At 29.0% G+C, this 72,089-nt stretch overlaps 3 protein-coding genes and 1 pseudogene across 3 annotated transcripts; all 4 read left to right on the plus strand.

Annotated features, from left to right (window-relative positions):
- Positions 1-780: 780 nt before the first annotated feature.
- LOC129316696 (serine carboxypeptidase-like 40) lies at positions 781-10,563 on the plus strand. The gene is made up of 8 exons (XM_054961093.1): positions 781-859; positions 942-1,163; positions 3,407-3,514; positions 4,231-4,508; positions 4,575-4,835; positions 5,467-5,669; positions 6,235-6,340; positions 10,186-10,563. The coding sequence occupies exons 1-8, from the start codon at positions 781-783 to the stop codon at positions 10,351-10,353; spliced, it is 1,425 nt and encodes a 474-aa protein (XP_054817068.1). The 3' UTR covers positions 10,354-10,563.
- Positions 10,564-17,338: 6,775 nt separating this feature from the next.
- Positions 17,339-25,472, plus strand: LOC129316697 (serine carboxypeptidase-like 40; annotated as a pseudogene).
- A 7,979-nt stretch (positions 25,473-33,451) lies between these two features.
- LOC129316698 (uncharacterized) lies at positions 33,452-47,492 on the plus strand. Its single transcript, XM_054961094.1, has 14 exons — positions 33,452-33,965; positions 35,044-35,151; positions 35,254-35,531; positions 36,643-36,918; positions 36,998-37,206; positions 37,319-37,424; positions 37,942-38,099; positions 41,331-41,746; positions 43,774-43,881; positions 44,619-44,896; positions 45,264-45,521; positions 45,612-45,820; positions 46,433-46,538; positions 47,072-47,492. The coding sequence occupies exons 1-14, from the start codon at positions 33,554-33,556 to the stop codon at positions 47,228-47,230; spliced, it is 3,081 nt and encodes a 1,026-aa protein (XP_054817069.1). The 5' UTR covers positions 33,452-33,553; the 3' UTR covers positions 47,231-47,492.
- A 15,059-nt stretch (positions 47,493-62,551) lies between these two features.
- LOC129315591 (serine carboxypeptidase-like 40) lies at positions 62,552-68,755 on the plus strand. The gene is made up of 7 exons (XM_054959413.1): positions 62,552-63,036; positions 64,956-65,063; positions 65,801-66,078; positions 66,443-66,700; positions 66,783-66,991; positions 67,664-67,769; positions 68,307-68,755. Exons 1-7 carry the CDS (start codon positions 62,592-62,594, stop codon positions 68,466-68,468), a joined length of 1,566 nt encoding a protein of 521 aa, XP_054815388.1. The 5' UTR covers positions 62,552-62,591; the 3' UTR covers positions 68,469-68,755.
- The last annotated feature ends 3,334 nt before the right edge of the window (positions 68,756-72,089 follow it).

The raw sequence follows: 72,089 nt of genomic DNA on the forward strand, positions 1-72,089 counted from the left end.
TATCATGAAAGTTATTACAATATTTATAATTTATAAACAGTGCAACTTATTATTTTTTTTTTCCCCATCTCTTCTCTAATTTTAGATAAGATTAGTCTCTTTTTTTTAGTAAATAAAAGTAACAAGGTCCGCCAATTGTAGGGTGTTTAGCTATTCATTTAGATGGGGAGAAAAACTATGAGAAAGGAAGACTAGAAGGAAAAATTTTAAAAATAGTAAAAAAAATTATTATTTTTGAAAATTCCTTCTCTCAATTTTCTCTTCTCCATACTTTTTTCATACTTTTCCATCCATCCAAACCATGCCTTGTAACATGTTTTGTAACATGGACTAATGACTTTTAATGTTTTTTTTTTTTTTCAAACCAAGAGGTCAAGATATCTCTTATTTTATGTAAAAGCTAAATCTAAAAAAAAAAAGTTGAAAAAGTGGGAGACAACAAAAAAAATGTTAGTGAAAGACATGTTATAGACTCAACCTCATGACATTAGCTCCCACCACTCACGCTAATTTTAGATTGTAAGATTAGTATTGATTGTTGATGAAGAATACTCTTATCCAAAAAAGAAAAGAAAAGAAAAGATTAGATGTGATGAGGATCCAAATGAAAAGTCTCGAGTCGTTGCCACTCTTTTACTCACATTATAAATTCACACACAGCTAGCTAGCTAGATAACCCATCATCTTCTCCTTCATTCCTTTCATTTCCTGTTCTTTATCATCAGCTTTCCCTGCGAGGTTATTTTGAATACTGGTATCTTCCCAAGAAACAAACACGCAATGGGGAGAGAAACTTGGTGGGTCCTTCTCCTTCTCTCAATAACACTGCTCTTTCCGGATGAAAGCCATGGAAGTAGAAGTGGGCAAGAACAAGCCCTCAAGAATCTGAATAAAGCCAAATTCTGGGGAGTTCCGTTGACAGAAGCAGTGAAACAATCAAGACGTGTTTGGTGACGATGATCGTTACTATTATCCTCAACAAGGATTCAAAGAGAAAGATAGAATACAGAGACTTCCAGGACAGCCTCAAGGTGTGAATCTCTCTCAATATGGAGGGTATGTTACTGTGGATAAGATTGCAGGGCGAGCTTTTTATTATTATTTTGTTGAAGGTCAACAGCCTCACCAGCACAAATTGCCTCTTCTTCTTTGGCTCAATGGAGGTACGTATATTGTTTTACTAGCCATTAATTTGATGAAATTTTTTTCCGGCAAAGTATGGAGTAATTAATGTTTTTTTTTTAATTTACCCTTTATATACTTATTGTTATTTGAATTCCCAAACAATAATATATTATAATTATTAACTGTATAGAAAGGTAAATTTAAAAAGTTATATGATTAAGGTGCAAAAATACTCATTAAGTGATTTGTTAAGGGCATTTAGTAGCTTAAAATGAAAAAAAAGATAAAAATAAACACACTGTTACTAAAGTTGGTGCAAAAGTGACCAAACCATTAATTTGTCCTGACACCATTAGTTTTTCAGTGTTAAATGTTGATTGTACTTGCCACATATTAATTTTTGCTAATGTTGACTATAAAAGGGACAAAAATACTCACGAAATCGTCGACCAAGAGCATCCAATAGCCTAAAGTGAAAAAAAGACAAGAGTACCCATAACATTACTTTATTAGGTATGATAGTGATCAATCATGCCACGTGGATTTTTTTTCATCACCATTAATCCCACTCCCTTCCTCCCTCTCTCTCTACTCATTTTTCTTATCTGCAAAACCTAATAAGATATCTTGCACACAATTGAAGATTGAAAATGAATATGTTGTGGCTCACTGCAAATAATGCAAGAACTTTATAAAGAAGGTTGTCTCTACTTATAAAACTTTTGTGATTATACACATCTCCTACGTCACTTACCTTAAAAACATTGGCACAACTTAAAATTTTGTTCATGATAATGTTTGAAATCCTTAAATGGCTTCTGGTACTACTACAAAAAAGCAAGCGATTTAACTTGTTGTTTATCAAAACAATATTTTTTCATATGGTATTCATACAATGACCAACCAACTTTTGTAGAATTCCATTTGAGAATATTTTTTGTCGAGCAAAAAAAATGTCAACTTTTGCTTAGGTGTTAGATAAATGGTCAACATTTAAAAAATTTGATAGATTGATCACTATTGCACATACTAAAGTAACATTATGGATATTTCTGCTATTTTTCTCACTTTAGGCTACATGATGCTTTTGGCCGACGATTTCATGGGCATTTTTGCCCTTTTTCTAGTCCATGTCAATAAAGATTGACACATGATAAGCACAGTTAACATTTAACACTGAAAACTAACGGTGTTAGGACAAGTTAATAGTTTCGTCTTTTGCACCAATTTTGATAATGTTATGATTATTTTTGTCATTTTTTTCATTTTTGACTACTGAATGCCCCTGGTCAAATACTTGATGGATATTTTTGTACTTTAACCCAAAGTTATACTCCTTAAGTTAAAAATATAAGGCATTTTTTATAAGGTTAATTCAAAAAATATAAGATATTTTAGAGATAAAGTCTTACATGGACCCAAGGTACAATGTCATTTATAAATTGTCTAATAAAAACATGCCATGTAAGATGGTTGCAGATGTAAATTTATTGTGTCATTGATGATGATGGAAAAAGAAAAGACAAGACAGAAAATTCCAAAAATAAAGTCATTAACAATAATAATATATAAGATTTTATTTGATTCATTTTGTATTAATATGGCATATTTTAATTGGACAGTTCACAAATGACATGGTGCACTAGTTATATGTAAGAATTTCTACATTTTGAGTCTTTCAATGCACAATTAATGAGATTTTCCCCCCAAAACTATCCTTAATTAGAGATATAATCAATAAGGTTTTTTTAATTGGTATATACTATTAAATGAGGATAGACATGCAAAGAGAGTATAATTTTAAAAATAATTAACTAATTCATTAGAAAAATAAGGAGCGTAATTTAATTAAAAATGTTTTAAAATATTGCACAAAAGAGTATATATACATATATTATAATTTTAAGATTATAACTAATATTTTTTTAATAAATGCAAAATTAATTAACTTCACTTATATTAAAGCCTGGAGGGACAATTCCATATAGAAAAAAAAAAGTGAGAGACAGAAATTAACTCGCTGAAATCACGGTGGAATGACATGTTTGTCTTTCTTGCTTTTGTCAAATGCATACCCATGTTGTTTTGATGCGTCTATTGCAGAGTTAGAAATGGTTTTGATTGTCCTTATACGTAATGGGTTGACTGTTGACTGAGAATATTAAAACGTCATGACGTGCTTCCAATTAATGCAATAATCATGCAATTGATTGAAAGGGAGATCATAGGAATTAATTAGAAGTTCGACACATCTCATAGGGGTGTGGGCCACTAATTACAGGTCCAGGATGCTCATCTCTAGCATACGGAGCAATGCAAGAAGTGGGACCCCTTCGAGTGAATAGTGACGGCAAAACACTTCACGCCAATGAATATTCATGGAACCACGGTACCTGTTATCTTGATAGATCATTTGATTCATTTAGCTTTGATTTAGTTAAAATTTAATTCATTCGGGTGCAATTTAACTTTTATAATTTTAACTTTTTAACATATTGGTATAAACGATCCCTACATTTTCAAGAAATAATAAGAAATAAAGTTATTTCTTAAAGCTTAATAATTTAAAGTGGTTAAAATGGTAAGTAATAGGTTTCAAACAAGTCAACACTATAGTAATTAAATTAAAATGAGTTAAAGTTTAGTAAATAAGTTATAAATGAATTCAAAAGTACATAAGACCAATGTTATGAAAATTGAATCAACCATTAAATCATTTGAGATAATGGTTCAAAGTTTAATGGTCAAACTGTAATCTAATTGATAATAAATAAATTGAAATATCTTAAATATTATTGTTTAAAGCAACAACAAATAATCATATATAGTAACAAGAATGAGTATTTAAATTTCAAGCAAAATAATATACAATAAAAAAATAATATTAAAATTGCCGGTTTTGGCTGGTTTGATTGGTTTTCAAAATTGTTGGTTTCCTACAATTACTGAAATGGATTTGGGACCTATTCCTAATTTAACCGGTTGGATTCCAATTTTCAGAACACTGCATAAGACTAGATGAGTAATTTTCATATTATATTATATTGATTTCCTCATGCGTGTCTATGCATCTAATGATTGATATTTATGATGTTCTTCTTGAAGCTGCAAACGTATTGTTTGTGGAATCACCAGCAGGAGTGGGATTTTCATACTCAAACAAGACATCAGATTATGACAAAAATGGAGACAAAAGAACTGCTGAAGACAACTATGCATTCTTAAGAAATTGGTTAGAGAGATTTCCTGAGTATAAATCCTCTGATTTCTACATTGCTGGTGAGAGTTATGCTGGCCATTATGTTCCTCAACTTGCTCACACCATTCTTCATCACAACCACCACCCAAACTCCACCTTCGTCATCAACCTCAAAGGCGTCTTGGTATGTCCTATCCTTCTAACCTTAAATTGAGTGACCGTACGTGATGTAACCTTAAATTGTGTGCAGATAGGGAATGCTGTGATAAATGACGATACAGACAACAGAGGAGTGTGGGATTTTTTGGCAAGCCATGCCATAATATCAGACCATGCAGCACGTGATGTGAACAAATTGTGCGATTTCTCAGAGACTGTCTCTAATCAAAGCAGTGAATGTAGAGCAGCTTTGGCTGAAATAGAGGAAGATATTGACAACATCGATATCTTCAACATCTATGCTCCTCAATGCATTGATTCCAACCTCACCTCCGTCCCTAAGCTTACCTCTGTAAGTATTATACTTCTCATCCCACTTTGATATTTCTTGGGGTTGCGTACTAGCAGAGAGACAAAACTACATCAACAGAGAGGTGTTTATATATATAAGACACAAGAGTACGAAAACATTAATTCCTGTTACTATTACCTCGGATTTTATGTAATATTATCTAATGAATTCTGTTTGTTACCTCTAAGACTTTCGACGAGTGATCTTGTAAATTATTGTCTCAAGAAAAGGAATGAACATATATTTATATTTCCATTCATAAATAAGGATAAAAATCGAATCTTGAGCTCTTTTTTTAAGGGTCAAATTTAATAATGTAACGAACATTTTTTAAAATGGGTAAAGTAATCAAAAATATTGTATGTTAAGGAGTATATATACACATACACACACGCACTCCTTTCAATCTTATTTATAAGATAAAGAGAAAGTGTAAAATTTTTTTTTTATTCTATTCATAGGTCTTATCATTAATTTTTTTTTAATTACAAGTTTTCACTTTACCCTTCACAAAATATTGGTATAAAAATGTAGAAAGATACACTAGTTTTGTAGGATCCATATTATTAGAAATAAGCTAAGGCTCAATATATTTGACCTAAACTACGTGAGCTTGGTGATGGTGATATAGGCAGTGATAGACCCATGCAGTGAATTTTATGTGAAAGCATACATGAACCGGGCTGAGGTGCAAGAGGCATTACATGCCAATGTCACGAAACTCACACATCACTGGACACTCTGTGGAGGTTTCGAATGGACTGATAGCCCTTCCACTGTTCTTCCACTCTTACAAGAGTTCCTCGATCATAGCCTTCGTGTTTGGATTTTCAGGTATACGTTACCATGCTGTTACTAGATGATTTTAGATTGTCCAAATATACGTATACTTAAGTCGATGTGAGAAGTTCCACATTAAATACATATAAGCTTAATAACTAATATATAATATAATAAAACGAAAGAACTTATAAACTTGAGTTGGAAATTTTGAGTTAAGATGGGGTATTCTCTTGCTATTCTTGTCTATTTGTTCTCTTTTCCAAGTTTCTTGATAGTCGCTCTATATTTTTAACAATTATAGAATTGCAGTAAATTAATGTCATCAATATAAAATACCACCTACATGCATGCTGCACTAATCATAAATTCTGAGTTGTGTGATTCGTTTAATCACCAAAGTTTGAGCAAAGCATGATATTATTATTTCATATTTATAAAAGCTTGTGACTGTATATGTTGTCATTTTCATTTATAAATTATATATGTGATCTCTGCCAAAATATCAATAAAAATTTAAAAAAATGTAGAAAAATACATTGTTGATGAATTATAAATAGTATAACTGATCTAATTGTGTGTGTTTGAATACTAACAGAAGATGTGAAAAATAATGCAGTGGTGACGTGGATGGAGTAGTGCCAGTAACTTCAACCAAGTATTCCATGGAGAAGCTGAATCTCACTGTTAAAACGGCTTGGCATCCTTGGTTCGTTAAAGGAGAGGTAATTTATGCCTTCACAGTACCATACAACCTTAAATTAAAAAATATTTTATTTTAAGGGGATTTAATTTGTTAAATTTTTAAATTATTCTAAAATCCTGGATCAAACAATTTAAAGTTTTAATGTCAAATACTGCAATTACAATGCTTTGAAATAATTATTATTTGAAACTATAACAACAACAACAAGCCTTTATCCCACTAGGTGGGGTCGGCTACATGGATTGCAAGACGCCATTGTGCTCTATCATTTATTAAGCTTTTAGAAATATTATTAATTAAGAGATCACGTTCAACAACTTCCAAGAGTGTTCTCTTAGGCCTTCCTCTACCTCTCTTAATCGGACTCAAAGTTATATGTTCCACTCTTCTCACTGGTGCCTCCCTTGGTCTTCTTTGTACATGCCCAAACCATCTCAACCGATTTTCTACCATTTTTTCCTCAATAGGTGCCACCCTCACTTTTTCACGTATGTGCTCATTTCGAATTTTATCTTTACGTGTATGTCCGCACATCCATCGTAACATTCTCATCTCTGCTACTCCAACTTTATGCTCTTGCTGTCCCGTTAGAGCCCAGCATTCACTACTATATAACATTGCCGGTCTGATAGCAGTACGATAAAACTTTCCTTTAAGTTTATTAGGCACCTTACGGTCACAAATAACTCCTTTAGCTTTTCTCCAATTAAACCACCCAGCTTGAATTCTATGTGAAATATCTCCACTGATTTCGCCATCATTTTGGATAATGGCTCCCAAATATCTAAACTTTTCCACTTGAGGTATAATTTGATCTCCCAATTTCACTTCCAAATTATTTTCGAATAGTCCTTTATCAAATTTACAATATAAATATTCCGTCTTACTTCTACTCAGACGAAAACCTTTCGACTCCAATGTCCTCCTCCATAACTCAAGTTTGCAATTAACCTCTTCTCTTGTCTCTGCTATAAGAACTATATCATCCGCGAAGAGCATACATTTCGGGATTTCCTCTTGAATATGTTCCGTCAAAACATTTAAAATCAAGTTGAACAAATAAGGACTCAGAGATGATCCCTGATGTAGCCCAATCTTTATAGGAAAATCCTTTGTTTGACCACTAGGCGTTCTTATACTAGTTTTTACCCCCTCATACATATCTTGTATGGCTTTAATATAAGCAATCCGTACTCCCTTTTTTTCCAACGCTTTCCAAAGCACTTCTCTTGGTATACGGTCATAAGCTTTTTCCAAATCAATAAAAACCATGTGTAGATCTTTATCTTTACAACGATACTTTTCCATTAATCCCCTTAGTAGATAAATCGCCTCTGTAGTTGATCTACCTGGCATAAAACCAAATTGATTCTCAGAAATACTTGTCTCCAATCTCAACCTGTGCTCAATTACTTTCTCCCACAATTTCATTGTGTGGCTCATGAGTTTAATCCCTCTATAGTTAGTACAATTCTGAATATCTCCTTTATTTTTATAAATAGGAATTAATGTACTTCTCCTCCACTCATCAGGCATTTTCTTGGACCGTAAAATCACATTAAATAACTTAGTTAACCATCTCACCCCTTCTTCACCTAAACATTTCCACGCTTCGATAGATATACAATCAGGTCCGTTAGCTCTACCATTTGCCATTTTCTTAAGAGCTTCCTTTACCTCCTTATCACGTATTTTTCGATAGAATGACAAATTTTGTTCTCCTTCACCAGTTACTAAATCCTCCAAGTTACTAGATGAATCCTCTCCATCATTGAAAAGTTTAGAAAAATAAGTCTCCCATCTATTTTTAATTTCATCATCTGTAACTAAAATTCTTCCCTCTTCATCCTTAATACACCTTACCTGTTCTAGATCTCTTGATTTTCTTTCCCTACTCTTGGCAATCTTATAAATATTTTGCTCTCCTTCCTTCGTCTCAAGGTTCTTATAAAATTCTTCAAAAGCTTTAGAACGAGCTTCACCCACAGCTCTCTTAGTTTCCTTCTTAGCCATACGGTACCTCTCCCAATTTTCCTCATTGTTACACAAATGTATGGCTTTAAAACAGTTCTTCTTATACTTGATTTTGTCCTGTACACTATTATTCCACCACCAAGACTCCTTATCTCTCGGACCAGGACCTTTCGATTCTCCCAAAACTACTTTTGCAACCTCCCGTATCTTTTTAGCCATATCCTCCCATATGATGTTAGCACTTCCCTGAGAATCCCAAATTCCTTTATCCAAAAGATTTCGCTTGAAAATATCTTGCTTCTCACCTTTTAATTGCCACCACCTAATCCTTGGTGTTACTACTTGTCGACGTTTTTGGATTTTACTCATAATACACACATCAAGGACTAGGACCCTATGTTGTGTCGTTACAGCATCTCCAGGGATCACCTTACAATTTTTACAAAGTTTTCTATCTGTGTTCCTAACCAAAAGAAAATCAATCTGCGACCTTGAGGTTCCACTTTTGTAGGTGATGAGATGCTCATCTCTCTTCTTGAAACAAGTGTTGGCAATCTTAAAATCATACGCCAATGAGAAATCAAGAAGAGTTTGCCCTTCATTGTTTAGCTCTCCAAAACCAAAACCACCATGCACCCTCGCATACTGACCAGCTTCCCTCCCGACATGCCCATTAAAGTCTCCTCCAATAAAAATCTTTTCACTCTGTGGTATGTGTCGAATCAACCCCTCCAGATCCTCCCAAAATAATTCCTTAAGACTGGCTTCTGTCCCGACTTGCGGCGCATAAGCGCTAACAATATTAACAGTCTCACGTCCAATTATCATTTTTAAAGAAATAATTCTGTCTCCAATTCTGCTAACTTCTACAACGTTCTTCTTCCACTCCTTATCTATAATGATGCCTACTCCATTGCGTGCACTTACTTTTCCTGTATACCAAAGTTTGAAACCTTGAATATCCTTAGCTTCTTCTCCACGCCATTTTGTTTCTTGCAAGCAAAGGATATTGATTTTCCTTTGAATCATAACCCCTACAACCTCTACAGATTTACAATTTAATGTCCCAACATTCCAAGTACCAAATCTAATTTTGCTCTTATGGACTAACTTCTTTAGCCGCGTGCGTCCAGAATAACGCGGTAGCCCTTGCTCATTTAACACTACATCCGGGCGCCGATGCAGCGGCTCTAACTCACTTATCACTGTACTCGAGCCATGCAGCGCGTTACTTACGGGCAACGACCTAGCATTAACATTATAACGTCTATTGTCCATGTTCATGATAGATTCAACAAATTTTTACATTGGCTGTTGATGGCCTAACACAACCCTCCTCCTTTACCCGGGCTTGGGACCGGCTATAAACATAGGCGGAGTTTATTTGAAACTATAACATTAGATAATAAAGGTATATATATATTTTTATCATATGTGAAAGAATCCAAATTCTTATTCTTTTTTTTATATGACTATTTGAATGGGTCAGAATCGGGCATTATTGATCTCAATTAGTAGTAGCTTTTCCAAAAATATTTTGTGCAAAATTTATATTCTTTTTCAATATTGCCACAACCATCTAAAAGCATTGTTTCTCAAAGTAACACAACACATTGAAGAGGACAAATTTTTGTAGACATTAATTCCAAGATTCAAAACAAAATATATAAACTAAACGTAATGCTTGAGAGGTAGAAAAGTGTTTTCTAGAAAAAAAAAATGATAAACGCACCTATCTTGTTTTTTTAATAGATACATTTATCATTTTCTTTCTGAAAAACACTTCCATGCACCAAACATACATTAAAAACCTATCATTGTCTTTCTTTGCTTTTTTTATTTTTTTGAGGTTGATGCAAAATAGAGAATGATAAACATATAAAACTACAGGTTGGAGGATACACACAAGTGTATGCGGGAGACATGAGATTTGCAACAGTGAGAGGAGCAGGACATGCAGTCCCAAGCTACAAGCCTGCAAGAGCTCTTTCTCTGCTCATTCACTTCTTACAAGGCATCCCTCTTCCTAATACCACTACTTCATCAATGCTCATTTGATTTTTAACTTCCTTCAAACTTTGTTATAATATATTTCAAACATTTTCACGCATATTAATTCGCACTTGTTTTTAACCCGTTCTGTTTTTTGTTTTTTGTTTTTTTTAGATAAGTTACTTTTGGATGGTTTATGTTATATTCAAGTAATGTAATTTCAATCAGTGGCAGAGCCACATGTATTTATGCCTCCCCTCAAATAGGAAAAATTACTTACATGGAGATGGAGGTATAGGTATTTATATTTTACACATCCTCTTTTTTATATTTTATACCCCTCTTTTTATATTTTATATTTTAAACTCATATCATATTACTTTTTAAGTCAGATCCAAAATTATTTTTTAAACTCAAAAGCCCAATAAATTTAAGCCTCAATTTCAATATATTTAAATAGTAATATTATTTTATAAAAAATTAACATTTATCAAACTTTTAAGAAAATAAGAAAAAAATATAACCTGGCTTGCGTTGTTTGAAATCTCAAATTAGATTTGTGAAAAAATTAGGTGAAACTAGAAAACATATTATTTATCCATTGATTTACCTTCTCTTAAAATTAGCAATGGTGTTACCTGTTATTTTAGCAAGAGTTGAAAGAGCCTTTTCTACTATGAAATTTGTGAAGAATCAATAATGCAATTGAATGAAAAATTTATAGATGAATGATTGTCTTGTGACTTGTATTAAAAAAAGTGTATTTGAAAGCATTGACAATGAGCTAATTGTTCAATGATTAAAAAACATGAAACCATGTAGAAAAAATTTATAAGCTATGTAATTATTAAATAATTTTTGCTATTATTTTTTTAAATTATGAATATGTAAATGATTTTGCCCCCTAACCCAAGATCCTTGCTCCACCACTGATTTCAATTATCATCATAATAAAGCTTCGTTTCAACTGGTTGTTTTGATCAAAACCATATTTGGAAGGTTTGAACTGCACTTTCAAATCGGCTCTTAGATTACATTTGTTTAGGTAGAAAAGTGTTTTGTGTAAAAGAAATATGGAAAATGCATTTGTCTCATTTCCCTTTTAAAAAATAATTTTCGTATGCCAAACATTTCCTTAATTTTAACATCAATATCAATACATACATAAGGCTTATAGGAAGTATAGATGGCTTCCTATTTTTGGCTTTGCGCAATTTATTGGAATAAAAATCTAACTTATAATAATATTATATGGGAAAATGTAAGTAGTTTAAAAGAATACTTTTAAAATTATTTTATTTTGTTTCTAGAATAACACTCCATTAAAAATAAAAAAAAATCCACATTTCGTTCTTCAGGGAATGCTGGATTATTCTTACACACAAATTTATTTTATTAGAACTAGAGCTTCCGGTATTAAGAAAATTATTGGTTTAGAAACCAATAGCATACTCCCATTTACATTTTATAGAACCTAGAGTCCAGTAAATGTCATGGATGAGAGAAACGGCTTGGAGCAGCAATTTGACAGAAATTATCTCTCTCTCTCTCTCTTTTATAAATTTAAAAGGGATAAAATATTTAAATATGTTATAATTCAAACATAATTACCGAGTGGCAAGTAGCAACATAGATTTTATGGAGAATTACATATATATTTTATATAAAAAAATTAATTATTATAAGATTCATTGACAACTAAATTAAGACTATTAATAACACAATCGATTATCAATGCCTCAATAGCCTTAGTTCAATTATCAATAAAATTTATAGTAATTAATTTTTTTATATAGAAATTTAATGTAATTTATCTTATTTTTTATTAGGTTTGACAAAAATTGCTTAGCTTCACATTTTACGTGATGGGCCTACAAGCTTTAAAGATGAGTCCTTCACTAATTAATTAGCAGTAGTAATATTAATGACTAGTAATTAATCTAGTTAATTATTTTATAGGGCCCAACAATTACTTTTTCTTATTGAGAGAATTACAATCACATCCCACATAGAAAAATTAATTACTATAAAATTTATTGACAACTGAATTAAACTGCATTGACAACTAATTGTGTTATTAATGCAGTTTAATTTAGTAGTCAAGAAACTTTATAATAATTAACTTCTTTGTGTGAGACTTCAATATAATTTTTCTTTTCTTATTTTATCCTTTGTAGCAGTTGTGCACTCAAAATGACCATTATGAGATTATACTAGTACATGATTTTGCCATCTAATGAATTAAGGGTTCCTAATGAATGCCCTCTCCTTAAATGTTAAATTCTAACGCATTCAATAACTTATTGAAATATTAAATTTTTCTCTATTCAAGTATATATTCTTCCTAATCTGTTGTCCTCTAGTTCCTGAATAATAGATGAGTGATCTCATGGTTACGTCCCTCTAATTTGATGAGTGATCTTGTAAATTCTCTCATGAAAAGGAGAGAAAGATTTATAATATTTACGTTCCTTTTATTAATAAGGGTAAAAATTGAATCATAAGCTATTTTTTTTCTTTTGTCAAATTTAATGGTATAACAAACTTTTCTTGAGTTAGGTAAAGTAATTAGAAATACCTTATATTTAAAATGTAGGAAGGAGATCAGAATATGTCTTTTAATGATTTTGTTGGATAATTGATAAAAGAGAATTCCAAATCATAAATCATTTGAATTAAATGACCTTAACATTTACAACAAGCCTTGAAACTTTTTCATCAAATCCAATTCAATAAAAGGTGAGAGATTTGTCTCTAGCAATAATATTCTCTTCGTGTATCTTAAGTTGAATAGGTGATTAGAATCGGTTGAATCCAAATCCATGAAGTGGAAAATGAATGTTGAAAATTTGTTTGTCTATTTTAATTGAGTAATGATTAAAGTGGAATATCCAAAGAAATCCGCAAAAGAGAGGGAAAAAAAGTCAGGGCAAGAAATTACAAATTTGTTAAGCAAGATAGAAAAATGAATTTTTTCAAAAAAAATACTTTATTTATCTCTATTTTTCCTGACGAACAAAGGAAAAAAAAATTAAAAGGAATTGTAAGTGCAAAGATGTGTGTATTTAACTCAATCTTTATTATGACATCTCATGAAACAAAGGATATGGAGAAACTCTTGTCACGAAGTAAGAATGTCATAATTTTAGTTTCCTAGTTTCCGTAATGAATAATTTTACCCTGCCATCTATTTTATTTTATGTGTATGTATATCGAAAGAGCACAAAATCAGTATTATTGACTTTGAACCTCTAAAGCTATGAAGATGTGCTTCTATCACCTATGAAACTTAAATTAATTTGCCCGTGCAGGTAAAAAAAAAAAAAAGGTTTGCATTTCATTAGTGAATTGCTTTACTTTATCTTTTCATATTCAAAACTCCACTTAGCAATTCATGAGAACACAAAGTTTGAAAATGTTCCATAAGATAAATTTTTTTTTTTTTTGCTAATGCGTTCTTTTTACTTTCATGCCACAAACTTTTAAGTTGCTTTATTATTAAATGACAATTCATTCACTTTTAACATTCACATGGACTATACTATATACGAAACTCTTCCTAAAAAGGGATTGCATTTTATTAGTGGATTAAGTCTTCATTTTAGTTTTCATTAACAGAAAACTAGTTTGTCAAAAATTCATTTAACAAAAGTTAATTTAATAAAATTCATTTATTGCGATAAAATTTGTATTTAAACAATTTTTTTTAAAGTTTGTTTGATAAATTAAAATTTGTTTAAATTTCATATAATTGAAAGTGTTTTTGAATTTATTATTAGTAAAAATACATTGGTTTTCATGATTTGAAATTTTTATTATATAAGTGTAACATATTAGAGATGATTGAAAGATATGTGTGATAAAAATTTTAAATAACATGAAATTTAATATGTTAAATAATAAAAATAAAAATTTAAAATTTAAAATTTGATATACTGAAAAATTATATAAATAATTCAATATACATTAATATTGAAAAGTTAGATATTAATCAATGGCAGTGTGGTCAAACAAAAATTTAGATATATATAATTCCCTCATTTTTTTAACTAAAAAAATGTCTCAAAAGCAGTTTCTAAAGCCAAATGTTAATTAGTCAAACAAGCCATAAGTCAATTCTTCATTGTTTTCTCTCCCTACTTTATAAAAATTAATTATGTTCCGGCCACAAAGCCTCTTTTAATTTCCTCTATTTTTGACTCTTGGTACAAGGCAAGAGGTGCTTTTGGCCTTTACATTTGGAAACAACTTTTATGAATTCGAGAATAACAAAATTATTTGGTTTACTCAAAATTTCTTCAAAGCTCATCTGAAAAGTCCATTAACAAAGTTTTTAAATATCTGAACATAAAAAATAGCCACGTTTTCATTTAAAATTGGAGGGTTGGCCACTAAATGAGAAAGTTAAAACATTTGAATCTAAAGTTCAAATCTTGAAATATGTGATCGTATTAAATAAATATATCAAATGCATCCTCAAAATATTCAAGAGAACTGCTGTTGGTAATAACAATTTCATTCAGTAGAGTTTTAGATTAGTTTAAATAGAAGGTGATTATGTTTCAAGTTACTTAGGGTCAAGTGATAGAGTAGGAGAAAATAACTAACTCTTTTTTTTTTCCCCATATGCTACACATATCCACGACAAAAATGCTCTGCCTCAAATGTCAAATATCTTTTCTGTGTCTCTTTTCGTGTGCGTTTTGTTCGTCGAGCAACTCTTCTTCTTCCCATCCATATGATCTCATATATCAACAGTTTTATTTTTAAAAGAATTGTAAATTTTTTTAATAAAAATATAGTCCCTATTTTATTTTAATGGGGGCCAGTTCGGTTTTATGGTCTGTATCAAAGGGCCGGCTTTAAAGCTTTACATATTGTTAAATATCCATATACAACCAATTTTTTTTTTATAAATTCACAATCGAGTAGCTTTATAAAAATTCACTGTAATTCTTCTTAAATTGACAAGTTATAATGTAAGTATTCATGAAACTATTTATTTATTTATGATTGACTTTTTATATATTCATAAGTAATCTTTCTTAAATTCACAATCAACTTTTCTTAAATGTACAGTCATCTTCTGTTAATTATTTCAATAATTAAAAATATTTTAAGTGCACATAAATGTCATATTCTTTTTATGATTTTCAATTATCATTAATAATTTTAGGTTACGTTTGAATAAGTGAATTTAGATTAAGAATTTGAATTTAAAATCTCATATTTGTAATTCATTGATTATAAATTTTGTATTTGGATGATATAACAAATTTTAAATTATAATATTAAAATATTTTGTTTGGATCTTAAATAAAATTTTAAATTTTAATTTCTATATTTGAATTTAAAGGTAACTCGAATAATATCAGCGATCCGATCCCAGTCAAAGTCAGAAGCCCAGTCTAAATTAAGAGTGGCAACTCAGTCTTAGTAACAACATTAGTGGTCTCGATTGGTAGCGGTAGTTTTGTCATGGTTGCCATCGACAGTTCAATCCTAAGCAAGCTTAAGGATTAGAACAAGATAATTACAACATTCTGAGGGTTGCTAATTAGACTTGGATGACAACATCGAAACATTCCTTGTTAATAGCGACATTTGGCACTAGATGACGAAGGCAAATGGATCGAAGAGGATGACAACACCAAAACATTCCTTGTTAATTGCAAACCAACGTATGTTGGATGCGATAGACCATTATTGGATGGTGGTAACGAACTGATACTAGATAATGGTATTGGACTGGCATTAACTAACGATGACACTGACAAACTAACATTGGGCAACAGAGGAGGGTGGTCTAGGTCAATCCTAGTTGATGTTAGCAGTCCTCCTTATCAAAGATGGCAATCCAATACTAGTCACAGTTGGCTGTCCTTTTGGTCAAAGATGGTAATCTGGTCTTGATCACAATTGACCGTTTTGTTATGGCTAGTGGTTTGATCTTGATCACAGTTAGCCATCTGATCGTCGCCTATGGTCTAGTCCTAATTGCTTCTGGCAATTTGGTCCTAGTTGGCTATGACAGTTTGGTTTAGGTCAACTCTAGCATTTTGGTCTCGATTAGCTTTGGTGGTCTAGTCCCTATCGTCATAGGTGGTCTGACCTCATTCAATTCTAATTACCTGATCCTAGTCAAAGCCAACCATCCAATCCCAGTCACAACAGGCAGTCACAGATGGTCGTTTGGTCTTGGTCACTGCTGGCAGTTCAATCTTAATCGTCATTAGCAATTTGGTCCCAGTCTTTGGTCCAGGTCACAACTAGCAATCTAGTTTTAGACAGCGTTAGTAATGGCTCCAGCGATGTCAAAGTCAAAGAGGTAATAAAGTTGTTGAATGAATATAAAAGAAGAAAAATACTTCTATTAAAATTTGAAATAATAGGAATTTAAAAAGGATTTGAAATTACAAATGAATTGAAGTAGGATTTAAATTTAACCTAAATCCAAACTCACACATTTTTAATTACCCAAATAATGAATTTGACTCAAATCCAAATTCACATGCCTCTAAACATAACATTACAAGATTCCTAATTATCATTCATCATAACAATGCAAAGTTGAAAATGTTTAATAATAGCAAATATTTTTCTAATATAATAATGCTTTGCTTTTTCTTTTTCTGCCACAAACTTTTTCTAACAATCTATTCACTCATAAAATTATTAATCACATGGATAAATCCTTATCACCTTTTAATTATAAAAACTCCACATACTTTATTAAAGTCATCAATCATCACTTCCAACATTAATTTCATAGTTGTTGTAAATGGTATAAAAGGAATTCGAATTGGTCACCTGGACGTAACCTAACAAATCAAATTTAGTTTAGAACACTTGAAGAGAGAAACAGGAAATAATGAGGAGAGAAATTTGGTGGGTTCTTTTCCTCCTTACAGCACAACTACTATTCATAAGCAAAATTCATGGAAGCAGAATGCAAGAACAAGTACTGAAGAATCTAAAGAAGTCCAAGTTCATCATATGAGGTTCCATTGATCACACAAACAGTAAAGAACCAATCTTTGAGGTAGAAAAGATGTTTGGTGACCATAATGATGATAAGTCTTGTTACTATTATCCTCAACAAGAATTGAAAGAGGAAGACAGAATAGAGAGACTTCTTGGCCAGCCTGAAATTGCGAATTTATCTCAATATGGAGGCTACATTACTGTGGATAAAATTGCAGGATGAGCTTTCTATTATTATTTTGTTGAAGCCGACAACCTAACAGACACAAATTGCCTCTTCTTCTTTAGCTTAATGGAGATATGTATAATTCATTACTATATCTTGATCAAGATTACAGATTTTCTTTGACCATACACTTCGTGTAACTTAGGAGTGATAGATGCATTTGTTGGAATAAAATTCAACTTGTGAGATCACACATGTAAATATTAAAAATGTAAAAAAAAATTAAGGCTTAAGAAGTGTGATTAATATAATAGAACTAATGTATAGAGATTAGATTAATATTTGTAATTTGTTAAGAGTTCAAATTACAGATAGACAAACGTAATTACATTTATAAATATTATGATACCCACCATATGTATGCTCCATTTCTTATTCCTAAAAATTGACACCCTCCCGAGGTCTTATGTTTTATGGATTTGATTCTTTAAATTCATACATCCATTTGGATATTCAAATACTCCTTCAATATTATGATAAGTTGACAAGTAAAACTCATGGATGTGACAGTGATAGTAACAGTAGGAATGATTACAAGATGTTCATCTATAGGTCTAGGATCCTCATCTCTAGGCTATGGAGCAATACAAGTGCTTGGACCATTTTGAGTAAACAGTGACAGCAAAGCACTTCTTTTTAATACATGGCCACGATAAAAAACCATGCAAGGAGACCAAAATTAAGTCATGTCAGAAGTCATAAGGCTTCTACAGTCAATAGATGGTATGTCAAATAAAGTAATATTGAAATGATTCCCCAAAGCCTTGTGGGCTAAGAAATCGGCACATCAGTTGGCTTCTCTGTAGACGTGATCAAAAGTTATCTTCTAGTTTCTCATTACGAGGTTATGGATGTTCCTTAAAATTGGTGCAAAAGGATGGCCTTGGTCGAAATTACTTTCAATGAGGGAAAGGGCCTCCATAAAATTGAAACAAACATTCACTTCGATAATTTTATCATCCCAACATACGTTAAGCCCTACTAAAATTGCTATCAGTTCAGTTGTAGTTCTGGATTGATAACGAAGGTTCTTTGTAAACCCTTTGATCCAGTTTTCCTTGTTATCTTTGATAATTCCTTCACAAGCAATTACTCCATTATGCTTAATTGAACCATCAACATCAAATTTGGTCTATCCAAGTTTTAGTGGTTTTTATGTCACCTTAGGTCTAGAGTTAGTTCTGTTGAGAAAATCAACTTTAGATTGGAGCTTCATGTTATTGATAATTTGGTTGGTACTAGAGAAAGCGATGTCATTTTCTGCATTAGTATCTTTAGGGTAAACTTTTTTGTATCTTGCTTTCCAAATGTTCCTGCAACCATGGGCAAAAAGTTTTTACCAAGACAATCTTCTTATAGACATGCTTCCTACTTCATTTTTAGTATTTTAAATTATCCAATCATACACAAAAGAGAACAAGAAAATATCATGTTTGGATGGATTTACTAATTTTTCTCAAACCTCCTTAGCATCTTTACAGTTACATAAAATATGAATAAAAGAGTCAAGAGAGTTACAACCAAGTGGACAAGTGTGTTGCTAAATGCTATTCCCATTAGGGAGTGTGACATTTATTTAAAGCTAATCCCAAGCCGCCTGTAATAGCCTTAAACAATCTATATATATATACTTATTGAATTAATTATATGAATATATTTTAGTTATGTTAGGGATAATTATAACAATAAGGAGTATTGGTAGAATGGAAGAATGTATGCCAAGTAACTGAAGGTTTTCGGTTCGAATCCCTGATGCAACAAAAAGGGAATTTTATTTTTTTCAACTTCTTTGAAATTACGAAATTGCCCTTTTCTAAAAATGATAAAAGCTTCCTTCTCTTCCTCGGCGATTCCAGAAAAACAGAGAGAGAATGAGAGTCTGAGAATATGACCGACTTAACCTTCCTATACCTCTGATCTTTTCTTGTTTTAGAGATCACCGACTCATCTTCCTTGTTGTTCATGGTGGTGGCCGGTGCAGTCGAAGCTAAAGTTTCTCTGGTTTTTTTTTCTCTGTGTTCCCTGTCCTTATTATTGTTCTCTGTCTGTTTTTGGCTGTCTTCATTGAGTTCGGTCGCTGCTCGGTTTCTATCGTCAGTTGGGTTGCTGCCACTGTGAGACTTAGTCGTTGGAGCTGGATTCATGATTCTTTTCTTTCCCAGCTCAACTGTGAGCTTTATGCTCTGTTTTACCGTTACGTGTTCCCTGTTTTTGCATTTTTCCGTATGCTGTGCAGTCCGTGTGTTTTGAGCTGAAAAATCACAAAGCATCAAAACAGAGTAGAACTATTATTGTAAGCTTGTATCGGTACTGTGGAGTCAAGCTCCTTTCGTTGCTGTGAATCGTGACAGTGTTTGGATTATATCTCCCCTGTTCAGCCGACTGTTTCGATTTCTTCATCCTGGTTTTCTGTTGTGGTGAGTCAAGGTGAGAAGGCTTCACGTTTAGGCTTCTTTTACTCAGTATATATGTGAACCGGTAACAGAAAAGAATTTGGCTTCTCTGTGACTGTTTACGGCTATACGTGATTGAAAAAAGAGAGAGAGAGAGAGAGAGAGGAGTATATATATTTTGCATGCTTCTTGTTACTATTATGCCGTGCTGTTATAGGAGGGAGAAGATTCAAATTTAAGTTGGAAGTTTGTTCAAAGACTTGCTATTTATGTGTGTGTGGTTTGGGTCATAATTTTATGGGCTAAATGGATTTGAGTTAAATTGAATATGATTAAAGAAACTATTAAGGTAAGGGAGGAGGAGAGTGATTTGGATAATTAATTTAATTAAGTAGAATTTATGCACCTAAAGTAATTGGTGCAAAACCTATAAAAATAAATGTATATATATGGGGAAGGTTGCAAGTATGAAGGATAAAGTTTGGTGGGAGAAGTATATAAGTATACAAGCTATGGAATCATGAATGGATGGTTTAACTAAAACGAAATTGAGGGGGAGACTAGTGATGTTAACGATAACACTTGGATCAACTCTAATTATGATGGTGATTGATTTGGAATTATGTTAAAAATTTCATTTTTTTTATTTATATATTTATTTATTTATATTCTAATAGGGTGCGCAGAAGAAAGGGAACCTGACCAAAATTGAAAGAAAGGATATCTTTAAAAATTTTGAAGCTCCGACGAGTAAGTGAATAGCATTCCATTTAATATTTTATCTTTATTTTAATAGCCTCTTCCTAAATTATTTTTCTTATGAACTATATTAATTATGAAAATTATAAGATATCAGTGAAAGACAAACGAGTTATGATATATGCATTCATTGATTCTTACAAAGATATTTCCAAGTTTGATGGAAGTAATCTTGTATGGTTGTTAAACTTTGAAATTTATTGGATACTCGATTATTACAAATTTATGATTTTGACAAACGTTGAGATTTGGCACAATTCATGCGAATTTGATTTTGAAAATGACAATTTAAATTCAAAATAATCATTTCTCTCGCATGTTGAAACGGGATTTCTAAGAGAACTTCACACAGAACACTGTTGCTAGCGGCAGTTCCGTTAGCCCGTAGCGCGCTGTGGTTAAACACTAGCTAGTTTGTTCGTGAGTTTTATTCTCACGTTTGGTATTCGTGGGCTTCGTACCCGCGTTTGATTTCGTGGCCTGAGCCACGTTTGGTTACTTACCCTCGTGGGCTGTGTGTCCACGTTTGATTCGTAGCTCCGGCTGCGTTTGGTTATTTACCCTCGTGGACTGGTGTGTCCACGTTTGTTTTCGTGACATAAGCCGCGTTTGGTTATTTACCCTCGTGGACTGAGTGTTCACGTTTGTAACCTGTTCTGTTGAGTTCTCAAAATTTTAAATGTTGATTAATATATGTTTTTGAAATTTATCCGGTGTTGACTAGTAATTTGTATTACTTTGAGTTATATGAGAGCAAATGGTTTCTTTAAGCATGAGAACATAAATTGTTCTCTACTTATTCTTATTTTTCAAATATGATTATAACTTATATGCTTATAATTTTGGTGGAATTACTTTCAATTATTTGACACCATTATTAGAGACTGTCAATTTAAATTTTAAGAATTTTATCATGGGAATGCTATTCACTGAAAAAATTATTTGGCTTCAGATTGGTTAGCTGACGCCGATTCTACCAGCGACCTCAAAAAGGACAACTAGCTACAGTGGGTGGATATTTTGATTGGTATTATTGTCTTTATGTAAATATATAATTTGTATGTCCTTTTGATTTGAGAGAAAGAATAGATGCTCCACATAGGTTGTTGATAAACTTTATTTTTGATCTGTATATGGGTTGTTGGCTGGAAGGAGCTACGCTCCTGATTTATACTGTTATCTGTCAGAATTTTGTTGTAGAATTTTCGGGAGATCCTAGTTACAGGGGAGGTTCTGCCGAAATTTCTACAAAAATATCGACACTCTTTTATGATATTGAATCCAATAAGTTATTTTAATTCTCATAGGATTTGATTAAATTTTGTTCCTTTCTTTTGTAAAATGAAATCAAGGTTTATTTTAAGGCTTACGGGAATGTGTAAGTGACTCATACCCGTGCCGGTCACCCTCTATTTTGGGGCGTGACACCGCCTTTCAAAGGAAATATTTAATTTTCTCGTAGGTAAGCCATTTTTAGATTTTGTACGTATGTCAGAATGATCCTGAGCTTGTCGAGTTTCTAAAGCTTTGTAGGTAGATTTAATAGAGAAGTTACCATTGCTAGAGGGCCTCCAAATAATAATATCATCTTCGCCCTATTTACGGCAAAACACTTCACATAAACAAATACTCATGGAACCATGGTATATATCTTATCACACCTTATAAATATTGTTATCATATACAATCTTATATATATAATTAATGATTGATGTATGTGGTTGGTGATCAATAAAGTTGCAAATGTAGTGTTTGTGAAATCACCAACAAGGATGGGATTTTCATACTCAAACAGGACATCGGATTACAATAGTATTGGGGATAAAAGAACTGTCGTAGACAACTATGTGTTCTTAAGAAATTGGTTAGAGAGATTTCTTGAGTACAAAACTCATGATTTCTATATTGCTGGCAAGACTTATGCTGGCGTTTATGTACCTAAACTTGCTCGCACCATTCTCTATCACAACAACCACCCCAACTCTTCCTTCTTCATCAACCTCAAAGACATCTTGGTATATCCCTCCCCTTGTCTTTAATTTTTTTTTTTTGGGGCCAAAAACCATTTTTCCCAAAACTTTTGTTTTTTTGGGAACATTAAGCATCCTTCATTGAACGGTGAGGCAATATTCCTCCTAAATAATTTTTCAAAAGCAAACTTGTCCTTTCATTAAAAACCCATCATCTTCTCTGTTAGAATAATTATGGGACTTACGCCCAGTGATAGTAAAACATTCTGATCCATTTTGATTATCTGACATGGGTTAAAGGGGTTGGAAATAGAGGTGGCAAGAACTAGCCTAATTTTAGTAACAAAACAATGGCAAAATAGGTTGTTTAGGAGGATATTGTCTCATCCTTCAATATCAGAAAAAAATTTAAGAAAAAAAATGATCTTTAACCCTATTTTTTGGGGGAAATCACACAAAAGGACCGCTGAATTTTATTATATGTGAACAAGGACCAATAACAAGCCATTATTCAGGAAAAAACAAATATTTGTTCCCATTTTAAGAACAATAAATTCTGTATTCGTTTTTGTCTATAAATAATATTCTTTAGCTGTCTTGGCATGTGATTTTACTTTATATATATATATATATATATGACTATCCTGACTGGACGTAATTCAAATTAACATTGTCAAGCTCACGCAGAAGTGGCTCTCCCAAAAGCAAATTTCTTCTTCATATAGTAAACAAAAGTACTCAATGAATAACTTGAAGATTATTTGTGTGCGCTATTGTGCAGATGGGCAACGCAGCGCTGAATGACTTAACAGACAACGAAGGGTGGTTCGATTTCTTGGTGAGCCATGCCATAATAACAAGCAAAACAGCTCATGATATCATCATCTGTGCAATTACTTAGGAGTTGGCCCTGTAACTTGGACCAACGAGTGTCGATTAGACGAAGATACTGACAACATTAATTTATACAACATCTATGCTCCACGATGCCATGATTCCAACCTCACTTCCCTCCCTAAGCCTCCCTCTGTAAGTATTTGAAAGAAGATTGATATTATTAATTTTTTCTAAAATAAAAGCAAAACTCACAGCAGTTTGGAGATGATGATGCAGGTAGTGGCAGACCCATGTAGTGATTTTTTTGTATATGCATATATGAACAGGGTTGAGGTACAAGAGGCATTACATGCCAATGTCACAAAACTAATAAATGATTGGAAACTTTGTCATCAATTCCATAGGCTTGATAGCCCTTCCACTGTGCTTCCCTTCTTACAAGAGCTCCTTCTTCATAGCCTTCGTGTTTGGATATTCAGGTATTCACTAATAACTAACCCTCTTTTCTGAATTATTGGACCTAAATCCTCTAAAATTGATATTCATGAATTTCTATAAATTTTTCTTTTTTTAAAAAATATTTTTTCTTATTTTATTTTTTTTATAAAACATAAAATCTTATCTCTCTTCCTTAAATTAAAAAGGAAAATTTCATGGAATTTACATATTCTCAACTTTAGAGAATCCATTCTCAAATTTATTAATTTTTATATTATACATAGTATGAAAAACGAGGTGCATTTTTGGAAACTTGCAAGTAGCACTACAGCTTATTACTAAATTTTATTATAAAAGATATTATTAAATTTTATATTGATATTGACTCATACACACACACAAACACACACAATATCTCGTTAGCGTGAGATTCATAACTAAATATGTGTATAAGATTTATAATAAAAGATGGTAATAGTATCATTTTTATTTATAACTTACGTTTATTTCATCTCATTTTTAGCTACTCTAATTATGTATATTTGAGAATCTGATTAAATATGTTGAAAATATTGCAGTGCTGACGTAGATGGGATGGTGCCGGTTACATCAGCCATGTATTCCATTGAGAAGTTGAATCTCCCTGTCAAGACAATTTGGCATCCTTGGTTTGTTAATGGAGAGGTAATTGATGCAATATTCAATTCAAAATAGTAATTAAACAACTTTGAATAATTAAAAATATTTTATGTTGAAATAAATTAAATTTTAAATTATTTTCAAAACAGTTGGACATAAATAGATGGTACATGCATGCAATTTTAAATTTCTAATTGTGTTATTTAGAATAATTTTAAAATTTACTATATGCATGAAGTATACATGTTTTGTATAAAATCGTGGGAGCTTTTGACTTGAACATTGGTAATATCATATTCTCATGTGAAATAAATTATCTAAAGTAAGTTAATAGTAAAGTATCTTTTAATTAAAAATACAAAAGAAAGAACAAACTCTATCTATGAAATACTCCTTTTGTCCCAATTTATAAGGCATTTTTTAATAAAATTACACATATTAATAAAATTTATTAAATAAGTTTATAATTTTAATTTTTTTATAAAATTTTAAAAATATCCTTCATTAATAAGAGAGGGAGGAAATAAATTTATTTAAGGAATAAAATGATGAGGGGTAATATTAGAATCATTATCATTAATAAAATTTTATTTTTATCAAATCATCTAATATTTTGAGATAGCAAATCGCCTAAACATCTTATATTTTCTCAAAATAATTTCTCAAAATATTATAGTGTAGACCACTAGAGTATATATCTTCTTCTTTTTTTTTTTCGGTTGGTGATTCATGCAAAATTGAGAATGAAATGAAGAGTGAAAACATGGGAAACAAGTAGGAGGGTACACACAAGTGTATGAAGGAAGACCTGACATTTACAACAGTGAGAGGAGCTAGACATGAAGTGCCAAGCTGGCAGCCAGCAAGGGCCTTTCTTTGATCAAACACTTCTTGCAAGGCATCCGTCTTCCTCATACCACTTCCTCAACACAAACCTAATTTCTGCTTCTTTTAATTTTTACTCCATTCATCAATTGTCAGTTATTCAAATGAGAATGTCACCTCTTTCATTTACAAGAGGTTTTGCGTTCAAACACAATAATAACATAGTTGTGTGTGTCTCTCGTTTTTGTATCGGGAAAAGCTAAGTTATGGGTAAATTTTTTTAAAATTTTTTTTACCCCTTTTGATATAAGTTGATTTTGGGTTGTTTATGTTACCTTCAAGCAATGTAATTTCAATTATCACATGAATAAAACCTTGTTTAAGACAGTGATAGCAAAGGTTGTCTCATCCAAGGATTAAGATTCGAATACTTAACCATTTGTTTAAATCACGAGGGTTCCTATCTCTCATGCTAACCTTGGTTATCAAACCTTCATTAATTTAACATCAACATCAATATATTAGAGGAAGTATGGTGTCCTATTTCTGGTTTTGCGCAATTTATTGGCTCAAAATCTAACTTATTATAATAGTACATGGGAAAATGTACGTAGTTTTAAAGAATACTTTAAAAATATATATTATTTTTTATTATAATAACAGTACATTGAAAAGGGCAAAAACAAGAAAAAAAACAACACGATGTTCTTGCTGGATGCTGGATTATACTTGCGCATCAACTTATTTTATTAGACCAAGCGCTTTTGGATTTAAGAAAGCTATTGGGGTTAGAAACTAGATGAGGCCCATTTATAGAAATTAGAATCCAGGAAAGATCATGCTTGAGAGAAGTGGCCGGCTTGGCCCAACAATTTGATACACTGTGCCTCATGGGCCTGTAAGCTTTTCAACAATTTGATTATTAATAACCAAACGAAGTTAGGTCTAATGAAAAGAATTAATTCCTTACAACATAACGAATCAAAATTTGAATATCTATTGAAAGAGATGTCAACATTTTGTGCACAATAGAATTGTCTTTAATAGAAAAATACAATTAAAATACATGTGGCTTTAAAAAAAATTAGTGGTACCAAATTGGGTCCCGTGTTTGAATTTGGGATGTGCAGCCAGTTGTGTTAAATAAAAATTTTAAAAATATCCTTGAAATTCCTGTGTTGTTAAGCTACTATTGGTAAGAACAGTTCATGTACATCCGAACAATTGAATAAAAAATAGTAATATTAAATTAATAATTAGTGATTAGTCTTGCTAATTACCTTATCATCCCAACAATGATTTCTTCTTATTTTATCACCAATATTCTGTGAAGTTGTTCTCACAGGAATTAAGAACTCCAAATGAATGCCCTCAACTTAGAATGTTAAATTCTAATTATTCTAATTTCTAACATATTCAGTAACTTATTAAAATGTTAAATTTGTCTCCATTCAAGTATATTCTTCCTAATTTATTGTCAAACAGTTTCTCAAAAAAAATTACACCTTTGTGAAATTAATCATACTCCATCACATTTAAATTAGCTTGTAGACTTTTTGGCTGCTTTTACTGTGTCATGAGCAATCGCCATCAGTCAATAACAGACAACTGCTTTTTGAATGATAATTATAGTTATTTCCATTGACCTGCAAAGTTGCTGTCCTTAAACTTTCAACTGTTCACACACATTTAAAAATAAAAATTTAATTTTTTTAATATAAATACGACGTACTTTTATTTTTATTATTAACTTTAAATTATAATATAATTATATTAAATATTTTTATGTTAATTAAAAATAAATAATTAAAAAATAATTTAATTATTATAAAGTGTTCTATATTTTAAATTAAAAATTATTTTTAAAAGATATTTTACAAATAAGACTGAAAGGAGTATGTGTTAATAATATTTCAAATTTAAAAAAAGAATATTTATATTAATATTAAAATTAGAAAAAAATTAAAATAGGAAAAAATTAAAATGTTAATATTGATTTGAAAGTTTTTATATTGGTAATTTTTAAATTAAGTTTTTTAATTTTCAAGATTAATATCTTCAACATGGGATTTGTAATTGTGCGGATGAACAGAGATTTATTAGAGATAAAATTTTGTTGTTGCATAAGAGAGAGTAACTGTAGAAATTCATTAATAGAACTTGAAACAGTTCATCTAATTCATCATTCAAATTGGAATTAATATTGGTAAAAAAAAAATTAAGAAGCTTCCAAACAAGAGTCCAAAATCAGTGCTGTTTCACGAATATGAAACTCTCAATTTATTGGTCCATTCCTAAAAATGGTTAGCATTTCAATTGAATGGTGCATTGTATTAGCCAGTCATTTCAGGTTCAAAACATACCTAATTCTCCATTAATTTCTTCCCCTTCACAATCTGTCTCTCATGGCCCTCATATTTCTGGTCAAAAAGCCTTTGTTTACCCTTTTTGATTTTTTATTCAAAAGGCACTTTAGAATTTTTGGCTTTTTGTGTTCAGCCTTTGTCATGCTTTGACTAAAGGGTAATAGTTTTTCCCCACGGGGTAACCTTACATCCAATAATTATGAGATTAATCATTTAAAGAATCTAAATAGAGCAGAGTTCATAATTCAAACGGATCTAAGTTTATCCAATCAAGTTTAATTCAAGTCAAGTTTATTTAAATTGAGCTTAAAGTATCTTATTTTTTAAAAAAGTTTAATACAGTTAAGTTTAACCCTAACTTTTTTTAGCCGAATTCGGGTTGGCTTGTTAGGCTTAATCAAAATTACTAACGCTATGTACATATAGAGTCAGAAATTCATACAAAGCATTAGTAATTCTAATGGTTGGGCTTATTTAAATCGGGCTTAAATTAATACACTCTCTTAAAAAAGTCTATATAGTAAAACCTGGCCCTAATTTTTTTCAAGAGGGTTTGAGCCGGCCGTTGGGCTTTGCCTAAATTACCGGCTCTAAAATAAAGAGAGGAAAACGAGCCCTTTATACTCATTTAACAAGAGGGTTGAGCTTATGCATAAAACCCTAAAATTACAAAATGAGTTTAAAAGGGAATGGGTTATCAACTGCTTGTTTAAGCACACATCTATTTTTTTAATTTTTTATATAAAAATTTTAAATTAAACCTTTCTTCATTTAAGCGTGTTTAATTTCATTGAAGTATTTTTAGTTTGATAAAAAATGCAAAAGGCCTCCAAGCCCACGAGCCAATCATAAGCCTGCTATGTTGAGGAACATGCTTAACATATGAGGGTCTTAAAGGATAAGTGAGCTTAAATAGGTTAGCTCTTTTTAGACTTGAGTTTGTTAAAGGCAAGGTCAGCTCATTTTTCCAATTCTAAATATAAATACTTCATCTGAATTACAATATAAGTCATGGTTAATTAATTCACAATTTACGAACAATATTAATTGAAATCTTAAATTCTTAAAAATGTTTACATCTTTTCATTTATATCTTCATTAAATACTTTATATAAGAGTCTTGATAATAGTAACTAAAATTTTAATGTATGATTTTTTTCAAAAAAAAGTAATAAATGATGCAGGAATATAGTTGAAAAAATAAGTATAAAAGTTATCTAATGCCCTATATTTTAAATCAGATAAAATTTTTAAAAAATGTTTTATATTGTGATTTAGAGGAAGTACCATTTAAAGAATTGTTCTCTCTCAAATAATATTTTTTTATATACACTTTTAAAAATTAAATCCTAAAATATTACTTAAAAGATATGTATTATTACTATGTATATGGCACACTCACTTGATAAAGAATAACAGCTAACATAAATTATTATCATATGGGAACAAATCGGAGAAGGACCAGGAAGCCCAAAATATCTGGGCACGAATCAATGTTAAGATAAAGCTCGCAGGAAATCATGACACTTAAAGGACTATATCGATCGCAGCAAAAATATCACAACATGCCTGGCCTTTTTGCATTATTCTCCAGAAACTCAATAATCATCCTTGATCTTCAATAATTCGCACCCTGAAAAATAGAGAGAGAGAGAGAGAGAGAGAGAGAGAGTATTTTAATGTTTTTTTTTCTAAAACACATATGGCTATGGTTTTATTTATAAAATAGAGAGAGAATATTATTTGACATCTTAATGATTAGTGTGTCTATCTTCATTCTTTTAATATTTTATTTTTAAAATATATATATATATTTAATGGGTATAAAATTAAAAATTTATTAAATTTTTAAATAGAGTTAATACAATTTAAATTTTTTTTGGTTAAGATAAAAATGTTGAAAATAATTTGTAAATAGGAATGGCCAAATAGATGAAATATTATGATCCCTTGCAAGTTATATTATTATTTTTGAGACTTATATCCAAATATTTGAACTTTTTGGTCCCCGTGACCTATTTTTCCCATTATCTTTCACGTGCTTCATGATTTCAAGGGAGTGGTAGGGCCGCAGGAAATGGGACTGAGTGATCTTGCAGCTTTTGAAATCTAAGAACGTAATGATATCACTGGTCCAAAAAATAATTAAAATATTAACATATAAAAAAATTGAGTTTATGAAATTAAATTTACATTATTTCATTATTATTTATTGAATTAAAGAATAATTTTACTTTTCAATTATATGTTTAGAAGCATTTAAAATTTTAAACTTAATTTTTATACTATATTTTTTTAAATTTTAAAAACAGTGTAATATCATTTTTACCGTTAATAAAATTTAATTTTGCTTTTAATTGATTATGAAATTATAAAAAAATATCTTAAAAATTAAAAAAAAAGAACTAAGAAAGTAGATAAAAGTTGCAGAAAATGATCGAAAAATTATAAATTAAGACATAACAATTTACAAATGGGATCAAGAATTACATGGTCCTTGTTTGTAATTTTTTTGTTCAACTAACAGTTAAATTTATTATTATTTAACAGTAGGAGTTATATTATATTATTTTGAAACATTGAAAGAAAACATTACATTAAACACGAGCTTAAAATTTCAATTTTCAAATATTTTTAAACTTATAATTTAAAAATAAATTTGACATCTAACCCTTCTTTATTTGATCACATGTGATATATCTCAAAAGAAATCAATTTATACCACTCCCTTCATCTTGAACAAAATATCACCTATTAATAAACATAATTAAACACATTTAATAATTTTATTTTTTCAAAATAAAAATATAAACATTCAAAAATACATTTCATTTAATATAGTGAAAATAGATAGGAATAAAAATTAAATAGAGAGATAATATTAAAAATAAGCTTATTTAATAAAATATTAATCTTCTTAAAGTATTTTATATTTTAAAATATCAAATTTTTTTAAAAAATATTTTATAATTTAAGACAAAGGTAATATTTCAATATCTTCTTCCTAATATGTAGTTTTTATTGTTGGAATCAGCTCTTCAAGTGGCTCAAAAAGTGGCATTTATTCCACATCAAACAAGCAGCATTCACATGGGCAGTTGGGCACATCCTTATCATTTAATAATATTGTCCACAAATTTATTTAAAGTCGTCATATTCAATGTTCTCTCCTATCACAATATAAAATATCTTACAGAAATTTTTTTAATTTAAAATATAAAATATTAAATAACTTTTAATTTTTAATTAAACCCCTACTTCATTTATCATGTTACTCTTTTTGAAAAAAAATAATATATTAAAAGTTCAGTTGTCATTATTATAGTACTTATATAAAATATTTATTGATATTTATAGTATAATTAAAAAGAAGTAAATTTTTTTAAAAAAATTAAGATTTTGACTAACATTTTTTTAAAACCATAAATTAGACACTAATACTTTATATTGTAGTTAAGAGGAAGTATTAATTTTGTTGGTGTTGTCATTGGTATAAAAATAATTAGAATAATTATTGATTATAATAAATTGCTGCTCAAGAATTCAAATGACAATAAATATATAAGGAATAAAATAGGAGAAAGGCAGTAAATACTATAACTTTGTCTTATATTTAAGACAAAAAAAAAAGTCTTCCAAACTTTCTCTTATACTCCCTTCATTTAAAAATTTAAGGAATTTTTAACCGAATCTCACCTCCAATAAAATTATTAACTATTTTCAAACTAATTATATTTTTTCATATTTACTCCTATTAAACACTCAATAATAAATATAAAATCACTATCAATAGGGACACTTTTAAAAAAAATAATGATTACACTTTAAAAGTATTACATTTTTTAATATCTAACTTTTAAAAAAATGTTTTATATTTTTAAACAGAGAGAATACTAAGAATTGGAATAGTACTTCCATTATTTCAAAATACAATTTTACAGAAAATTGTGCAAACTAATAAAACTCAATACTGACACTTTATAAACTTATTTTTTCAACAAAAAAATAAACTTCAAAAAAATTATTTTCATTTAATATAATTTTAAATCTACACATTTAACTATTACATTACCATCATTTCAATTCTCTTAAGAGTAAAATTAGGAAAATATTATTAATAAAATTTTATTTTAGTCAAATTATTTTATATTTTAAAATAATAAAATATCTTCAAAATGGTCATATAATTTGGGAGGGAGATAATATCAATAATAATAATAACCATAAAATTATTTAAAATCATAATATCCAGTATTAATTTTATATGTACAGTAGTTGTGATTTTTTTTTTTTTGACTAGCTAGTTGTGATTGATGTTATAAAAATCAATTCGAATCGGTGACTTGGACGGTAAATTGACAAATCAAATTTAGTTTGCGACAGTTGAAAGATTGAAACTTCATTAGATTAATCAAAAGCTGACAAAAATTAGTCAGTAATTGATAAAAATTAATTTTTACTAATATAAATTCAATGTATGGGGCATTATGGGTCTTCTGGGAACTATTATATTATCATTATTATTGTGACTCACGAGCATTACTAGTTTAGATAGCCACTTGTGTTATCTTCTGTAGCCATTGGTTTTTGTGCCAGCTGTTTCCTTCTTTCCTTTTTCCGAGATTTTTCTCCAATCATTGAAATAATAAAAAATTAATCATTTAATTTTTATAATTTTAATTCATTTATAATTTAATTTTTTAATTTTTATTTATTATAATTTAATTTTTAAATTTTGACTTGATTATAAATTATTTTTTAAATTTTATCTTTTATAATTTAGTCTCTAAAATTTTAACTTTTTAAATATTAATCCTTATATTTTAAAAAATAAAATTATAAAAATTAAAAATATTTTATACTTTAATATTTATAAAAATTAAATGGATTTAATAATTTAAAATATTATTAATAAATTTTAAAATATTTTTAATCTTTATAATTTTATTTTTTAAAATATAAAGATTAATATTTAAGAGGTTAAAATTTTATGAATTAAATTATAAGAAGTAAAATTCAAGGATTGAGTTATAACGAGTTAAAATTTAAAAATTGAGTTATAATTAAATTAAAATTATAAGAATTAAATGATTAATTTTTTCTTAAAACAAAAACAAAACTTTCAAGCCCTCAGGCAAATTGTTGAGCAATATATCTGGGGATTGATCAGGGTTATGAAAATTGATTCAACAGTTAGAAATTAAGATGGAGACAAATGGAGAGATACTTTAAATCCAAATGTAAAATTAATCATTTGCTTCCCGCCACTCTTGACTCTTCTATGCAACAAATATACCCTTCGGGCGCAAGTTGTAGATGCCATGATCCCATAAAAATATCTCCCATATTAAGGCAAAATGTAGATCCCTCATAATTAAATTATCACACATTTAACCACTAAGCACTTGATTCAATTAACAACCGTGAGTTGCATTATTTTAATTAGAGGTTTTGAATTTGACTTATAAGAGTACAATCGTGTTAAATAGTTAGTTGTTGTTAGAAAGCTAGCGTTCTATTTGAATTAGTCTATGCCTTATTAAATCTTTTTTGTTAGGGTCGGGCAAGTTCAAGCTACTAGGTACAATAATACATTTAGCTATAATTCAAGTCCTTCATTGCTTACTTAAACAATGAAAGTCTGCCAGCTCATCCCAACTTGATATACCCTCCTCTTATATTCTCATTATAAATATTCACATGCGGCTACCTGGGTATCCCACCCGGCCCATCCCATCATCCATCACTCCCTTCCTCTCTTTCCCTTCCTCATCACCTTTTTCTCATAGCTTTTGAAATACTGATATTTTCCCAAGAAACAAGCACGCAATGATGGCAATGGGCAAAGAAACTTGGTGGGTTCTTTTCCTTCTATCAACACTGCTGTTGGTGGAAGAAATCCATGGAAGCAGGAAGCAAGAACAAGCCCTCAAGAATCGGAACAAGTCTAAGTTCTTCAGTGGAGGAGCCATTGACAGAAGCAGTAAAACAATCTTCAAGGTAGATGAAGCTGTGTATGTCGATGATGATAAGTCTCGTTACTATTATCCTCAACAAGGATTGAAAGAGAAAGATAGAATTAAAAGACTTCCTGGACAGCCTGAAGATGTGAGTTTCTCTCAATATGGAGGGTATGTTACTGTGGATAAAATTGCAGGACGAGCTTTCTATTATTATTTTGTTGACGCTCAACAATCTCGTCATAAGCATAAATTGCCTCTTCTTCTATGGCTCAATGGAGGTGCGTCTACCATAATATATTACTATTTAACTAGCAAATAATATTGGATTTTCTTATGAACCATGCACTGCTTATAACTTGAGAACGATAGACTCTTCATTGTGATAGATATTAATTGAGTGAATTCATGGAGTAGTGACATTATGTTTCTGTTTTTATTGGTTTAATTTCTTTCTTTAATCATCTTTTGTGTTTGATATATTTTGTAGTTTTGAATGGTTTTGATTTGGTCATGCGTTGATTGTGGAAAATGCCATCAGAAGGGTCAATCATTAATTGATTGGGAGATAGTAGAGAAGCCACTCACGTCTCATCACTCAAACACTCCTTTGTCCGTGGCCCTATTCAATTTGACCCTCATGTGCTCTATATATATATATATATATATCATCTTATACCAAAAAAAAATTTGATGGTAACTTTTATAAGTTATTTTGCCAAAAAAAAAAACTATTAATTACTTTCTTTCCATTATACTTTTTTGTATTTTCTACCAGTAAAGTGAGGTAAGAAGTTGTATAAGAAGTTGTACATGAAGAGAGAGTGTGTTTTTAAAGATGATATATATTTAATTAGTAAAGTTACATCAAGAAATATATTTTTTAAAGCAATATTAATGATTTAATTATCTATTCTTGATTTGTAAATTAATTAGAAGTGACTTGAATTGCTCTTGTCTTATATATAAATCACTCCATAAAAGAAATTAATGGTTCTTTTTATATGTTACGTTGCATAAAAAGGTGAATCATTAATTTTTTTTCAATTTTATCCTTTCACAATTTTTTTTAAGTAGAGTAAAATGTTACATATAAGAGATTATGTTTTTAAAGATTGTGCATTTAATAAGAATAAATTGATTCTTTCTTTTCCATACAATATTAATAATTTAATTACCCAATAAGATAGTTATATATATAATGGAATTGATTTATATATATGCATATATATAAATATAAATATGTATGTATGTATGTATGTATGTAGTACCAGATGGAGTATAATATCATTTTGTTATTATCAATAATGTTGATTTTACTCAAAAACTCTCATCTTATCCATTGGTGTATTTTTACAGGTCCAGGATGTTCATCACTAGGGTATGGAGCTATGCAAGAGCTTGGACCATTCAGAGTAAACAGTGATGGCAAAACACTCCACAAAAACAAATACTCATGGAACCATGGTATCTCATCAAATCATCATCAATATTATCCTAAATTATTATATATGCTGATGTCAAAGTGAGTATATATAACCATTGATATATACGGGGTTTGTGATGAAGGTGCAAATGTAGTATTTGTGGAATCACCAGCAGGAGTGGGATTTTCATACTCAAACAAGACATCAGATTATGACAATAATGGAGATAGAAGAACTGCTACAGACAACTATATATTCTTAAGAAACTGGTTAGAGAGGTTTCCTGAGTACAAATCTTCTGATTTCTACATTGCTGGTGAGAGCTATGCCGGTCATTATGTTCCTCAACTTGCTCACACCATTCTTCATCACAATCAGCATCCAAACTCTACCTTCTTCATCAACCTCAAAGGCATCTTGGTATGCCCCCTCTTCTTTCCTTCTTCATAAATCACCATTGGTTTAATACTAAGGTTTTTTTTAAGCATAAAGAACATGAAAATTTAAAAATTTTGAGAGTTTGTGTTGTTCAGTTTAATGTGTTCAAGATATTTTTTTAAAGTATCCTATATATAAATTATTTCTAACTATATCACTGAAATTAAAGGAAACTTAGTTAAATTATTAATGTTGTCTAAAAAAGAAAAAAAAATTAAAGCCTGTTTGATAACCTATTCTAAGAATAGTTTTTTATTTTCCAAAATAAAAAAAATTATTTGATAACGTGTTTTTAAAAAGTATTTTGAAAAATAAAAAAATAAAATATTATTTTGGTGAATAGAAAAATAAAAATATCTTTTAAGTACTTTGGGATTAATGTTCTAGAGAACAAGAAAAAATAAAAAAAAATACATATTTTTATCATTTTTTTCTCAAGACATGTTATACAAAACACCATAACAAAACAAAAACAATTTTAAATAGGCCCCTATTTTTTTATGAGATTGTTCAAGTATGAGTGAACTTGAAGTAATATAAGAACTCTCGCATTCAATAAAGTTAGGTTTAATTTAATAACTAATATAAAATAAAAAATGATGATTTATAAACTTGATCCCGTTAAGATGGTGTCCTTCTATTACTATTCATCCATTTGTTCTTTCCTTGTCATTTTCAAGTGATGACTTCCTATTCCCGAGTTATCAGAGCTAGGTTTTGTCTTGAGTTGAAGCCTGAAACTTGAAAGCTCATATTGTGTACACGTTTGAAGCATAAAATAGAACTGGTTCTGGTTTCAATAGATCTTGTGTGTGCCACACCAGTTTAAAGTTCGAAAAGTGAATTAGCCCAGACTGCAATAACAGAACTTTGGTGTTTGCGGCGGCATTTTTTATACGAGGAACTTGTGCTTGTAACCACCCTCAAGTGGATTTGCGGGGGATGGCTCTGCCATTTATACTTACTCTTTTCTCCTTTTCTGTCTAATTAATGAGCTGTAGGTTGGATTTAGATAATCTCTTGTCAAGAATCATGTTGGGGTGGCTTTCAGTTCAACAGTTAATGTGTGTGTGTGGATGTTTTGATGGTGTAGATAGGGAATGCAGTGATAAATGACGAGACAGACAGCAGAGGAAGATGGGATTTCCTGGCGAGCCATGCCATAATATCAGACAAAGCAGCTCATGTTGTTAACAATCTCTGCGATTCCTCAGAGTCAGCTTCTTCCTCAAGCACTGATGAACAAACCAATGCGTGTAGAGCTGCATCTGATGAAATAGAACAAGACGTTAACTCCATCAATATCTACAACATCTATGCTCCTCAATGCCTTGATTCTAATCTCACTTCCCCACCTAAGCCTCCTTCTGTAAGCACATTCTTGCATTAAACACTAGGTCCAAAAGAACTGTATCTGAGTATATATATTTTTGCTAATGGTTTTGCAGATAGTGACAGATCCATGCATTGATTATTACGTGTATGCATACCTGAACCGGGTTGACGTGCAAGAAGCTATGCATGCTAACGTGACAAAGTTGACTCATGATTGGGGACTTTGCAGTGATGTTATCAACAAGTGGGGTGATAGCCCTTCCACTGTGCTTCCTCTCTTACAAGAGTTCCTCAATCATAGCCTTCGGGTTTGGATTTTTAGGTATTGATCACTATATCTGAAGATTATATTGAATCGCTTTGTTCATGACTTTTACATAATTAAAGCATTTATAGCAGATTTATAATGAAATATGTGGAAAATATATTTGCAGTGGTGACTTTGATGGAATGGTACCGGTTACTTCAACAAAGTATTCCATTGACAAGTTAAATCTCCCTCCTAAGACTGTGTGGCATCCTTGGTTCGTCGATGGAGAGGTAATAATTCATTTTAAATAAAAATAAGTATGTTATATTAAACAAGAATAATTTTAAAGATTATTCTCAAAATTGTCAAAATAGGGCAGTTTCACTTGAAATATATTGGACCATGCAATTTGAAATTTCAATTTTAGAGTTATTTAGAATAATAATGGAATCCTTTGTAATGATGTAGTTATAATTAATGATCAATAGTATATACTTAGTTTTTTTTTTAAAAAAATACATCACCAATCATGCCTTATGATAAATGAAAACAGAGAGAATAAATAAAATGAAGTGTCACTAATAAAAGTTAGTCCATTTAGCATTGATAATGATTTGACCTATAACTCACAAGGTTGTGAGGTCAAATCCCATTCTTAATATATGAACTTTGTGGGAAAATAATTTAAAAGTACTTCTTTAAATGCTCTTTAAATTTAAAAATATATTTTGATCATATCAACTTTTCAAACACAACTCACCCAAACTTTTATTTATAAAGAAAATGAAATATGATATGACTTTACAGGTAGGAGGGTACACGCAAACATTTAAAGGAGAGTTGACATTTGCAACAGTGAGAGGAGCAGGACATGAAGTGCCAAGCTACCAGCCAGCAAGAGCTCTTTCTTTGATCAATCACTTCTTAAAAGGCATCCCTCTTCCTCATACCACAACTTCAACACACTCCTAATTTCTAAATTCCCCACCTCTCATAACTTGTTTGAGCTGTTGGTGGTTCAAGTTCAAGCAATGTGATTTCAACTATCACAAGACTCAGATTCTGCTGTTAAAGTAAACCTTCTTCATTAATTTAAAATTAATGTCAATATTTATAATCTAGAGTTGATCACAATGTTGTAAGAGTCTGAACAGAATGCCTTTGCTACAGAGCTCGAAATGTAGTTTCTGTTAAGGAAAAGCTTGATGTTTCCATCACCACCATTCCTTTTTGTTTTTTGTGTTGTTTTTCTTATATACTGTTTTCTCCTATGTTCATTAAAAATCAAAGAGATCCTTGGCGCCATCAGAGGTTGACCTCATTGATAAAATGCAATTCATGCTCCGCAAGGGTGCTGGATCTTGAGCTTCGAGACTCGTTCAAGCTCTTGTGGTCTCTCAAACCTAAAGTTCAAAGAAAAGATTCGAAAGAGATCTATCAATTTTTTTAAAAATTTTCTATGTGGTATTTTCCAATGCGAGTACGAGATATTAATTAATCCCTTGATGTATTGAGATTTTATTTAAAGGGCTGATCTCTCCCAATAAATAATCTTTCATACACACAATTCAGGAATCAAACTTTGATCATGTGCTTATAAAGGATCTGGATAACTTACCATCCATGCCAAACGTTTTTGGTAGAATAAACATAATTTTGATAGGGAAAATCACATTCAATGACTTATGAAAAAAATTATTTACAAAAAAAGACTAATATAAAATGTATTATTATTAAAATGGGAATATAAACTTATTTTTCTCAAATGATGACTTATTATTAATTCTTGTTTATGCAAAATTTTGTTTAATAGGTCCTTGAATGCAATTTTCCCATTTTGATCACTTTCATTAACGATGGGTTAAAGCCTAAAATAAACTATCCTGATGGGGCGAACCATGATTGAGTGTGGGTTGGATTTGGCAGTATTTGGGTTTTTATTTTTTGTTCAAATAAAAATGGTAATTGAGAAATTAGATATTGAACTTTTAGTATGGGTTGGATTTGGCAGTATTTGGGTTCATCTTTTTTAACTACTTTTGTTTATATAAAAAAAAGCCCAATTTGAGTTTAATGCATTTGCCAAAGCTCCAAGTTCCTTTTTTTCCCCCCCAAAAAAGCTCCAAGTGTATAACACACTTGGCGGAGAGAAAGAGAATGCGTAAAATTAGGAAACACATAACTTCAAACTCTTATACTTTATTTGAATTTTATTGCAGATTCTTTCACTTTTTTATGTTCTTAATTCTTATATTTTTATTTTTTAATATTTTATATCCCTTCATGAGTGATGTTATAGGAATCTAGAACATTAAAAAATAAAAATATATGGATTTATAACACACAAAAAAGTACAAGATCCTATAACAAAATTTGAACAAAGTGCATGAATTTAAAATTATGTTTTAAAAAAATAAATATGTATAGGACTTATCTTTTATTTTTTTATTTTTATTGTATGTTTGATTTTCTTTTTAAAGGCATGAGCCGTTAAATTTTATAAATATATAAGATTCGACATGCTAAACAACCCAAAACTTTCCCATATAATATAATGGATTTGTATTCTTTCTCCGTTTCAATCTCGTGTTCTCTAGAATTGATATAAGTTTAAATATACTCTCCACTAATAAGGTAGAGAAAATATTTTTAGTTTTATTTATAAATCATATTATTATATTTTTACTATAATTTTGTTATTCTCTAGTAAATGTTACTAAGAAAAAATATGTTATTAAAATATGTATGTCTGATAAGAGTAAAATTAATAACTTATTAAATTTTTAAAAAAATTAATAAATTTTAAAATTTTCTTTAATTTTAATGAAATATGTTGAAATAAATTATAAATAAAACCAAGAGTATATGAACGTGAGAGTTGGTTGATAATAAATTAAGAGATTGGAACATGAATGGCCTTAAATTTAGAAGGCTCAATTCCACACACATCCTTATCATATAGTAACATCCACGAAATTTCTCAAAGTCATCATAATAATAATTTATTTTTAGGTGGAATCATCATATTAATATTTAATATCAATTTCACAGCCATTGTTGATGTCACAAAAATAAATTCTGATTGGTCACTTCAATCCACATACTGACCAACCAAATTTCAGTCTAATTTAGAATTAGAATACCTCAACAAGTAAACCTTTTAAGTAAGTCAATGTATGATAAGATCAATAAAAATTCTGAACAAAAATTCATCCTCGCATTTATAAAAAGTGTTGCAAAAACAGTTTTCACATAAAAAAAAAAAGAAAGTGATCGTAAAATAATTTTAAGTTTTGATAAAAATCAATCTTTTTTGGCCTGCTGATAATTTCTTAAAAATGTCCCTATTATTCTTTAATATAAAAAAAATCTGACCTCAATTCCTATATGTTTAAATAAAATATTTAATATATATAATACCTTGTTAAAATATGAAAATAACATTTAATTTAAATCAAGAAAAAGGTTTTTTTTTTTAAGTGGAGGGATTACATAAATAAAGAGTTCAATTTTTTTAGCAACTAAATTTGGCATGAGTACACTAAAGGCTCTCATTATTTAAGTAAATGATTAGCAAATGTTTATTCATTGCTCTCAGTATTTTGAGAGAAATATTCTCTACAGTCAGCTAAATCTTTTTCTTATGTTTTAAAAACAATTTTGTTTAGTAACAAATATTAGACTAAACAAAAGATGTTAATCCTTCACAATATAAGTCATACTGCAAACCAATGTGTTAAAAGTTATATCTTCCTTCACTTTCCTGCATCTCTGTTCTTTCATCACCCTTCTCTGTTATAGTTTTGATTGTTGATATTTTTTCAATAAACAAAGACATGTCCAATTTTTTACTAATTAAAATTGATGTGAGTGGGAGGGGTTCTTGCTATTAAAATAAGTAGTTGAAAAAGTCTCCCCATTTAATATATCAAGAGAGATATTATCTGCAAGCGAAACCCTATTCCTTATATTTGAAAAAAAAAGGAGGTCTAATTTTTTTATTAATAAATTGAATCTAATTGAAGATGTTTGAATGCCGTTAGATGGAGTGACAACGTTTAGTACCGACCAATGTTCTATAAATTCCCTCAAAGCTAGGTAGCTAGCTATCCTATACTTATCCTCCACTTTCCTACCTCTATATTCTTTCTCATCACCCTTCTCTATCATGGTTTTAATTACTGATATTTTCCCAGAAACAACCATGCAATGGGAAGAGAAACTAGTTGGTTGGTCCTCTTCCTTCTCTCAACACTACTCTTGGTGGGTGAAATCCATGGAAGCAGAAAGCAAGAACAAGCTCTCAACAATGTTCTAAGCAAGGCCAAGTTCAGAGGAGTTTCCACTGACAATAGCAACAGGACAAACTTCGAGGTAGATAAGGCTATATTTGGTGAGGATGAAAAGGCTCGTTACTTTTATCCTCAAGAAGGATTGAAAGAGAAAGATAGAATCGAGAGACTCCCAGGACAACCTGAAGATGTGAATGTCTCTCAGTATGGAGGTTATGTCACTGTAGATAAGGTTGCAGGACGAGCTTTATATTATTATTTTGTGGAAGCTCAACAATCTGATAGGCACAAACTGCCTCTTCTTCTTTGGCTCAATGGAGGTATTATGCTATATCCATATATTTCTTATATATTTATACTTTCTTTTACCATGCCAACTCAGGATAAATTAATATTGAGATAAATCCGCTAACGGATTACTTATCATTATCAATCTTTTTAATTACTTGAACTCTATAGGAATGTTAATAGCATTCGCCTCGCTAGTTGGACCAAGAATTAATCTTATGCTCCTTCCATTTTTTAAATATGAGTAAATTTTAATAAATTCAAACTGTTTAAAAAAGTTGATTAATTTTTATAATTATTTTTGAAATTGGAAAGGTTGAGCTAAAATATCTTTATAATTGATGTTTATTTTTTCTCTAATCCAATGATACTATCCATTTATGAGGGGATAATTTTAGAAAAATATAATAAATATTTTTTGAAATTTGTAGTTATACTTATAAAAAAAATAGAGCGTAGTTTTTTTTTAATAATAAAAAAGAGAAGGAGCATGACATATCCAATATGGCATGATGGAAAAACCAAGGGAGGAATAAACCACTTGCTTAAGAACTGGGGCAACCCAACTTCGAACAAACGAAAATCAGTCTTAATTGGTTGACTTGGTCATTTTTTTTAAAAAAATAATAATCACTTTCGAGAAATAAAAACATAAGCGTCTGTGTAGACAAAAAAGTGTTGATCCACGTTGCTTTTTTTTTTAAAAAAAAACATTATACTCCTCTTGATCTTATTTATGAAATAAATGTATCGATTCTTAATATCAGATCTTTTATAAAATTTGAGAAAGCATTTATGACTTATTTTCAAAAATTATCTCTTTTACTCTTAGCTTAAATAATGACTTTAATTCGATTAAGGATATACTTTTGAAAAGTTGATACTTTCGTGACATTGACTAATTTTAACTAATGTCCTTAATTTTAAGAATTATTTAACAAGTTCTCATAAAAAGGAAGACCAAAGCAGGGGACTGCTTTTCTTTTAATTTAAATATTCATTCTTTTTATGATTAAAGTATTTTTTTGTACAATGACATTTGTTGGCATGTACTTTCCCATAGAGAAGTGGGAACAACGCGTCTAGCTAGGATTGGTGCTTACTTAGGTGTTATTCAACATGCATGCTTATGAAGTCCCGCACGGCGTGATGGAGACTAAAATAATCCTTAATATTAAAAAAATTGAAAATAATAATAAATTCTTTTAAATTGAATCATGTAAATAAAAATTTGATATCTCAAAATATCATAATTTTATTAAAATTTTTAGAGATTTTTTTATCAAAAAATTTTAAATTAAAAATATTATTTTACCTGATAAGTTATAATTTAATATTTAATTATTGTGATTTTTTAAATAAAAGTTGTGATTTTTTAAATAGAAGTTGTGAATAGTGTTTATTATTTTAAAAATTTATTTTTCAATAATAAAAATTACACTTGACAGGTTATGATTTTTTTGGTCAACTCTTACAATTTACAGAATAAAAGTTGTTATTCCTTAAGTAAAAGTTGTGATTGAAGCTTATTTTTTTAATAATAAAAATTACATTTGACAAGTTATGATTTCCTTTTCAACTCTTATGATTTATAAAATAAAAATTATGATTCCTTGAATAAAAATTATAATCGAGACTTGTTATTTTTAATAAAAATAAAATAATATTTTTACTTTAAAATTTATTGATATAGAGATTTTAAAAATTTTATTAAAATTATGATATTTTGATAGATTAAATTATTATTTATATAATTTAAAAAGATTTATTATCATTTTTTCTTGAAACAAACTGAGATTAAGAACCTGTCTCCATAAGCTTGTTGAATTTCGGTGCAGGGGGGCATATTTTCTTCTATTGCTTGTGCTTTAGCCAACTGTCTTTTTTGTTTGATGTGTGTCTTGTTGCCATTATAAACGGTTTTGACCTTTCACACGCGTAAACGTGTTGACTGTGGAATAAAATGTCACTTTGGGACCTTCGACGATCATGCAATATTCATTGAATAATTAGAAGCCACACATCTGATTAGTGCATTTTTTTTTTTGTTTAATTACAGGCCCTGGATGTTCCTCTCTAGGGTATGGAGCAATGCAGGAGATTGGGCCCTTTCGAGTGAACAGTGACGGCAAAACGCTTTACACAAACAAATACTCTTGGAGCCTTGGTAACTCATCGCCACATTGTCAATCAATAATATTATACCAAATTATCTTTTTATGTTGATATCAATGATTGTATATGTATATAGAAGTGGGAACATGGCCAACCTATAATATATGGGTTGAGGATAAAATAGGTTAGGTTGGGTTTACTCTATTTTTATATGAATTAAAAAAATATCAACTCAATCCAAATTGTGTGGATTAATAGGTTAAATGAACAAATCCACCAATCCATTTAACTTTCTTTACTTTTTTTTTTAAACTTACATCAAAATAATAAATATTAATATTTCATACAATTTATAAAATTCACAAGTCAAAAGTGAAAAATGAGAATTTAGGTTGATTCAAAGATAGAAAAGGCACAAATAATTGAACAAGAGAATAAGAGAAGGTTGGACACAACTGAGAGATTTGCTTTGATTTTTTATTTTTATTTTATTCTATTTCTTTTATTATTATTATTTTTGTGAGTGATGCTAGAAACTTTAAATTTTCCTTCTTCCCTCACATATTCTTTTTATATGGGTTAAATAAGTTAATCCTAACCTATAAAGGTTGGTCCATTTGGTCCATAATTGAAATGATATGAGTTAAAGAAATTGTTTTTGTTTGGAATTTTTGTTCAACCCAACTCATATAATAAGGTATTTAAGCCAACATATATAACTTGAAACATATTGTGATTCTACAACTGTTATATATTGACTGACATTCATTGGCTGGGTTCTTTTTGAAGCTGCAAATGTTCTATTTTTGGAATCACCAGCAGGAGTGGGATTTTCATATTCAAATAGGACATCAGATTATGATAATAACGGGGACAAAAAAACTGCTTCAGAAAACTACATATTCCTAAGGAATTGGTTGGAGAGATTTCCTGAGTACAATTCCTCTAAGTTTTACATTGCTGGAGAGAGCTATGCAGGCCATTATGTTCCTCAGCTTGCTGACACCATTCTCCACCACAACAACCTCCCTAATTCCTCCTTCTTCATCAACCTCAAAGGCATCTTAGTATGTTCTTCTTTCTTCTTCATCACTGGTATATTAATGCACAGCATTCCAAAAATTGAACTTGTTACTTTCATCATGGCTGGTGTACATGTATTATGTGTTAAGTTGTTCAAAGTATTAGTGGACTTGAGTTGATGCAAAAAGCTTCACATCAAATAAAATTAGATTTAATAACTAATATACAATAAAATGAAAGAATTCATGGATTCGAGTTTTGAGATTTTGAATTAAAATATGATGTCATTTCATTATTTCTCCTCCTTTTCAAACCATTACATTACTCCCCATTCCTAACATAATGATCATGAGCTATATACACTAAAGTTAGAAACATGATATATATGTGGGGCATGAATGGATTGTGTAGATAGGAAATGCAGTGCTAAATGATGAGACAGACAGTAGAGGATTATGGGACTTTCTTGCGAGTCATGCCATAATATCAGACAAAGCTGCCTTAGATGTTCAATTGTGTGATTTCTCAAATGTTGCCACAAATCTTAGCAATGAGTGCCAAGAAACATTGGAAGAAATCGGAACCAACATTGTAGACATTGATTTATACAACATCTATGCTCCTCTATGCCACAATTACAACCTCACTTCCCTTCCTAAGCCACAAAGTGTAAGTACATGTTCTACTTTCTACAGAGTTTAGATCAGTATTATTAATTAGTTTAGATGAATAGAGTAGAGTTTGGGAATGTTGGCGCAGGAAATGATAGACCCATGTAATGAAGTGTATGTGACAGCATATTTGAACATGGCTGAGGTACAAGAGGCACTACATGCCAATGTCACAAAACTTACACATGACTGGTCACCATGTTCTGGTCTTATCACCAAATGGCTTGATAGCCCTGACACAGTGCTTCCCCTCTTACATCACTTACTCAATCATGGCGTTCGACTTTGGATCTTTAGGTATTCACACTATATATTCCTCTTTTTTAATATATAGGTCTCATATATTGCATAGAATTTAGATCTAATATATCGCGTTATATATTGATATCTATCATTTATGAATATTATATGATTTATTATACATTTTATATTGCAAAAATCAATCATTATTTGGGACTCATGGTCATGACTCAGTCTTTATAGTTTTGACTAAAATGCAACTCAATGTTTGTAATTTTGATAATTTAAAACATCAGTCATTAAATTTTAAAATAACTTATAATTTTGTTTTCTAAAATATAAGAACAAATACTTTAAATAATTAAAATTATAGAAACTGAGTTATATCAAGTCAAGATTCAGAAATTGAATTGCAATTAAATTAAAACTACAAGGAATAAGTTACAAAGATGAGTCAAAATGCAAAAATTGTGTTACACTTTAATCAAAACTATAATAACTAAATGAATAGGTATTGAATGTCTGTTGTAAATTTTAAATTTGATATTAATTATTGGTATATTGATAAATATTAGTATTTGTAAATTGTGTATATTTTCATGCATCTCAACCAAAAGAAGAAATTATGGGTATTTGAAATTTTGAGCAAAGATTTGGAAAATATTGCAGTGGGGACGTAGATGGAATAGTTCCGATAACTTCAACCAAGTATTCCATTGAGTTGTTGAATCTCACTGCTATGACTTCTTGGCACCCTTGGTTTGTTGATAGAGAGGTAATCTCTTCACATTCACACTATTACACAAAATTTGAGTTGAAATGGAACAATAATATTAAAGGACCAAAATATTAAATTTAACTTAAATAAAGATTAAAATATCTGAAAATTTAAAATAAAGACAAAAAAAAAACTTTAATGGATTGGTTTATAAATTTGTTACTTTTATTTTCATGATTTGCAACAATCAAAACAAATATTTGCAAGTGAAATTCATTAATTTGTAAAGAAAACACTTGTTAAATATATCATCATTTCTGGTGATTAATTTGCTACTCTCATACACTTATTTATAACTTTTAAAATACGGATTTGCAATTAAAATTCGTTAGTTTATGAAGAAAAATAATTTTCAAGTAATGATACGTTTGACAAGTTTTTTCTTCACAAATTTTTCTAAAACTATTTTGGAGAAATTTCCCCCTTAATATTTTCTCCTTCCTATTGTTCTCCTCATCCAAACAAAGGATTAATCCAAAGTACTCACAACTAAAAATAACAAGTGAATCATGTGATTTAATGTTCAACAGGTGGGAGGATACACACAAATTTACAAGAAAAACTTCACATTTGCAACAGTGAGAGGAGCAGGGCATCAGGTCCCAAGCTACCAGCCAGCAAGGGCCCTTTCTTTGATCACTCATTTCTTACAAGGCATTCCTCTTCCTACATATAACCACACATTTTGATGCATAAGATATATAATATAGGGGCCGCATGGGTTAGGCCGGGCATCATCCTTGCCTATGCAACCCACTCCAATGCGTAGTTAATTTGGTACCTAAATTTTCACGTTGGGATTGGTCCCTACCTGAAAAGGTTTTTAAATAAAACATGATACTATCTCCTATTGTAATTTAATTTCTCTTTTTATCCTCTTTTATCTCAAGTCACACAACTTTGGAATGACGGTGTGTAATAAGTGGAAGAAGATAAACTTTTATTTATGAACTTTTAATTTTGTGCTTATATCAAGTACTCAAATAAATGGACTGAATTGATTGTGCTATTATGATGGTTATTATATCAATTGGCATATGCTTTATTAATTAATCAACTTAAATGTCATGGAGTATATTAGCATTGATTACTCAAGTTATTTTCGCTTCATCTGGCCACATCATTAAACTTTTTCAACTTTCATCCACTTGACTTACTGATTGGTTTATTAAACAACATTAATACTTGTTAACAGAACTATCATATAGCATGCATAAATAAAAAATCTAATCCTTATTTCAATATTTCCTAATTCAATATCATAGGAAATGTAAGTTATGGTAGTCATATGTTATTTTTTTTTAGCATACTTCCTTTATTCCTATTTACAAGCTATTTCCCATATATTTCATGAGAATGAGGAAAAACCTTAAACCTTATTAATTCTAATTTTGTCTTAAAATTTAATAAGTTTTCACCGTTAATTTTTGATAAGAAAAAATTATTTTTAATAGTTCTTTTTAACATTTAATAAGGACAAAAAGATAAAAATAAATATAAAAAATAATAAAGTATTCTATAAATAAAATTAAAGGAGTGCCTCATACGAGGCTACTATGAATCTACAACTTATATATTTCACAAATTCCTTGTAATGAGTGAGACTTAACATGCAATTATAATATAATTTATAATAAACAATGATATAGTGTAATCCTTCCCTATGAAATAAAGCATTAATATTTCTTTATATAATGAGCATTCATCTTTAACATTTTTTAGGTAGAATCATCTTTAATTTGTTTTTTGGATAAAGAAATCATATTTAATATTAAAAACTAAAAAGCGCTTAGATATGGCCCATTTGCAGAAACTAGAGTTCAAGGAAGCCATTGGATGACTGGCCAGCGAGGTGAAATCACAATGAAGCCCAACATGGTAGTGGCAAATAAAGAAGTCCACATTAATACATTGCATATCATGGGCCCAAAAGGTATTGAAGATGAACACTAAGCTAAATTAATTAGTAATTTTTTTCTATAACCACGACCAAACAGATTTATTAGAGTAAAATTAATTGCAGCTAGTAAAAAAAAATCGTTATTGTTCATTATCATAATTTCAAAACATTATCGTCTTCTGCCCCACGTGTTTCTTGTATGATGGCACATGTCTACGTAAACTCAACAATGTGTCTAATAATTATTAATTGACCAAAAATATGATTGTAATAGAAAAAAAAAATGTAAAGAGCTTTGAATCGAACTCTTATCACCGTCACAAGGCGCACGTTTATTCAACTATATATTTTCCCACATTTTTGCATAGGAAGGTTATTCAATTATTTATTTACCTCATAATTTCTCTTACTATTTCTGTATCACTTGCAATATAAATTATCATTTTTATATGATGTTGATCATACTTTTACTATAACTATTTGATAATATTTTAAATATAAATGATCATTTTAAAAAAATTGAAATATAAATTAGTTTAGGTTTAAATTTGTTTTAGTTTGACACATTTTTCAAGTCCAGTATTTTTTATGAAAATAAAATAAAATATAAAAAATAGCATATATAAATATAAATCAATTCAAAATATAATGTCGACAGATAATAATATATATTTTTAGGCAAAATTAATCAAATTATTTTTTGGTGACAATTTATAATATTATTTAACATAGATCTACTTTTAAATTTTATTTGAAATCATCATTCTTTAAACAATTTTGTAAAAAAAACATATCAATAATTTTATTTTACGGAATATTTTTCTTAAAAAATGTTGATTTTGATGTTAATGTTACAGAAAATGTCCTGTTCTTGTGAACTCACGATATCAAACAAAAAAGTAATAATTATGGTTAAAAATGGTAATAATATACTGTTATAAAATATAAAATATTTTTTAAAAAGTTAGATGTTTAAAAATACAAGGTATTTTTAATATTTTAAAATGTAATCATTGCCTTTTTTTTAAATGCCCCTATTGATAATGACTTTATATTTATTGTAGGATATTTAATAGGGATAAATATGAAAAGATAGAGTTAATTGAAAAGTAGATAATTGATTTATTAAGGAATGAAATTTAACTAAAAATACTTTATATTTTTAAATGAAGGGAGTATAGTAACAACAATAATAAGGATAGGGTTCTCTTTTATTTCCCAATAAGATAATTGAGTTGTGTTGGGTCTAGTCAATTCGTTGCATTGAGAGAAAGAAGGATAAAAGAAGGGCCCAAACTATAGGTGCAAAAGTATATAAAAATTTAAACTCATTTTTTATACAATTTAATTATTATTATTATTAATAAAAATTAATTTTAATTATTAGTTAAGTAAAAAATAACATCAAATAGTTAAGGATTCAAAAATTACAAATAAAAATTCAAAAAATTATAAAGAAATGATCAAGAAAATTTTATTAAATTTTTTTTATAATTTTTGATATTATTTTTTATTATTTTCTATTCAATTGAAAAATTAACATTTGATAATAATAGAAGTCAAATTATATCATTTAAAAAAAATATTACATAAAAAAATAAATATAAATTTTTAGATATTTTTAAATTTATAGTTTATGAGTAAATTTATTATTTTGTTAAAAGAAAAAAAGAAACGAATGAAAGGAATCTCCAATGAGATTCACATGTGCCGGGCAATGATTTCGCAGATGAACTTTCCACCTCTCATCATTATTCTGAATTTCTCTCTGTTTTTTTTTTTTCACACCAATAATACTTGAAATCATGATATTGGCTATATAATGAAAGCTTAACAAATTCAAATCATCATCGTCGTAATCATCAAACTTTTGGTGATTTTTATTCCTTAAAATAAAAAGTCTCCTCCGTTTCACCTTTTGATAATTTTTCTTATAACTTATAATCCTTTTTTTTTGTTTCATTCAATTTAGATAAATTATTACTTTTTTTTCTTGAGATGTCACGTAAAAGTGCATAATTTTTTAAATGATATAACACATATTTACTTCCTTTCCGTTCCACTAAAATTATTGAAACAGTTCTTTTATTTTCAAAATATACTTTAGTCCAATTTTCACTATATTATTAAAATATTTTTCAAATATTTAAATTTTTTATCAACTTAATATTGTATTAAATATTTTAACCATTATTTGAATAGAAAAATTTTAATAAAAAAATTAAATTAAAAACTTATAGAATTTATAATTAAATTAAAAATATGTCAAATTGAAAGTTGAAAAATTGAAAAAAAAAAAAATGAAACTGTTATGGATAAATATTTATCTTAAGGAAGATGTTTTCAACACACAAAAGTTAAATTTATTGAGAAATCGGTGGATTAATGGTTGATTGGACAATAATAAAATATTAAAAATAAAGGGAAGATGTGCCTGTAAATTTTATTTTTGAGAGATATTTGTGTAGGTTTTGAAATAAAGAGAATGTCTATAGTTAAGATAAAGTATAAAAGTGATCGATGCATTTTACTTTTTTTATTATAAAAATATAGATAAACATATGGAATGAAAAAAATTACCTTAAAGAAAATATTGATTTGTTTTACTAAACTTTAATGTATTGAAAATAATATATTTTTAAAACTTTTATATTTTGAAAATATTCACAAAGTAAAGTTCTTTTTTAATTAAATTGAAAAAATGGATCATTTCTATGTTAATTAAGTACACATCAATCTTCATTAAAGAAAACTACTCATTAATTTTTCTTAATGCCATGAATTGAATCATCCATGGATAAGCTCCAAACCAATTTCATCCTCTCATGATTTTCATGACACCATGCAAAAAGACAAATCATCTAAAAATGAAAGAAAAATCTCTTTAGTCTCTGCTTTTGGATTATGAACTTTATGAATTATTCATAATATTTGAAAAAATTGGATTTCTGTAATATGTAAATTAGCCATAGATGCCCTATCAAAGAGAGGTCCCCATCCACCATCTTATACTGTCCTTCCTACAAGATAGTGCATTATCAGCACAAGTGTCCAAATTGTAATGAAATAGCGTCTCTAAATCATAGTTAACTAGATTTATTTTCCTATACATTATTGCATATGGTTTGAATAATTAATTAATGGTGCTATCCATGATTTAATTTTTGAATAGTCCAGGCCAATAATGCGTAGTATAAATTTTATTATACATATAAATATTGAGACCCAATCCAACTGGTCCCTCTTTTTATTTTTTTTTTTCAAAAAAAAGTTTGATTGCTTATTATTACCCATCATCATCATTTCATTTTGATTTAAAATTTGTAACGGTTGGAATGGATGTTATTTATACAAGATGATAAATAAAAATTTTAATAGTGATTGATGGAAATTTATAAGTTTGAGCAAGTTTTGGTGATATATAAGTCACCTATGTTGTTTTAAAAAAGTAAGTTAGATTGGCTTCTCTTGAATTTTGCTAAATTTATATAAAATTTCTTTCTATTTTTAAAATTTATGCAAAACCTTTTTTAAAAATAAAGAGTAAAGCTTATTATAGAACTCTGATGAGATTTGTTGTAATTGTACATACTCTCTTCTCTTCCCTTCTTGAGAAAAATTTGTGTATTTTTTTTTTAGAGAGTGGGGTTTTTATATAATTTCAACAAAATTCATGAAATGCGTGTTGTAATTTTTCATATAAAACACAAGCAGAGATATGTTTAATGCGGAAAATTAGAGTAAATTTAAAAATAAACAATTTTTGTGAGGTTGATAAAAGTAGGCACATTCTTTATACAAATTGTTGTATGGGGCTTGAAAATTTACTATTAGAGGCCTATGAATGGATATATGATGTATGCTAAATAAACGACAAATGAATTAAGATCCATCGCTTGAGAAAAATGAGGAATTTACGCAATGTTGGGTGAGTATAAAATTGTTTAGAGAAGAATTGATATACGTTATTTATGTGTTTGGCTACAAGCAGTATGGAGTATGGAAGAGTCATATTAAAAAAGGTTAATGAAAGCCCAAAAAGTTATTGTGTTGATTGGGTTGTATGCAACAAAACATTTGTGTTAAGAGCCATAAAGAAATAATTAATACACAACTTATTTGTGAGTGAATGAAATCTTAGAAGGACACCCAATTCGTTTCTATGAAATGTTCAGAATGAAATTACATGTGTTTCATCAATTATGTAGTGAATTGGTACAGCATGGACTGAAGGAGACTAGGCGAATAAGAGTACAAGAAATAGTTGAAATATCTTTAAATAAAATCGGATATGGGTTGGAAAATAGGATGGCACAAGAAAGATTTTAACACTCAGGAGAAACTATTCACACACATTTTCATGAAGTTTTACTAACTTGCTCTAAACTTACAATGGAATATTTCAAATCACAAGATAGGCCCTTTCATCACCTATCAAACAAAATACAAAATGATAAGCGATATTGGCCATTTTTCAAAAATACAATTGGAGCAATTAATGGTACACATATTCCATGTGTAGTCTGAGCTAGTGAAAAATCAAAATATATTGGAAGAAAAAGAATCCTAACACAAAATGTAATGGCTGTGTATGATTGAGACATGTGCTTTATATTTTTCTTAATTGGATGGGAGGTTACTGCTCATGATGCTCACATTTTTGAAGGTTCTCTGATAAATCGGTTAATGAACTTTCCACCTCCACTTTTAGGTATATTTGTTGGTTTAATTTATTTATGTTGGACTTTCAACTTACAAACATTAATAATAGTCTCTTTTTATAGGTAAATATTATTTGGTAGATGTCGACTATCTAATATCAAATGGATATCTTGGTCTGTATAGATGGAAACGCTACCATCTTTTTAATTTTAAAAGATCAACTGGATTTGCAAATAATAATGAGGTCTTTAATTATTTTCCTTTAAGTTTACAATGCACAATAGAAAGAACGTTTAGAGTTTGAAAGAATAGATTTGCAATTTTACACAATATGCATAGTTGCGACTATGATATATAAGTTTAGATCACTATTGCATCAATGACGATGCATAATTTCATTAAAAGACAATCTAATTCTAATTCTAATTTTAATTTTATGCGTCGTGAAAGGAAAGATCAAATAGAGCATGAGGATCAAGAAGATCATCACATTGATGAATATTCATCCTTACCATCATCCATAACATCATCAGATATGACTTATATTTATAATGTTATTAGAGATCAACTTATATATTATCATCTTCATTAGTTATTAAAAAATTAATGTTTAATATTTAAGAATTAAATCTTTCTCTTTTATTAAATTTATTTGAACTAAGATATATTGAGTTATTTATTTACGTAAATTAAATTGTTAATATAAATATAAGTTAACTTTTTATAATTAATTAGATATATAATTTAAATAATATATTTTACTTCTTAAATAGAATTTAACAAATTTAATAATATTAGATAAAAATTTATCAATAATTTAATTTTGGAAAGTAATGTAATTTATGGTAATTTGTATAGCTAAAATTGATTCTGACTAAATTTCTAAATATCTTCAATTATGTTAAAATTAATTTAAAAAAATAATATCCAAACAAATTATGTTATAACATAATCAATTATAGCAAATTAAAATTCAAACTGGCTATAATCAATCATGCGTTACTAACAAAGTTTAACTCTAATTATATACTTTTTAAATCATTTTATCGATAATTCACAAATATCAATCATGTTTCCTCTCTTACAAGAGTTCCTCAATTATAGCCTTGGGTTTTGGATTTTTAGGTATTCACTATATCTAAATATTATATTAAGTCTCATTGTTCATTACTTATAAATAATTAAAGCACTTATAGAAGATTTTAATGAAATATGTGGAACATATATGCAGTGGTGACTTTGATGGAATGGTGACCGGTTACTTCAACAAAGTGTTCTATTGACAAGTTAAATCTCCCTCCTAAGACCATGTGGCCTCCTCGGTTTGTCAATGGAGAGGTAATGATTCATTTTAAATAAAAATAAATATGTTATATTAAACAAATATAATTTTTAAGATTATTTTGAAAATTGTCAAAAACAGGATAGTTTCACTTTAAATATACTGGACCATGCAATTTGAATCTTCAATTTTAGAGTTATTTTGAATAATAATGGAGTCCTTTGTAATGTAGTTATAATTAATGATCAATAATATATACTTGTTTTTTTTTAAAAAATACATCATCAATCATGCCTTACAATACAAAAAACAGAGAGAATAAATAAAATGAAATGTCACTAATAAAGGTTAGTCCATTTGGTATTGATAATGATTTGACTTGTAGCTCACAAGTTTGTGAATTCAAATCTCACTGTTAATGTGCGGATCTTGCTGGTAGATAATCCATAAGTAAAAGAGAATAATAATAGGGCAAGGAAGAATGATAACAAGGCAAAGAGTATTGACAACTAATATATTTTTAAGTGTAACAAGCTATTGATAAAATGTATAAGTATTATAGACCAACCATTTACAAATAAACAAAAGGAAATGATAATAGGGTAAGGGGGAATAACAATTGGGTAAAGGGCATTCACAACTTATCTAGTTTTTAGTGTAACAAGATATTGATAAAATGCACTTGAGTGTTGCAGACCAATCATTTACAATTAGGGAAAGGGTAATAACAATAAGGTAAGGGGAAATTACTACTTCATGTTCAATTGTAACACCCTCAAATTTACAAACTGATTTTTCGCAAATTATTAATTCAACAAATCATTTTTTTTCATTGAACCCTTATCATACCCTTACCATGGTAGAAAAATTTCTACCATGATACATCCAAAATAATATACCACAGGTCTTAAAATATCTCAAAAAGCAATTAGAACCATGAGGGATAAACAGGATCCTCATGGCATGATATTCAAATTAGGTCATAAATCAAGAGGGACAAACATAATCCTCATGGTCATATAAATGCATTTAATAAAAAGGATTAGAGTTTAATGTTGTCAAAATAAGAAATGTCCTAGGTTGGCACAAGATACATTGCATAATACAAAATGAGAGGCAACGTAAAAGATGGTGTCTCATACACCAAAGTTACGCCTCTGGTGCTTTTTGGGCCGGACTCTCTCCTGTAAAAATATTAACCACGGAGAATGAGACTTAAAAGTCCCAACAACCAAAAATTAATATGTAATGATGCATGCGAATGTAACTAATCATACGATTGCTAAGTGGGCACACAAAAACATTTAATCGAACAATATTTTCAAACAAACCAAACAAGTATTTAATTGCATGACTACACCTTATATCCTCCTTTCGCCCTGCTCGGATGCCAAATCACCCGGCCAAAGGTAAGTTGGACCAAGCGACACGCCACTCATTGGGTCCAATAAAGGCTTACCATGTAGTAATAATTAACCAAACAGAAATTTTCATTAACACCATATATTAAAATACCCTGATAAGTCATGCATCATTCAAATATCTAAACAGAAATATATTCGAACAATAATATCTCATCATGATAAACAAAAATAAATTTTTCACCCACTTAGCAATAATTTCAAACAAGTATATACAGTATTTATTTTCAATAATTCATAATTTTTTCAAACAACAGAATAACACATAACCATTCACAAACACACCCATCACAACACATTAATAATAGTTACCTTGTGTCTTGAATAACAAGTTCTCCTTCACAACTCCTCTTTCACCACTATCTTTGTCAATATAATCTACATAATTATTTCACAATACTATATATTAATTTTACATTGAAATTAATAAATAAATCTAAATTAAAGAGTTAGAAAGTCTTAGGCCTAAAAATTTATATTAACACTAATTTAAGATTTATACGTCATTTAACTTTCTAAATTCTTTTTCTAAAATTTTTATACCTTAATAAATCATATTTAAGCCTCAAATCACCTTTCTATAACCTCAAAAATACCTATTCATACTTAAATAAATATTTAATAATCAAAGGTTCATCTCTATATCTCAGATTCAACATAAATTCAATTATATAGATCTAGATTTTAACTCAAAAATTCTTAAATATGAGTTTTAACCTCAAGAAAATATTCTATAATATTTATTATATCTCTAAGAGTTTTAACCTATATTTTTAATCCATCATATCATCAGATTAACTATCCTATAGAAAAATTCTAATCAGAATATTTACTCTATCCTACAAAATAATCATATCACTAGAAAGCTAATATTATTTAGAAAATAACTATAAAATTAATTTTGTAATTAAATAAATTTTTAAATGCTAATCTAAACAGGAAAGTTGGAACATACCTGAAGAAAAAGAAAATAATCCCCCTTTGAAAGAAAACGCCGAGCAACGTTGGAGAAAGAAAGAAAAATAATATAAAAATAGAATTGTGAGTCCCACAATTAAAAAAAAATATAGGTTTGAATTTAATTATTCAAACTTTTGGGCCATTACATGCAATTTTCACAAATTGCATCTTGAGCCATTAGTTGTAATTTTCACAAATTACAAAAGCTTTTCTTTTTGCTTCTGCTTTTCTCCTGATGCTCCTTACGCATGCGCATCCTCCTTTCATATGTGAGGAGGCGCCTCACCTTCCCACATCTAACCGATGTGGGACTTCTACAGTTCCTTCTTTTTTTTTACTTTCTTTTCTTTTCTTTTTTTTAACTCACACACACATAATAATTTTTTTTCTAAATCTTAAAATTATATCTTAACAAAATATTTCTTATATAATTTTAAACTTAAGTTTTTAATTCATAATTAAATGTCTAACTATATTATTATTTTTAAATAACCTCAAATAATATAAATTCTTATTATTATCATTTTTTTAATAAAACTTAAATTTCATAAATTTTTTTATCTAAAAATTAGGATGTTACATCATTCATTGACAAAAAAAAGGGAATAAGGCTTACATCATTATTTACAAGTTTATGTATAGGATATAGTATAACTTTAGAAGCATCTTCCATGTCATTACATAATATTCACAACCCATTCCAAAAAAAAAAAACATGGGTTGCATGAATATTTACTAACTCTATTTGAGTCTAATAACATTTACCCAAAAAAAAAACATATGCATTTACAAAAAATAATAATAGCTACATAAGCAATAAAATGCATGTCTCTAGCATTAATTAGCACATATTCAGGTTCTTCCAAGTCTTGAAAGTACGAATGGCCTTATGATATATTCTACAATGATAAACCTTCTTATTTTGAAATGGATATTCACATCCTAGGCCTTCCTAAATGCCTATCCCATAATTGATGATAACATTCTTCTTAACTTTTCATATGTTGTCCATTCCTTCATTGTTTTTGTTCTTACAGTCCCCCTATATATTTCATAACATATTTATCAGCTCAACTTACACTGCACAACATATTAACAATTACCTATAACATTTTGACAACTTACACTTAAGCTATTAATAACATATTTTACCATTTCATAATAGATTTATTAGCTGCCTTTTATAACAAATTTATCAGCTCAATCTGAACCACACAGAACGTATTGACAACTACTTATAGCGTATTGACAACTTAAGCTATTAACAATACATCTTGTCATTTGATAATAGATTTATTAGCTCAACCTGAACCATACAGAATATATTGACAACTACTTATAGTATATTGATAACTTATACTTAGGTTATTGACAACACATCTTACCATTTGATAATGTATTTATCAACTCAACTAAGTAGCAATATAATCTCGAATACACCATTACAAATGTAAGCCTTATGATTGCTAGCCATAGATATACCACATAAAGAGAGAAAGAGAGACCATCCAAACTCATATACTCATAGAGAGAGAAAAAGACAACCCATATGGCTTTATTCGACCAACAGACAATAAAAGATTGAATTAAATGATTAGCAAAGAACACAAACAAACCAATCTCATTATTTACCTTGTTCAGCATGGTCACAATAACAGTAAAAGTGAAGGTCGAAGTTGGGCTTTTCTTCCTTAATGAATTCCTACAGTTGCAAACATCGAACATAATTAGAAGATCAAAGATGCAGCAATATGGGATGGGAGGATAATAGTGGGTTCACATTTTAGCTATAAAATGATCCTATTTGGCTCACTTTTTTGAAAATGATTGCAAGAGCATAGCTTATTACCTCTAGAACCAGTAATTCACTAATTTAGGTGGGCCAGGCTTATTCAGATCGAGTTTGAAGTATCCTATCCTTTTTAAAAAGTTCATATAGCCAAGCCCGGTCCTAACACCTTTGGACTTATTTGGACCGGCCTAAATACCCAAAAAATTTTAAAAAATAGTTTTCTTTATTTTTTGAATCAATTTTAATTTTTAAATAATTCTATTACGAATAAAATATATTTTAACTTTAAAAGAATAAAATAAAAAATAATTTATCAACTTTGTACTTAGGTAGCTCTGTTATTATTTTGTTGTATTAAGTGTGATTTATTCATGAATGTTTCCTTTACTTATAAATTAATGTCTTAATTATTTAAATATTGCTCTTATCATAGTCATATATAAATATTTTATATATTTTAATTGAATTATATTATTTTAATTATGATTAAGTTGATCTCAATTCAATCGCAATTAGACTATTAACTTAAAATTATTGTCCTGATTAGTTTAAATTTTTTAATAACTTTAGGGTAAAATTTACTTTTTATTTTTATGAATATAAGAAAATAACTATCATTATATTATATAAAGAAAAATTATTTAATTATAGTAAGCTATTATTTTTTTGATTCATTTTTTTAACTTTTTATATTTTTTAACTCTTATATATAAGAGATTTTTACTCTAGTTTATTCTTAATTTTTAACCAAGTCTAGTATAGACAATAATCGAGTAATTATTCAAGAATATTATTCTATTTATTATATTTATTTAGTAGTAGAATCAGGAATTCATACATTCCCAAATTTTATTTTTAAAACTATTTTTAATTTTATTTTTACTTTAAAATTAATTATCTTAATTCATAAAAAATAAAAAAAATAATTTTTTTATATACAAATGATGTATAAGACTCAAAAATTTTTTTTAAAAAAATTCTTAAAATATAAAAATAAATATTAAAATATATTTTAAATATTATTTTGAGATATTTTATTAGTTAGAAATACTAAAAATATGAAGATATAGCTATTTTTAATTTTTTAAAAAATAACTATATGAATACACTTAAATATATAGTATTTTGATATAAAACTTAAAAAATTAATTAATATTTATTATATTTTACATATTTTTAAAAAAAATTATTTTTTATTCAAGTATTTGGACCAAGCTTGAACCTGATTGGGCTTGGCCTGAATTCACTCGGGCCTATTTGGGCTGCTTGAATAGGCTCGAATAATAAAAAATTAATATTTTTTGAGTTTGGTCCTAAATTTTTCTAGCAGGTTCGGGCTAGCTCATTAGACTTGACCCAAATTATCGGCTCTAGTTACCTCCCTTGCATGAAAATGGCTTCTCTTTCTTTGTTTTTTTCCCTTTTGATTCAGTCAGGGTAAATGAGTAATTTTACTTATAGAATTAATCACACCAAATGACCAAGAGATTGCAGAATAATTTCTCTATTTTGTAGGACCTGGCTGTATTTAAGTTTCTTCTGTGGAACCTGATTACAATTTTTCCTTTTAATTATATTTATTAGTTGCATCATTAAATTTTATCATAAATTTTTACCCTTTATTAAATATTAGTAAAATAAAGTATGCTATTAAAATATATATATATATATATATAATAAAATTAAAATTTAAAACTTATTAAATTTTTAGATTAAAATTTATAAATTTTAAAGTTTTTCTTAATTTTGATAATAGATAAAAGATGTGACCCATAGATAGAAAATGAATGGCCTCAGTCCTCGGATTTAGAAGGCTCGTTTCCACACACATCTTTATCATGGTAATAATATCTACCAAATATGTTAAAGTCATTACAGTAATAGTTAACAAGAAAAATATTATTAAGGACCACTAAGGAGAATCGTATATATTTCCAATGCTTTCAAGGTGCGTTTATATTTCCAATGCTTCCATACATTATTGCATTGTAAATTTGAGTAGAATTATGAAAGATAAAATTTGCATTTTGGGAAAATTAATAGGATGCTTTTAATGTTGCTTATAATTATAAGAAAAGTAGGGATATTATAGTTTTTTTCATATAAAATTATTTTTAAATCAATCCCCTAATCCTACATTAATATTTCAAATTTTTTTATTTAATATTAAATTAACGTTCATGGTCTTTGAATGATACCCCCTCTATTTCTATTTATATAAAAAACTATCACTTTTTAATTTTTTTTATATAAATAAAATCATCTGTTTTAATAAGCATTTATTACACATTTTTTAAATTATCTCTCATAATTTACATTAACAAAAAAATAATTAATATATATTTATGTTAATTAACATAAAATATTTTAATTTAATTATTTTATTTTCAGACATAATTATTATAATTAATTAATTTTTTTAAATTATATGATATAATTTTTTTATATATAAAAATAAAAGGAGTATTTTCTCTATTTAATATCAATTTCATAGTTATTGTTGATGTTATAAAAATCAATTCTGATCGGTCACTTCAATCGATATGCTAGTGTACTGAGTACTGACTAACCAAATTTTAGTCTAATTTAGAATTAGAATACCTCAAGTCCTCAACAATTAAACCTTTTAAAAATAAGTCAATGTAGGATAAGATCAATATAAATTCTGAAAAAAAAAAAACAATACACCCTCTGATTCATAAAAAGTGTTACAAAAACATTTTTCACATAACAAAGATAGTCATAGAATAATTTTAAGTTTTGATAAAATAAATCTAGCAATTTCTTAAAAATGTCCCTAGTATTTCTTCAATATAAAAAGCATCTGACCTCAATTCCTGTATATTTAAACAAAATATTTAATACCTTGTTAAAAAATTAAAAAAATCACTTATTTTAAACAATGAAAAAAATTGAAAGTGGAAGAATTACATAAATGAAGAGTCCAATTTATTTTTTATCAACTAAACTTGATATAAATGCTAGAGACTCTTGCCATTAAAGTAAGTGCTTAGGGGAGGTTTACCAATTATTTTCATTATCTCACCAGAGTGGGAAGACATTAAGTTTACTCCTTATGCTTAAATAAAAAAAAAGAATCCAATTTTATTTATTAACAAAGATTGGACCTAATGAAAGATACTATAATCCTTTAGAATATAAGGAATCAGGTTTAAATTCCCTGTAGAAAAAGTGATAAGCCTCCATTTTCAAATAAAGGAGAAAATAATAAATTCACATAGTTTTAAAAATTGGTTAAGTATAATAATTATGTCTCAAAATTAAAAAATTTGAAAAAAAATTATTCCTATAATTAATGAAACAAATTTATCTAGTAAAAATAAATATTGACTTTATGAGGAATAATTTGAAAAAAAAAGTGATAAATACTTCTTGAAATTTATAATTTTACTTATAAATAAAAGTAAAAAATATATGATAATTTTTCTTATATTTAAAAATAGAAAAAGTAATATTCAGCACCGACGAATATGTTATAAATTCCCTCAAATTAAAATTAGATAGTAATCATATTATCTTAATATATCCTCCTCCACTTTCCTACTCTCTGATCTTTCTCATCACTCTTCTTTATTATGGCCTTGGTTATTGATATTTTTTCAAGGAACAAACACATCCAATTTTTTTACTAAATAAAATTGGCATGAGCATTAAAAACTCCCTCCATTTAAGCAATTGGTTGAGAGAGGTTTATCCATTATTCTCAATATTTTGAAAAAGATATTATTTGCTGTTAGTAAAGTTTACTCTTGCTCTTAAAAAAAGTTTAATTTTTATTAATAAATATTGAATATAATGAAAGAAAAAAGTTTAAATTTTTATTAATAAATATTGAATTTTGAATATAATGAAAGATGCTAATTACTCATAATATAATGAATTAGCTTTAAATGCCGTCACATTTAGCACCGACCAATATTCTATAAATTTCTTAAAAGCTAGATAGCTAGCTATCCCATACTTATCCTCGACTTTCCTACCTCTATATTTTTTCTCATCACTCTTCTCTGTCATGGCTTTGATTACTGATATTTTTTCAAGAAACAACCATGCAATGGAAAGAAAAACTAGCTGGTTGGTCCTCTTTCTTCTCTCAACACTACTCTTGGTGGGTGAAATCCATGGAAGCAGAAAGCAAGAACAAGCTCTCAACAATGTTCTAAGCAAGGCCAAGTTCAGAGGAGTTTCCACTGATAATAGCAACATGACAAACTTCGAGGTAGATAAGGCTGTGTTTGGTGAGGATGAAAAGGCTCGTTACCTTTATCCTCAAGAAGGATTGAAAGAGAAAGATAGAATCGAGAGACTCCCAGGACAACCTGAAGATGTGAACGTCTCTCAGTATGGAGGCTATGTCACTGTGGACAAGGTTGCAGGACGAGCTTTATATTATTATTTTGTGGAAGCTCAAGAATCTGATAGGCACAAATTGCCTCTTCTTCTTTGGCTCAATGGAGGTATTATACTTTCTTTTACCATGCCAGCTTGGGATAAATTAAGATTGAAATAAATCTACTAACAGATCATTTATCATTATCAATCTCTTCAATTACTTGAACTCTGTAAGAATGTTAATAGCATTTGCCTGGCTAGTTGGACCAAGAATTAATCTTATGCTCCTTCCATTTTTAAATATGAGTAAATTTTAATAAACTCACACTGTTTAAGAAAGCTGATTAATTTTTATAATTATATTTGAAATTGAAAAGATTGGGCTAAAATATCCTTATAATTAATGTTTCTTTTTTTTCATCTAATCCAATGATACTATCCATTTATGAGGGGGTAATTTGAGAAAAATATAGTAAATATTTTTTGAAATTTGTAGTTATACTTACAAAAAAAAATAGAGCGTATTTTAAACAAATAAAAATAAAAAAGAGAAGGAGCATGACATATCCAACTTGGCATGATGGAAAAGCGAAGGGAGGAAGAAACTGGTTGCTTAAGAACTGGGCAACCTAACTTTGAACAAATGAAAATCAGTCTCAATTGGTTGACTTGGTCAATTTTTTTTTTTTGAAATAATCACTTTCGAGACATAAAAACATAAGCGATTGTGTAGGCAAAAAAGTGTTGATCCACATTTTTTTTTTTAAAAAAATCATACATGATCCCTTAGATTTTATTTATAAGGCTTACTTATCGATTCTTAATATCAGATCTTTTATAAAATTTGAGAAAGCATTTATTACTAATTTTCAAAAATTTATTATCTCTTTTACTAATGGTCTTAATTTTAAGAATTATATAACAAGTTCTCATAAAAGTGAAGACGAAAGCAGGGGATTTCTTTTCTTTGAATTTAAAAATTCATTATTTTCATGATTAAAGTTTTTCTTTTTTTACAATGACATTTATTGCCATGTAGCTTCCGTGGAAAAGTGGAAAAACGCATCTAGCTGGTATTGGTGCTTACTTAGGTGTCATTCAACATGTATGTTTATGAAGTCCAGCACAGCGTGATGGATACTAAAATAATGCATAGTATATTAAAAAAAAAGAAAAATGACAATAAATTCATTCAATTATGTAAATGATAATCTGATTTTTTAAAATATTATAATTTTATTAAAATCTTTAGGAATTTTTTTATCAATAACTTTTAAATTAAAAAAATTATTTGACTCTTATTGACAAATTATGATTTCTTATTCAATTATTATAATTTTTTAAATAAAAATTGTAATTCTTTAAACAAAAGTTGTGAATATAGTTTGTTATTTTGAGAACTTATTTTTCAATAATAAAAATTACACTTGATAAATTGTGATTTGTTGTTCAACTTTTACAATTCACAAAATAAAAGTCGCTATTCCTAAGTAAAAGTTGTAATTGAGACTTGCTTTTTAATAACAGAAATTACATATAACAAGTTGTGATTTCTTCTTCAACTCTTTTGATTTATGAAACAAAAGTTGTAATTCTTTAAATAAAAGTTATAATTGGGACTTGTTATTTTCCATAAGGGTAAAATAATTTTTTTACTTTAAAATTTATTGACACAGAGGTCATTAGGAACTTTATTGAAATTATGATATTTTAAGAGATTAAATTATTATTTATATAATTTAAAAAAATTTTATTATCATTTTTTTCTAAAATAAACTGAGATTAAGAACCTGTCTCTATAAGCTTGTTGAATTTTGGTGCAGGGGACATATTTTCTTCTATTGCTTGTGCGTTTAGCCAACTGTCTATTTTGTTTGATGTGTGTTTTGTTGACTTTCCAATTGGTTTTGATCTTTCACACGCGCAATCGTGTTGACGGTGGAATAAAATGTCACTTTGGGACCTTCAACGATCATGCAATAATTCATTGAATAATTAGAAGCCAACATCTGATTGGTGTATTTTTTTTTAATTTTTAATTACAGGCCCGGATGTTCCTCTCTAGGGTATGGAGCAATGCAGGAGATTGGGCCCTTTCGAGTGAACAGTGACGGCAAAACGCTTTACACAAACAAATACTCTTGGAGCCTTGGTAACTCATCGCCACATTGTCAATCAATAATATTATACCAAATTATCTTTTTATGTTGATATCAATGATTGTATATGTATATAGAAGTGGGAACATGGCCAACCTATAATATATGGGTTGAGGATAAAATAGGTTAGATTGGGTTTACTCTATTTTTATATGAATTAAAAAAATATTAACTCAATCCAAATTGTGTGGATTAATAGGTTAAATGAACAAATCCACCAATCCATTTAACTTTCTTTACTTTTTTTTTTAAACTTACATCAAAATAATAAATATTAATATTTCATACAATTTATAAAATTCACAAGTTAAAAGTGAGAAATGAGAGTTTCGGTCGATTCAAAGATAGAAAAGGTACAAATAATCAAATAAGAGAAGGAGGAAAGGTTGGACACAATTGAGAGATTTGCTTTGATTTTTTATTTTCATTTTATTCTATTTCTTTTATTATCTTTTTTGTGAGTGATGCTAGAAACTTTAAATTTTCCTTCTTCCCCTCACATATTCTTTTTATATGGGTTAACTAGGTCAATCCTAACCTATAAAGGTTGGCCCATTTGGTCCATAATTAAAATGGTATGAGTTAAAGAAATTGTTTTTGTTTGGATGATTTTTATTCAACCCAACTCATATAATAAGGTATTCAAGCCAACATATATAACCCGATACATACTCTGACTCTACAACTATTATATATTGACTGACATTCATTGGCTGGGTTCTTTTTGAAGCTGCAAACATTCTATTTTTGGAATCACCAGCAGGAGTGGGATTTTCATATTCAAATAAGACATCAGATTATGACAATAATGGGGACAGAAAAACTGCTTTAGAAAACTACATATTCCTAAGGAATTGGTTGAAGAGATTTTCTGAGTACAATTCCTCTGAGTTTTACATTGCTGGAGAGAGCTATGCGGGCCATTATGTTCCTCAGCTTGCTGACACCATTCTTCACCACAACAACCACCCCAATTCCTCCTCCTTCATCAACCTTAAAGGCATCTTGGTATGCTCTTCTTTCTTCATCATCACTGGTATATTAATGCATAGCTATTTCAAAAATTGAACTTGTTGCTTTCATCATGGCTGGTGTGTATGATGTGTTAAGTTGTTTTAAGTATGAGTGAATTTGAGTTGATGTGAAAAGCTTTGCATCAAATAAAATTAAATTTAATAACTAATATATAATAAAATGAAAGAATTCATGAATTTGAGTTTTGAGATTTCAAATTAAGATATGATGTCATTCTATAATTTCTCCTCCTTTTCAAACCATTACATTGCTCCCCGTTCCTAACATAACGATCATGAGCTATATATTCTAAAGTTAGAAACATGATATATATGTGGGGCATGAATGGATTGTGTAGATAGGAAATGCAGCAATAAATGATGAGACAGACAGTAGAGGATTATGGGATTTTCTTGCGAGTCATGCCATAATATCAGACAAAGCAGCCTTAGATGTACAGTTGTGCGATTTCTCAAACGTTGCCACAAATCTTAGCAATGAGTGCCAAGAAACATTGGAGGAAATCGAAACCAACATTATAGCCATCGATCTATACAACATCTATGCTCCTCTATGCCACAATTACAACCTCACTTCCCTTCCTAAGCCACAAACTGTAAGTATATGTTCTACTTTCTATAGAGTTTGGATCTGTATTATTAATTAGTTTAGAGTAGAGTTTGGGAATGTTGGTGCAGGAAGTGATAGACCCATGTAATGAAGTGTATGTGAAAGCTTATTTGAACATGGCTGACGTACAAGAGGCACTACATGCCAATGTCACAAAACTCACACATGACTGGTCACCCTGTGGTGGTCCTATCACCAAATGGCTTGATAGCCCTGACACTGTGCTTCCCCTCTTACATCACTTACTCAATCATGATGTTCGAGTTTGGATCTTTAGGTATTCACGCTACATATCTCTCTTTTTTAATACATAGGTCTCATATATTGCATAGAATTTAAATTTAACATATACATATATCGCATTATATATTTACATCTATCATTTATGAATATTATATGATTTACTTTGAATTTCATATTGAAAAAATTAATTATCATTTGGTCCATTTAATTTTGACTAGTGTTTATGATTCAATCTTTATAGTTTTGACTAGAATACAACTTAGTTCTTGTAATTTTGGTAATTTAAAACATTAGTCCTTAAATTTTAAAATAACTTTAGTTTTTATAATTTTATTTTCTAAAATATAAGAACTGATATTTTAAATAATTAAAATTATAAAAATTGAATTATATCGAGTCAACGTTCAAGAATTGAGTTATAATTGAATAAAAACTATAAAAATGTGTTACAATAGTGGGTCAAAATTTAAAAACTGTATTACAACTTAATCAAAAATGTAATGGCGAAAAGAATAATTTTTGCCTATATATATTGGTATTGACATATGACTAGCCTGTTGTTATTTGTACATTTTAGGTTTAATATTAATCATTGGTATTGATAAAGACTATTATTTTTAAATTGTGTGTATTTTCATGCATCCCAACCAAAAGAAGAAATTATGGGTATTTGAAATTTTGAGCAAAGATTTGGAAAATAATGCAGTGGGGACGTGGATGGAAGAGTTCCGGTAATTTCGACCGAGTATTCCATTGAATTGTTGAATCTCACTGCTATGACTTCTTGGCATCCTTGGTTTGTTGATAGAGAGGTAACCTCTTCACATTCACACTATTGCACAAAATTTGAGTTGAAATGTAACAATAATATTAAAGGACCAAAATATTAAATCTAACTTAAATAAAGATTAAAATATCTGAAAATTTAAAATAAGGACCAAAAAATCTTTAATGAATTGGTTTATAAATGTGTTACTTTGCAACAATCAAAAAAGTATTTATAAATGAAATTCGTTAATTTGTAAAGAAAACACTTGTCAAATATATCATCATTTTCAGTGATTAATTTGCTACTCTCATACGCTTATTTATAACTTTCAAAATACGAATTTGCAAGTAAAATTTGTTAATTTATGAAGAAAAATAATTTTTGAGTAATGATATATTTGACAAATTTTTCTTTACAAATTAGCAAGTTTTACTTTGCAAAAAATTTTTAAAACTATTTTTAAGAAATTTCCCTCCTAGTATTTTCTTCTTCCTATTACTCTCCTCATCCAAACAAAGGATTAATCCAAAGTACTCAAGCTAAAAATAGCAAATGAATCATGTGATTTAATGTTTATCAGGTGGGAGGATACACACAAATTTACAAGAAAAACTTCACTTTTGCAACAGTGAGAGAAGCAGGGCATAAGGTCCCAAGCTACCAGCCAGCAAGGGCCCTTTCTTTGATCACTCATTTCTTACAAGGCATTCCTCTTCCAACATATAAGCAACACATATTTTGATCCATTAGATATATCATATAGGGGCCATATGGATCAGGCCAGGCATCATCCTTGTCCATTAACTTAGTACCTAAATTTTTAGGTCTAGATTAATCCCACACGAAAAGGTTTTTAAATAAAACATAACACCCCTTTTTATTGTAATTTGGTTTCTCTTTTTATTCTCTCTTATCTTAGATCACACAGCTATGGAATGACTGTGTAATAAGTAGAAGAGGATAACTTTTTATTTATGAGCCTTTAATTTTGTGCTTATATCAAGTACTCAAATAAATAGACTGCATTGATTGTGCAATTATGATGGTTATTATATCAATTGCATGTGTTTTATTAATTAATCAACTTAAATGAACGATCATATTACATGGAGCATATTAGCATTAATTACTCAAGTTATGTTCGCTTCATCTGGCCACGTCATTAAATTTTTTCAACTTTCATCCACTTGACTTGATGGTTCGTTTATTAACAACATTAATTCTTGTTAACAGAACTATCATATAAGCATGAAAAAATAAAAATCTAATTCTTATCTCAATATTTCCTAATTCAATATCACAGGAAATGTAAGTTATGGCAGTCATATGTTATTTTTTTAGCATACTTTCTTTATTTCTATTTACAAGTTACTTCCAGCATATTTCATTAGAGCCTGAAAGAATTTTAAACTTCATTAATTATAACTCTATCTTAAAATTTAATAAGTTTTCACCACTACTTTCTAATAAGAAAAAATTATTTTTAATATTTTTTCTTAGCATTTAGTAAAGGTAGAAAGATAAAGATGAACATAAAAAGTAGTAAAGTGTCCTATAAATATGATTAAGATTAATCTTTTTTGTCTACCCATAAAATCAAATGAGTACCTCATACAATGCTACTACGAAACTATCACTTATATATTTCACAAATTCTTTGTAACGGGTGAGACTTAACATGTAGTTACAACATATTTTATAATAAACAATGATGTAGTGTAACCCTTTCTTAAAAGTATTAATATTTTTTGAGATAATCCTTTAACTTTTATCTTATTTATAATTCAGCCCTTAACTATGACTCATTACAACTTAGTCCCTTAATGTTTAACTCGTTTGTAACTCAATCCCTCAACTTTTCACCGTCAATAAAATTTATCCATTTTCGTTAGTTCTCATTTCTTATGTTAGTGCCACATCAGATCCCATGTCCATGTAAACACCACATAGACAATGAATCAGTATGAGGTAAAAAAAACAGAGAGAGAAATTTTATTTTAAGAAAAGGATTTAATATTATTTAAATTTTATTTTTTTACTAAAATATTAAGAAGATTTGTCTGCATAAAGGATTAGGCTGTTTGATTGGCTTAATCGTGTCCTTGCGTCTTCTCCATCTTCATCGTGTTGTTTGAATTTCTTCCCTGCTGAAGAAGGCTCACATCTCTTTCTTGCCTCTATCAAGTCATATTCTCTCTATTGATAGCCTTACACAATAAGTAGGTAAGTTGTGATTTTTTGTTTTGGGATTTATTAAATCATCGTCCTCTTGTCTCTAATCATCTATGGGTTCTATTATGCTTTTGGGTGGTGAAAATTTGTTCTCCTTGTGTTCTTCCAACTAATGTAGGCATAGAAGAAATGGATCTCTAAATTCCTTCTCTACTTCTTCAACTGGAATTATTAGGTGAGATTTTTTTCCCCCTTAAAAAATTAGTTCTTCAATTTTTAATTCTCAATATAGTCTAATCCTAACCTAGATGTGCGTGACTATGGACATTATGCATAAAACTCATTGACTAATCTATAGTCTTCAACAATTGTAATCTATAATTATAACTCATTTTTTCAAAAACTATAAATGGCTATAAGATGCTATTGAAAATCAATTATGTTATTGAAATTTTAGTTTTCAATAAGGTTGAAATCTTTCTTTAAGTCCTCAATTTGGGTTTAATATTTGAGAGATCATCTTGTTTTGTTTTGGTTGTGAACAAGTGATGATGGATAGAAATTCAAAATGCTGGGTGCCGTAGAAATTATACACACACATGCATTGAGAATTTTTTTTAAGCTCCTTCATCCCGCTAATAATCATTTTTGTTTTAATTTTAATTGTAATTATGGTTTATTTATAGAGCAAGGGGAGATGATCAAAGAGCAAATTTGAGCATTTCACAACAAGAGAAGTTAATACAAGGCTTCAAGAGAAAAGAAGAATAAATAAAGATATATTATATTTTGGAAGTGAGGTTGTTTGTTGGCATGGTGTTTTTATTGGTTGTATATGTATAATAGTAGATTACAGGCCTATAGCATTGTATTATAGGTGTGTAATCTTTAGGAAAGTAAGAAGTATGAAAAGTAAATTTAATGCTGCTGTATTAAGGAGGATTTGGTTAATATATAATATTGATGCATATAGTGCTTCATCCTCTAGCGATTTTAGCACCAAACTTAATTGTATTAGAGTTGGCTAGAGCTTCTTCTAACCTTAACAATGGATAACAATCAAGTTCATTACTCCAAAAGCATCCAAAATACATAATTAGTTTCCAAAATACATAACAGGTTCTAAAACACATGCAAAATACACAAGATGTTCCAAATGCATCCAAATACATTATCAGTTTCCATAATGCATCTTCTATTGTTAGGGTTGTGAAGGGGGAGCAACATTAACAGATTCTTGCTGTGAACTTCTTCCCACTGTGCATGTTTTTTATTTTGCCCTTAATTTCTACAAGAAGTATAATGAAGTTATGAAGTTGTCCTTCAAATCTTATTAGGTTGAAAAGGCTCATTAGATGCTCTTTTTCTTAATTTTGACGGTCTTCCTAGTCTTCGATGATAGGATGAGGTTCCATCTCCTCCTTACCTGTTACTTCCCACATTTCTTGTCCATTAATTGGCTTTACAATATGGGAGTAATACTTAACATAGGAATCTATCTTTAAGTAAGGATGCACATAATCATGAGGATCTTCTTGTTTCGCATTGATAGAACTAACTGTAAGCTTGAAATTAAAAATTGAAAGTAAATTTATAATTTAAATACTCCAAGACAACACTAAAATTTGTAACAAGCTTGCAAGGTATCCCAGTCAAGTCTCACCATCTACAACTACAACTCTTAGTAGTAAGGTCAATTGAAAATTTATGTAAGTAATAGGAGACCTCAAATTCAAATTCCCTTACTTATCGTGCAACCCACTTTTATGATTCACTTACTTCTTTATCCAACCTCTACCTTATATTTGGGCATACACTTCCATGACTTCTAAAATTCTCCGTCTTTCTTCTATTCTCTTGAAATCTTGTCATGATGTAAGTGTGAGTCCATTCTAACAAACCAATAATTAAAAGTTCTTGAGCCTCTAGAAGCCTACCATTAAATGACTCTAATATATTATTCATAATCATGTCACACTTTGGATATTAATTAAAGTGAGATTTTGTCCAATAATATGGAGGGAACTTCATCAAATGGTCATATGCCTCTTTAGATCTATTTTTAAACTCATGCATTTTTTGCTTCCATCCATTAACATACGTTGCTTTTGTAGCTTGCAACACCAAATCTCTAATCATAGCTTCATCGCCATATCTACTCTTAATGTTGGCATATAAATGCCTAACACAC

Source organism: Prosopis cineraria, unplaced genomic scaffold, assembly GCF_029017545.1.
Source record: "Prosopis cineraria cultivar Desert tree isolate PC_DT_omini unplaced genomic scaffold, ASM2901754v1 PC7, whole genome shotgun sequence".
In the NCBI taxonomy this organism is placed as follows: domain Eukaryota; kingdom Viridiplantae; phylum Streptophyta; class Magnoliopsida; order Fabales; family Fabaceae; genus Prosopis; species Prosopis cineraria.

Bases quoted from the DNA above. Each gene is read 5' to 3' on its own strand.
- LOC129315591 (XM_054959413.1), top strand. From the start codon at position 62,592: ATGGCTTTGATTACTGATATTTTTTCAAGAAACAACCATGCAATGGAA. The intron at 66,701-66,782 runs GTAAGTATATGT...ATGTTGGTGCAG, and splicing joins CCCTTCCTAAGCCACAAACT to GAAGTGATAGACCCATGTAA. The intron at 67,770-68,306 runs GTAACCTCTTCA...AATGTTTATCAG, and splicing joins CTTGGTTTGTTGATAGAGAG to GTGGGAGGATACACACAAAT.
- LOC129316698 (XM_054961094.1), top strand. From the start codon at position 33,554: ATGATGGCAATGGGCAAAGAAACTTGGTGGGTTCTTTTCCTTCTATCA. The intron at 35,152-35,253 runs GTATCTCATCAA...TTTGTGATGAAG, and splicing joins CAAATACTCATGGAACCATG to GTGCAAATGTAGTATTTGTG. The intron at 46,539-47,071 runs GTAATCTCTTCA...AATGTTCAACAG, and splicing joins CTTGGTTTGTTGATAGAGAG to GTGGGAGGATACACACAAAT.
- LOC129316696 (XM_054961093.1), top strand. From the start codon at position 781: ATGGGGAGAGAAACTTGGTGGGTCCTTCTCCTTCTCTCAATAACACTG. The intron at 1,164-3,406 runs GTACGTATATTG...CACTAATTACAG, and splicing joins TCTTCTTTGGCTCAATGGAG to GTCCAGGATGCTCATCTCTA. The intron at 6,341-10,185 runs GTAATTTATGCC...ATAAAACTACAG, and splicing joins CTTGGTTCGTTAAAGGAGAG to GTTGGAGGATACACACAAGT.